The 72,089-nt window shown below is 42.6% G+C and overlaps 1 long non-coding RNA gene across 3 annotated transcripts; it reads left to right on the top strand.

Moving 5' to 3' along the window:
- The first annotated feature begins 21,837 nt into the window (after nucleotides 1-21,837).
- Nucleotides 21,838-67,519, top strand: LOC129703951 (uncharacterized). Of its 3 annotated transcripts, none has more exons than XR_008724656.1 (3): nucleotides 21,838-23,122; nucleotides 65,642-65,689; nucleotides 66,445-67,519. It is a non-coding gene; the product is annotated as an uncharacterized LOC129703951 (long non-coding RNA). The 3 variants fall into 3 exon arrangements; XR_008724655.1 differs by having other exon boundaries at nucleotides 66,415-67,519; XR_008724657.1 differs by lacking the exon at nucleotides 21,838-23,122 and adding an exon at nucleotides 29,233-29,273 and having other exon boundaries at nucleotides 66,415-67,519.
- Nucleotides 67,520-72,089: the final 4,570 nt, after the last annotated feature.

Here is a 72,089-nt window from a genome sequence, read left to right as displayed (position 1 = left end):
CGGTGACCACGCAGAGCTTCTGTGTCAGATGTCTTGGATTCCATTGCACTCCTCTGCCTTTCATTTGCAGCTGAATTACAATAACTTTATGCTTCTCTAAGCTGTGTGTTAAATCTTACACTATCCACTGGTTGAGTGCACAAATAGTGCTGACCTGCCTTGGTGGTCATTCTTTGGCACATTCTGGCTCCTGCAGGAGTCATCTTCTTTTGGAACCATTTCATCCTTCAGAGAACTTTTTATTTTATATATAAGTGCGCATGCAAGGTTAGTGTACCATAGTTCTTAAACTCGGTGAGGGATTTCATAACATTTGACAGAAATCTCATTATTCGTATTGATTTAACATCTTATTGAAGTTGATTGCACACCAAAAATCTGTGGTATTTACAATAAAAGTAGAAATTAAAGTCAAATAAAAAGAAGCCACGCTTAAGCACTCTAGTATAGTCATGCACTAATCTGGTCTTGCTACACATGACTGCTCCAGTGGTACATGGTTTCTGATGCCTGGTCAGCAAACCTATGGAACCCAGTGTAAAATGTGCGTCCCTTATTACTGCTGTTCAATACCTTTGACAACAAATTGTCATTTTATTTCATTTAGTTTAGTTTCCTTCAAAGATCACCTGTTCCTTCAACACCCCACTCTCAGCTCCTTAGTTTAGTTTAGAGATACAGCATGGAAGCAGGCCCTTCGGCCCACCAAGTGTGCGCCAACCATCAATCCCCGCACATTAACACTATCCTACACACTCCAGGTACAATTCACAATTATACCAAGCCAATTAACCTGCAAACCTGTACATTTTTGGAGTGTTGGAGGAAAGCGGAGGTCCCAGAGAAAATCCACGCAGGTCACAGGGAGAATTTACAAACTCTGCACAGACAGCGCCCATAGTCAGTATTGAACCTGGGTCTCTGGCATTGTAAGACAGCAGCTCTACTGCTGCGCCACCGTGCCGCCTCTTCATAAATGATTAAATTGGGAAATTACTGTGCGCTGGCTACTGAATAGCAAAGCAGTGATTCACATGCTGCTTAACCCACCGTGCTGATAGAAAACGGCTGTTTACTAGAATCATTTTAATCGGAATCAGAGCAGATTCAAAGTTATGGCCATGGATATTTGTGGCTACTGAAATAGCTCGCATAGTCCCTTGAGAGTTTATTTAGTAATAACCAAGGGAAAGGATTAAAAATCTGCTCTGAAACCATTAATCACACACTGTGCTTACATATTCAGATTTTAAAATGTATCCTGCATTTCTTGGAAAATACCTAGGTAATGTAGTTTACATATTTCAACCTCAAACACACAATTATCAGGAAACGAATCACCAACAATGATAGATAATGTCATAACATTATTGTCTATGTTTTGGTAGTAGTGGATCAAATAGTAGGTATTCCTACCACAATCTATTTGTATTCCTTCCATAACTCCTTCCAGAACTGGGTAAAATGGATGAATATCAGTGTGTGTTAGATGTTACTTTCATCTGCAAGTGTCCTGGGTATTGGCCAATGGTATGGTTGATGATTCCCCTGGCAACTTAAAATCTCAACGCAGGGCTCGAGAATCCCTGGCTTCCTCTTGTCTCAGTCCCAGAGCTTGGCTCCGAGTCTCCCGGTAACATCTGTGCTAAATCCCATGGAGTAGCTGTTGAATCTTACAATGCTCTCCTACATCAATCCCATGACAAGCTTGTTGAGCTCTCCCTGTCCTCCTCCCAATATCCCATGGCGAAACCTCTGCATCCTTCGACTTCATCTGGCAGCCTCCAGCACTCTGGCGAGTTCACCGATGTCCCTGATGTCCTCTTCTCTAAGGTCAGCAACATGGCTGCTGTGCACCTCAGCAACTTCTGCACCAGACCCAGCAGCGTGGCTGTGAAATCCCATTCTGTTTAGCTGCCGACTTATTTCCACAGCCGACCCTCAGTGCTTTGGCCATGCTTCAGATATTTAGATTTGCTCACTTTGAGCCCCTTCTCTTTGTCCAGACACAAATTGAGCCACAATACATAATAACTAAATAATATATTTAAAATAAAATTAGAAGCAAATCCCATGCTTGTGTGACACTGTCCTGGAAATGAAGTCCAGCAGCATTCATGGCTATGCAGAAATTGATGTACAGACAATGATATTATTCACAAACATGACAGGCCAACAAAAAACTTAGATATTGACCCGACAGTTCAACAAACCAACTGAGATTGAGCCGAGCTTTAGAGATAGAGATAAGAAATTATCTTCAGTTGATTATCTGCTTGTTCCCTTGGGCCTCCATGACACCATGTCCCAGGGCCTGGCAAGCAAGTCCCTTGGTGCCCTCTCTTCACCAGTCCTGCTGCATCCCTGCTCAGGGTTTCAGTGGGTGCTTTCAATCTGTGGATTCCCTTGTCAAGTTCTGGTCAGGCGATTCCAAGCCTTGTGCGTTCCCCTCCGGGTCTCCAGTGCGTACTCTGAATCCTCTGGCTCCCCTCTCTGGTCTTTGGCATCCTGCTTTTTCTTGGTCTCTTGTGCTGAATCTTCTAGTGTCTTTGAAGCTTTCTGGTCTCTCCCACTGAGCTCCCCAATGTATCCATCTCTTTGCTCCTGATAAACATTGCACCCTGCCACACACTGAAATCTGACTGTTTGAATTGTTCCTGTACCATGAAATATATTTAAAGAAAAAACACGATAAAAGCTTCATGCATTCTTCAATGAATTTTCATATTTTTATTCTTAATTTTCCGTTCCCTGATTCCCTGATTATTCCACACTGGAACAAACTAGTGGCACAGTCTGTGGGAGGATGTCCTTGTAGAATTCCTTGCCGGCATTCTCCATCATACTCCTCCAGGCGCAGGAACTTCCCTGTATTTAGCGAACCCCAGGTTGCCAATCCAGCGTGTAAGCAACATCACAGCAACTCGTGGAATTTAGCTTCCTGTATCTCATATTTGGCATCTCAGCAATCAAACTTCTGCACTCAAACGGCAGAATCTACCAACAATTGGATTTCTCTCAATGCTGAGCTGTTCCAGAAAGATAAAACATTGGCAAGTTTGACAGCCAAGCTGACTGGAGAGAGATAAGGAGGAAGAGAGACTGGAAAATGGAGGTAAGAAAATAAAAGATTATTGCTACATTAATGTTTAAATGATTGATGCAACTAACAGCATAGCCTGTATGGAGTCAAAATAGGAGATGCCCAGAGCTCTCGCTACCTTGGCTATTGCCATTTTATTTCTTCTCAAGTGGAAATGTTTTGATTGTGCTCGATATAATGGTTTGAGCTAATTGGAGTTGTGACTCTTTTACTTATTTATAGTTCAGTTGGATATTATACTACTACCAGTTGTGTGGAGAGGTTTAGGTGTATTATTATCATGTGTACTGAAATACCGTGAAAAGCTTTGTTTTGCATGCTATCAAATCAGTTCAGATAAACGTACGGAGTTTGTTCGTTCTCCCCGTGACCGCGTGGGTATTCTCCGAGATCTTTGGTTTCCTGCCACACTCCAAAGATGTACAGGTATGTAGGTTAATTGGCTTAGTGTATGTGTAAATTGTCCCTAGTGTGTGTAGTAGGATAGTGTTACTATGCGGGGATCACTGGTCGGCACGGACTCGGTGGGCCGAAGTGCTTGTTTCCGCACTGTATCTCTAAACTAAACTAACTAATAATACTATACATAAATACAATTGTCAAACTCAAATGCAATAGATAGATCTAAAGGGAAGATACAGAGACTGTTTTAATATCTTATTAAAGGACCTGTCCCACTTACACGATCTAATTCACGACCTCTGCCAAGCTTGCCCTTGACATACTCGCAGCATGGTCGTCACGAGGTCGTAGGAGGTCGTAGGTAGGTCATAGGTAGGTTGTGATGCTAGTCGTAGGTACTCATGGCATCAAGTAGATCGGGGCGTTTTTCTAGCCTGATGAAAAATGTCCACGAGTAAAAATGGTTGTGAATTAGGTCGTGAAAGTGGGACAGGCCCTTTAGGAGCTTTTTGTCCTGCCTCTTACAACTATTTGGAAAATATAATCATTTTCAGTCACAGTTGTCAATGATGGGAACTATGACAGTGCGTGTATTATGTGCATGTTATGATGCTGTGATTATGTGCATGTTAACTCCAGAAAAATTCTAAAATGAATTAAAATGTTGTGATAATTGTCATGAAGTAAGCATTCTGCAGTCCTCTAAGACTTTGGTCCCTAGTTCCTTTACCATTCCTCCAGAGAGGAATGCCATGGAGTTCCGTTCATTCACAGGAGACCCAATGGGGTCTTGACTAGAGAAACCGCAGCTCAAAGGGCCCATTGAAACTCTGAGGAGAATGACAGTGTAGTCTGCGGACAAATAGGCGCAAGAATTGGAATTAAAAATCAACACCAAAACTTGACACGTTGGGAATTTATCCTAAGTTGGTTATGTTAAACATGCTACCCAGTCAAATCAACATAGTGTGCTTTCTAATTAAAATTGAATACAGAAAGGTCAATGGAAGCACAGGACAAAAGCTTGTGAAGCTACCTACCACACTCAATGCAACTCGCTGGGATTCATTTACCATAGCATTGGGATCAAAAAAGGGATAGATTGCTCATTATGCACCGGAGAAAAAAAATTAGATGGGTTAATAAAATGGAGCTGATCTGCTTCCTTCTGTTTGGCAGCAATGTCGCCAATGGAGTCTGTCTGCCCCAAAGATAAAGTTCTATTATTGAATCACCAATTCACTGCAGTCCTTATGGCTCTGATTGAATTGCAACAAACGTGTACAGTTGTCAGCTAAATGCTAGGTGTTTAGAATGTCATGGTGGCTATGATTTTTGTTTCGGCCCAAGAACTTATTTCAGCCTATGTGGTCTAACAATGACTTGCCAAAAAGCTGGTACCAGTTTTTGTAATAGATGTACTTTTGTAGCAAATGCTCTTAAAATGTATTAATGCTCAGACCCCTTATCCAGCATTATAATAGGACAGGTGTTTTCGAGGCCAGAGCATGAAAGAAACGAACACAAAATGTAATATAAAATTGTAGTTTTTTTTGCCAAATACCGATAGAAAAGCATGCATGTGCAAAGGGTCATGGGATACCCAGAATCCTTCACCACTTGGAAAGCCGCTGACTCATTCCCTCAGTAATCAGCGTTGTGTGCAGTTACAAATGGGATGGTTAATAGGCCTGCATCCATTATCATTAGTGCATCTCAGCACGCAGGTACATGATGGGTCCTGCCAGCACGTTTGCTCCAGCTCACTGAGCCAGGGGCCATGCTCCATTGCAAATGAGGATGAGAAACACCTGCTCCAGGGTTTCTCAGCAGACCATCTCCATCGCTCACATCTCATGCAACACTTGTTCTGTCATAATGTAATCCTGGCTCCAGCCAAAAGAGGTTTACTGTATCCAACTAAAGATTACAAACTTCCCCGTTGTTTGCTGAATATATTCAGTTTGGAAAACCCAGCGCTATGAAAATTGAACACAATTGTGCTTTGCCGAGCACTCTAATGCCAGCAGTATTTTTCTTTTGAAAATGAACATACATCCAAGTTGACTGCTCAGACTGTGTGGCGTTACTTTTTACACTTTAACTGCAGAAACCAAGATGCTGTAGATTATGCCTGTGAACAAAACTACTCAAACAGCTCCACCAATAAATTGCCCGCCCTATTTATTTCAGTTGTTACCCTTAATAAATATTTATGTTGAAAATCTGATCTGACTGGAAGTTGAGAGCTGTACTACAGTTACATTTCAAAGGTATGTGAGGGCACCTGTATGACCTACACTGAGACCTCACTTCAACAGCTAATTGACAGTGACATTTTTACTATAGTGAACCAAAATCAGTATTAAAGATGTGATGCATAGGCATACTTCCAGAAACAAAAATCTGGTTTCAATAAAACTATAGTTCTGATTGGAACTGATGTTACCTTCCGGTTGTGCCTTTGGCTATTATGTGTTCATACGTATAATGACTAGATGCCATATCCACTTTTCATATTCATGTTTTCTGTTTGTCTTCTGTGCTAGACACATTGGAATGATTAGAACATCACTCCACACCATGCAGGATTTGATTTAATTTGAAACAGATTAGGACCTACAGGAAAAGAAATGATAGCTATGCTAACCTCTCTTTTTTTTTGTTTGCAGTAATAAAATAGCATGCAGTGTGTTTGCAAAAGTTACTACCTGGGTTCAGTAAAATCCTGAATTAATCCCACAATTACCATGCAAAGAGAATTGCAACAAAAGATGAGCCAGATTGAGCGAATGCTATCCTTCTACAGAGGTTTATAGAAGACACATCAGCCCACGATTCACATGCCACATTTTGATAGAAAATTATGCAAAGATTGGCGTTTGGATGGGCTACAGTGACAGAATACAGATGAATAAGAGAGCTCCCCATCAGGCTTATTTGTAGCAGGGTGCTGTGGCATGGGATCAAGAAGTCAATTCGGAAATAAGTTTGGCTAAATTTAAGTTTGATTAGAGCCTTTCAGATTTGACATAATGCTGCATGAGAAAGGGGGTCACATCAAACTGAATAACATTTGTAAACCAAGGCTTCTAAGCTCACTCCTGAAAGTAAAAGTGCAGTGGGTCATGCAAGACCCTTGGGCAAGAAGCTGCTAAGATCTACCCAGTGATGAGAGAAGCTTGTACAAGCTTCAGTAAAACATTGTTCAAATATGAAAAATATAAGGCGCGGATAAAAGATTGGGGCAATGGTTTAATTGGAAAGGTGTCAAATAAGTAATTAAGTAATTAAGTAATGGAAAAGGAGTAGTATTTTGTCCCCCCCCATAGTTCAATATTTAAAAACATTGAGTTTCTGGAAGAAACCAGTGATGGAGTGTCAGACAAATTCTCAGCTCCGGATAGCAGTCACTGACCAAGACTGGAATGGACTTTGCTACAACTTGTGGAGATAGTTAAATCTTTTGCAGACAATCTTTGTCTTAAGTTCACAGATGAGGGATTGCCCCACAGATGAAGTGAAGAAGGCCCTTGGCACTTATGCAGGGACCAACGTTTTCAGGGCCAGTGAAGAAAAAAGGAAAACAAATTAATAATCAGCGGTGGCATCGGTCGCTATTGCATGTAATAGGGTCAGAATAGTACAGGGTGAAAATGTAAACCTAGTGTGATCTTTGAACCAGATATTTGAGTAGACTGGGCACAGATTCAAATGTTATGGCAATACTTAGTTTCCCCTCTGGGGAGCAGCAGTGCATATCCCCCCTGTAAAAATGCAGACAAAAAATATATTAGCTTGGGGTATTAAACACAGTGGTCATTTATAGGTTTGCAATGGCGGATTCCCCAAATAATGAGGAGCAGTCTCAGGCCTGTTGTTTCTCGACAGTGGTGAGTGAGGCTCAGTCACCTTCCTACATGGAGGAAACGGATAAGCATAGAAGAAGTATCTCTAGTGCATCTTGTACAGACAAGCTTAAAGACAACTTCAAGGATAAAGCAGTGGGAAATTTGTAACTTTCAGTCAGAATTCTGTAGGTGGGATGGAAAGTTTTAAAATAATAAAGCAGAATAACTTTTAATCGAACAAGTGTTATTAAGAAAATATATTTGGATAGAAAATGCGTTCTGACTCCATGCCTTGACACATTGTTGTAACATGATCAAAAATTGACCCATTGAGAGAGAGCACAACACTGGATAAGCAAATTAAAAAAAATCCTTTTCTGTATAAAGATTATTATTCCGCTGCAGTTCATAACATTGCGTACACATCAAATTTATAGCAGTTGAGTTAAACATTCCCTGAACAGACATGACTTCTGTTGTCAGAGAAATGGGATCAAGTGAAAAACAAGAGAGTGGAGAGAAAAGGGAAAAATAAATCTCGACGTGTGAGTGCCCCGGTCAGAACAGCCTGGATCTTGCAATATCCAGCTTCATCACATCATTATTGCAAATGTATGCAGCACAAGAGGCTGTACCTTCCAGATTATGGTGTACATATGTGCTGCTGTCATCAGTCCTCATGTAACACCTGCTTAAGCAACCAAAACTATTAGGTGTTTTCATATATAGTTAGAACCCGGCATTTAAGCTCAGTGTAGTTTATAGGAACAGCTGATGTCCAGGGGCATCTGTTTTCCCTCTTTAGCTCTTTCAAAACGTACCTTCTCGGCAAATGATTTCCAGTGCACTTCTCAAAATGTGCACATTAAACAGCCATATTTAGGCAAAATCCTCAATAGCGATAGCCTGCTTCAGTTTTCTCAGCTGCTTACTTTGGGGCCAGCGGATTTAAAAAAAATCAACTTTACTTTCAGCGACCAGGTGAAAACAAAGAAACTTCCAGGAATATGCTATTGACTAATTGTTCTGCGTTTACGTGCATTTTATTTTAAATGAATAAAAATGTGACTTAAAGGGTTTGTAGAATATATTAAGCAACATGGCCACTGATTCACTCAAATATTACATTTAAAAAAAATGTATTGTAAATCATCATCATTTTACTGTTCTTATAGTCTGACTAAATGATATTTTAAATTTAAACATTTAAGGGTAACAGCCTCTAATAAAACAGACATTGTTTATCAAAATCATAATCATTATCAAGGATATGCTCATAAACAATCTGTTTACTGATGATCACATGACAAGCGATCTAGAAATTAGTTTCCTCCTGCAGAACGAGGATGTATAAAGTGTAGTCTTTTGTCAAAAGAAAGCTGATCATTTTCAATTCAATAAGCCTCGCTCAATACACTGTAGACTCTCTTCTTCCCAACCAGTGATGATGTGCAGGGGGTCGCAGGTTCACCTGTGATTTTGCATGACAGTCTCGCCACACACATCACGCGCTGCCAAATGCTCTGCCATTAATTTATGATTTAAAGTAATTAACTTTTGCTGATTAAAGTAATTATTTCAAGTGCATTGCACTCAGGCCCAAATGATGCACACGCCGTCTCTCCCAGTTTTTGCGTGCAGCATGCCAAGTGTTTAGAAACTGCACCAGGGAACTCACAGCGACTTCTGTCAGTCTAACAAATATGCCATGTTTATGGCTGATTTGTACTAACTGCTCATTTTAATGCTGTGCTCTGGCAGTACATAGACACAGTGTGAATCATCTTACATGCAAACAAGGTGAACATCGGAAACATGTCATTTGGCTGACAGCGAAAACTGTATAAACAGTTCTTGCCTACAAACTCCAAAAGGTATTTTTAGTATTTTTTTAATGCTGAGATCCTCGTATAGAATGAACACAAAAAGCATGTTAAAGATGCTTCACTGGCTAAAACAAAGGCTGCAAAGGAAACAGTATTTGCAATGTTCTGAGCTGTCAGGTCTACTATATTATGCATGTTGACCCCGGTCTATTTTTAATTAAGCAGTAATGAATGGCAACATTAGTGATGAATAATATACATCAGAATTCATTTGTGCATTGAAGCGATACAAAGCATACTATTTTATCAATAATGCACACTTCTAAAATAATTATTGCTATCATATCATGTCTTAGTGTACTCAGTGTGATTTATAAAATGGTGTTCTAACTTTAAGTGCGGAGGTATGTTATGCTTTCAGTATTAAGCATTCCTGTAAATGGTAATTAAAATTACCTTGAAATTATGACTCAAATAATGCTCATCACTTAGATGACTGCTTCCTGTAAAGCTTAATGTGAGTGTTAGTAAGCATCACTGTAGCATGGTAATAATACACCCACATCTCCACGGGTAAAGGAACAGGCTAAATTTAACCTGCACTCATGTGTGATGAGTTTGTCAGAACTGTCAGCCAAATCTGACAAACCTGGCTCTGAGAACCAAGGTAACTGATCTGGGGTCCAAGCTGTGGAGGAGCCAACAACATCACCTGCCTACATTCAAACTCATCTGTGAGCTTTAACTTCAGTGGTTGCACAGTTGTTGGACTGTAAGAAAGAGCAATTCTGATGTGGAAGAAAAACACACATCTGAACTGCTTCCTATGTACTTAAAAAAAATGTGGGCCGTTCTCTTACCTCACTCTATTCCCTCGTTCTATTTGAAAATGTTTCAGGCCAACTATCTTCTAGTGTGCATTTTCAAAAAATGAAGCCATCTGTTATTGTGTAGGAAAGAACTGCAGATGCTGGTTTAAATCGAAGAGTGACACTTCTTCAGTCTGAAGAAGGGTCTCGACCCACGAAATGTCACCCATTCTTTCGCTTCAGAGATGCTGCCTGTCCCGATGAGTTACTCCAGCATTTTGTGTCTATCTTCCATTCTGTTATAGCTTTGTTTCAAATGCATTTGTGCATTTTCTTGCTGAAGCAGGTTGGAAATAAAGGTATTGTGAGTTGCTTTGAGTAAATAACACGCACTTCAATATGTAGGGATGAACTGATGGTTTAAACCAAAGATAGACACAAAATGCTGGAGTAACTCAGCGGGACAGGCAGAAGAAGTATCTGGAGAGAAGGAATGGGTGATGTTTCAGGTTGAGTCTCTTCTTCAGACTGAACAAGCACTTCAATGATCCATTGACACATTCTGTATATTTAAGTAAAATCAGCTGAACCTTGTTTACCCTGTTTGGATATGTCAGGTACATAAAATGAACTGATGTTGGAATTTTACAATAAATGGGCATATTTATATATGGACCAAGTGAGTAAGCTTCAGTGACTGTATCAAGTGAAGTATGAATTAGATCAATTCAAAGTTACTGCTACATTTCCCAAAAAGCAAGTCTTAATTGCTATTTGATGTGAGTACTTCCTAGTGCTTTAAAGGATCACTTAAATTTGCCACATCATCAATGAGTTTTTACAAGCTAATTTTCCAACTAAGGTTGTATTAGGATAAGCTTTATATAGTGGAGTTATATCCACTGGGAGCAGGTATCAGGCTTCCCAAAATTATTTCTCTTTGACCCTTTAATAGCTTTTGTCACATCGGTCAGGATTGGATTTGAACCCAAATCCTAAAGGGATTTCAATCAAGGGCATCAACCAATTTTCAACATTTAATTGGATTATCTGTTCAGGATGCACACACCGTACGGCTAATCTGGGTGCAGTGCGTGTAGAATTGCACTAATCATATTTACAATGTTGTCTAATCCCATCAATTCAGTATTCCTGTTATTTTTGGCTCTTTGAAAAGAAGATGCCTGATTGCTGGATCTATTGGAAAGACAATATCTAGAAACATACTTCAATCGTTTTAGTTGGAACAGCAATAGCATTAAATGCAGCATTGAGAAAACCAGAGGCTGCGCAAAAGATCTTAAGATGCCCAGCTATCTAAATACATTTCTGTAGGTATCACATCCTGTATTTATATTTCATTTATTTGCAAAGAAGTGATGATCAATAACAGCCAATAATGAGCTGAAGCTGGGAATCTCTGGTGTGCCCTGTTGGATTTCTTCCCTCGTCCTTCAGTATGAAAATATTTGCTGCCAAAAATTGCTGGAAGTGTGAGCTGAAATGTCAGGGTGAAGGCAACAGGCCATCTGGAAATGATGGTCTGTCTTCTTAAGGATTGTGAAGGAAACAGAGGAACAGCATAAAAGGAAGTCGGGTGAATTGGAGTCAGAAAGAGAAACAGCAAACAAAATGAAGAAAAAAATTAGAACATTTGGTTGGTGAAAATTTGTAACAATATAATTTTCTGGTGTTGTAGATACATTTATTAAATTGGTTAATTATGGAACGGGCCCTTGCACTGTTACATGCCAGTCCTAACCCACCAGTGATGAGTTGAAACTAGTTTTAACAGTACAAATGCAGAGATTGCTTGACCTCCATGGGGACATTGATGATAAGGTGAACTGGGGACCCAACCTGCAATTTGTGGCATATTGTAACCTGCTCACTATCTCTTGCTTACTGCTCCAGCTGGATATATTACCCACTAATAGGAGTGGGCACATTAAACCTGCTGCAATTTTGCCATTAAAATTCCATGCCGTGTCATTCTTGGTTTTCAATTTTAGTTATTATCGGTCACTCCAGTCAATCTGGTTCATGGTATAGTTAGTTGATGATCCCATATTTATCCTGTCAATATCGCTGATTCCCTGAGGGACCTCATTGCCTCATTGTTTTGTTCTGCATTTCCACGTGCGATCCCGTAAGAAAGCTTTTACAAAAAAATAACAAATTAAAAATAAAAGTGTACAGTGTCAAGTGAAGTATGGGTTAGATCAATTCAAGTTGCTGCTGCATTTTCCAAAAAGCAAACCTTAATTGCTACTTTATGTGAGTACTTCCTAGTGTTATACTGTACAGGAGCAGCCTGCCGCTTATGGCCTTATACGTATTGTATGCATGTGTACACTCCTTCCAATATAGTGTGAACAGGGCACCGCAATGGAATTTATTAAAAGGGGAAGCTTGACAATCGTTATTTTGGAGGTTGCAATCATTATTTAGTGGGAAAAAGTATGATTAAATATAAGGGCATCATTACACAATGGTGGCGGTTTGGGACTTGTGCCTGGTTGGAGCGAGGAAATCATCAGACTTGAGCTTCTTGCCAGCTGCACTTCACTCTTCCCTCAATAGCACCTGACGGCTGGTTAAATTTTAATGTCAGATGAGAACTGCCCAGTCGACTCTTTTGGCAAGACTGTGTCAGCTGTGGCTCAGTGGGTAGCCTCTCTTGATTCTGATACAGGAGGCTGTTGGTCTGAGTCCCACTCCAGAGAGTTAAACATGGAAATCTAGGTATACATTGGAGGGACTGCTGCCATAGGAAAGTTGCCTTCTTTTGGATGCGATATTAAACCAATGTCCTATTCCTCACTGCACCGCCCTTCCCTCGAAATGGTGAATGTAATAAATAAAGGCATAGCACTAAAACAAAATCATAAAATGCTGGAAAACACTGAACGGGTCTGGCAGTATCTGTGGAATGAGGATCAGAATTAATATTTCAGGTTTCAGCTGTAGAGGAGGTGGGGAGAGATGGAATGGGCAAAGGGAATATCTGTGATAGGGTGAGACCAAGGTTGTCGTGTGGATAAGTAGTGACCAATGTTAAAATGGCAGTGGTTAGAAAGGGATGACATTGGCACAAGATTTGATGAAGTATCACTCTGCCATTTGATGAAGTATCACTCTGTGTGTGTGTGTGACGAAGGGGTTCGGCCCGAACCGTTGCCTATTTCCTTCGCTCCATAGATGCTGCTGCACCCGCTGAGTTTCTCCAGCATTTTTTGTCTACCTGAGATACAAACATTGTTTCTTCTGCAATTTAAAACTAATTTGTATTTCTCTCTTTCCCAGCTGTGCCAAAGAGTATTCAACCTGAAACATTAATTATTTATCTTTCCACAAATACTGCCTGACGTCCTCTGCATTTCCAGCAAATTCCATTTTTATTTCAGATTTTCAGCTTCTGCAAGGTTTAAAAAAATAAAATGATGTCACAATCAATAGACAATTGCTCTTCTATTCTGAAGAACAGCAGATGAGTCAGTGCCAGGGACAGGGAAACTATTTACTGCCCAATATAAAGCTGATTACGAGGCTCTAATCACTTGGAGCCACATTATCTGTTTGTGGATAGATTGTCTCCACTTCAAAAGATCCTGCTTTCTTGTACATTGGCCGGGGCATCCTAAAAAGGAATATATAAATGAAATATTTCTTATTTTCTTTCTAATGTAAATATGAGTAAGAATTTACCATAAAATATTAAATTCTCCACAGGTTCGTGTTAATCTGAAGCAGTACGAGATGACCTCGCAAAATGTCTTTTCATCCAAATTAAATACATGCAGAACTAAATCAGCTACTGGGTGATGTCTTTGTGGCCAACTTGCCAGCAAGCAAGTAACACCCATGTACGTCATAAATGTCTTTACTGCCCAGCTTTTTCTATCTATAATATGAAACATGAAACTAGAACAATCAATTCCACTGTGCTTCCATTAATTCCAATCCTCAGAAGAAAGGTCGATACAGCTTCCATCAAAATACGGTTTAATCATTTTCCAGGCCTATGAATATGGATGACATCCCTTAACTATAGCAACTAAGTTGCCTTCTGGGACAAAACATATTTAAAATAATTAGAATGTTACAACAATTCAGTAGTTGTAAGGGTAGATGGCCGATTAATGAAGTTCAATAATGGACATAGAACTGACCTGCACTATTTTATCATGCCAGACATTGAAATTACTCTGAAAAAAATTCCGGTGTATGTGGCATAATATTTTGTCTGTTTCATCTTTAGTATATAATACAACACAAAGAAAATCGTGTATTCCCTCCACAATGTTGCCATAAATCAGGTGACATAGTTGTGTCAGGGTGTTGTAGATTTATACAGCACAGAAACAGGCCCTTTGGCCGAACCTGTCCATGCTGACTAAGATATCTATCTGAGCTAGTCCCATTTGCCAGTTGAGGCCCATATCTCCCTATGCCTTTCCTACCCATTTACTGTCTAAATGCCTTTTAAACATTCTAAACTTTGTATGCAAAATGGAACAAAACGCTGGGAGACATATAATGCCCTATTGACATTTGGAATTGAAGTTTCTCCCACAAAGACCATCTTTGTCATCTGTTGTTTATTTACATCAGCAGGAAGACTGTCAGATTTTTTCATGAATGATCTCTTGGTTTACCAGGAGAATGCAGTTCAAGTAATTGCAAAAGCCCATCGGGTTACTTAATAGCGAAGTGTTGAATTTCTCATAATATACTCAAAAACATTGATGGCCTCAAATAATGTCATCACCACTGTTTTCAAACTTCTAATGGCCTGTTTGTAACCTAGCTGATGGCCTCCTGGGGTACTAGATGAAATGAGGCTCCTTTGAGCAGGCAGGTTGGTATGTGTGTGCTCCTGGGACTGACATTCAATCACCTTCCATATGCAGAGTAGGTGGCCACAACATTCATGACCAGTGCCTGTTCATTTAAGTCCCATCTACTACTCTCCATCATCACCATCATCGTTGAAAACCACAACGGGCATGGTGCCTTACAATGCTATGTACGACAGTGATCGCAACTTCTACTGAAGTGTGGATGGCCGTTGACTCGCTAGGAGCTCTTCTGCATTTTGACATGTCTTGCTTTTGGTCCTGCTGGGGGTCCACAGCCCCCTCCTCACCTGGCAAACCAGGTGGAGGAGAAGGTTTAGTCGTCGACCATCCGACCATGGAGCAGGTAGCACGGGATTACATGGTACCCGTTACGGGGCGGGAGGGATCTCCCCCCGACGTGACATGCTACCTTCCAGGAAGGTTGAATCCATGGAGTTATGTCTTTGAGTTAGTGAACATATAATGGTGGTTTGTACTGCACACACATTATGATTTTAAGCATGTAGCTAATGGGTGGATAGTGTTGTGGAGTTATAGAGTCACAATATAGCACTGAAACAGTCCATCTGGCCAACCAAGTCCATGCCAGCATATAGCACCCATTTCCACTAATTATATCCTACTATTCCCACTTTCCCATTAACCAGCCTGCCTTTCCCATCAGATTCTACCTCTGACCTATACACTGGGGGGCCAAGCAACCTACCAATGTGTGTATTTGCAGATTCTACCCCTCACCTATACACTGGGGGCCAAGCAACCTACCAACGTGCCTTTCCCATCAGATTCTCCCCCTCACCTATACACTGGGGGGCCAAGCATTCTAGCCCTCACCTATACACTGGAGGCCAAGCAACCTACCAACGTGTGTATTTTCAGATTCTACCCCTCACCTATACACTGGGGGCCAAGCAACCTACCAACATGTGTGTATTTGGGATGTGAGAGTGAAGTAAAGGACCCAGACTAAAACCACGCAGTTGTGGAGAACGTGCAAACCCCACAAAGTCAGCTGCGGAGGTCATTATCAAATCTGGGTTGCTGGAGCTGTGAGGCAGCAGCTCCACTTGCTACACCAATTTCCTGCTCTGTATCTAAGTGCCAATATTAATGTGTTGCACGAGGGGTAATTTTAAGTTCTGTTATGCTCGGTTTTACAAGCCTTTGTGAAATAGCAAGACAACAAGTTCAAGTTGCTTCTGATATGCTTCCTGTGGAATCGATGCCCAGATTGAACTTTCAGGAGTCAGTGCAGAGTGCGTGTCATGTAGAGATTACAGGAACACCTCCTGTGGCAAAGTACAGTTGAGTGCTCATGTTCTGCTAATCCCATCGCCAAGACTGATCCTCAACCTCTGGCTACTCAGTTGGATTATTGATAAGCATTTGTTTTGTTGAATGACTGGATGCTGAAAGTTTCGGTAATGAGCAATAGTGCCAGACACATGATGTCTGAAAAGTTGTGCAGGTTATCAGAAGCTTCTGTAACCCTCTTTCACTGTTAGTGTTGGCTTCAAGATCTGGTCAGGGCCAGCTCTTCCTCTTCCGGAGCTCATCTCCATAAGACCATCAGACATAGGAACAGAATTAGGCCATTTGGCACATCTATCATGGGTGATCTATTTTACCCTCTCAACCCCATTCTCCTGCTTTCTCCCCATAAGCTTTGAAATCTTTACTAATCAAGTACCTATCAATCGCCACTTCAAACATAACCAATGACTTGGCCTCCACTGCTGTCTGTGGCAATGAATTCAACTCTCTGGCTAAAGAAATTCCTCCTCATCCCTATTCTCCATTCTATCTCCATTCAGTTTCTGAAACAAATTTTATCTGAATAGGAACAAGCTATTTGACCATTTAGTGTTGGAAGGACAATAGAATTATAGCTCCTGCGATCATTATCTATTTTGTTAAAGGTATGACTTTATAATGCTGCCAGATTTCTCTCAGCTTTAGTTTTAGTTTTGGAGATACTGTGCGGAAACAGACCCTTCGGTCCACTGAGTCCACACCACCCAGCGATCCCCGCACATTAACACTACCCTGTACACATTAGGGGCTATTTGATTTTTACATTTATACCAATTCAATTAACCTACAAGCCTGTGTGTCTTTGGAGTGTGGGAGGAAACCAAAGATCTCTGAAAAAGTCACAGGTCGAGGAGAGAATGTAAAACTCCCTACAGACAATCACCCACAGTCAGGATCGAACCCGGGTCTCTGGTGCGGTAGGGGAGTAGCTCTACCGCTTCACCACCTGTTTAAATGATCAGGCTAGTGGACATAGCTTTGTACATCATAGCCATGCACCTGATCCCTGGATCTCTCTGAAGTCTGGGTGGATGCCTGTGGCTTTACTGTCCTTACTAGGTGTGCTGTCTGCCAGCATTGCAGTGATTTTGCGGAGTGAGAATTTGCTGAGATAATGTAAGCAAAGTGCTGACTGCAGTTGTTTTCAGTGGTGACCATTGAGTTGTTTCGTTGGTGAACAATGGCATCTGCACTGAGCTCAGTCTCTCATGGGTGGAACATACAGACTTTCAGTTGCTTCTTACCATCTGCTTTTGTCTGGGGAGTTCTTGATTGCTGTTACTGTTGCTCAATCCTGACTTCATGTCTTCTTGCTTATGGCTGGGGTAACGTTTATAAATTAATTTCAACACTTGTAATTCACCGTATGCTCTTTTCACAACTTATTCTAAAACATCTCCATCGAGGACAGGATTGTTTGATCAGAGATACCAAACTGACAGGAAATGAAGGGTTTGCTTTGCAGAAGTGACCACGCTCACTATTCCCATCATCTCCTGTGATGTTCGTAAAACAGAGGGAACTTAGTTGCTCCTGTTCCTGTCAATTTTGTAAATCTGATCAAGCAATCCTGTCCTCAAATTAATTTTAAGGAATATGTTCCAGTCCCTCTACCTTGAAAACATTCATTGACTGAGAAAAAAACAAGCCTGAACAACATTTGCTAGCAATGCATTCCTGATACCTCTTTTCTGTAGCCATGTGGGACACCACAGACCTTTAAGGGTCTTGTTGCTTGGAAATGGTGTTTTTTGTTGGACTGTGGTCATGGCAATTCCAATGACAGTATGGATATATTTTTATATCTGGCTGTGGCAACTTCAGACAGTCAAAGCCGCCACAGCCAGACATAAATACAGCTTTTTTCCATGAGCAGTGGCTCTACGCAATAACCAAAAGCCTGTAGCCTCCTTTTGCTCTGGTATTTTATTTCATTCACATGTTTAAAATATAATGTTTTATTCTTAATGATTTCATGTTTTCTGTTTTATTTATAATTGTTTACTGTATGTCGTGTTGTTACTTGCGAGCGGAGCCAAGGCAAATTCCTTGCATGCGTACATACTTGGCCAATAAACTTATTCATTCATTCATTCGATATGGTACCTGATCGATCTTCCATCCTGGTTTTGCAATTAAAGTGACTATTGGCACCTCAGGTTGACACGTACAATGCTGGATGAGTGCTATTAGCTGGGGAAGCTTCTGAGGTTTTATTCTGGAGCAGCCAACTATCTATTCTTTCCTCTCACTAAGCTTGATCTGTGGGTAGAAATAGAAATCCTGTCAATAAGACATCATTGACTAGAGGTGGATGACAGAGCAGTGCACAGTCTCCTTATGGCTGTCTATCGCAATGTTGAAGCAACAGTTAGACAGGTGCATGGATAGGACGGGTTTGGAGGCATATGGACCAAACACGGGCAGATGGAACTAGTGTAGCTGGGACATGTTGTCTGGTGTGGGCAAGTTACACCAACGGGCCTGTTTCACTCTATGACTATGTTGTCCTTCTTGATAGTTCCATGTTGAAAAAGCTGTTGAAAATTAGCCCGGTGATTGGAAGGACCACAGTTAGCCATGTTTCTGATGTTGGCTTGCAAATATTCACAAAAATACAACAATCAGCTTGCTTTCCTCATTGTAGTACACAATTGTGAGCCGTTTACCTGCGGGACTGCTTGAGGTTTGGGAGCTAAAGAAGCTTGAATGTATTTAGTGATTTTATTTGCAAATCCATTGTTGGGCATTGCACCACACCTCAGAAACTGATTGTAAGAAGGAGTAGGTTGTACCTTAATGCGACAACAAGTCCATCTTCACTGCACACTGGGATGGAGAATTCCAAGCCTCTGTTCTATTTAATAAGTTAATGATTGGTCTAACTTTGTTTGTGTTCTATATTCTTGCCTGTTTTGCTTAATTTCTGAATCCCTTAAGGCCTAAAATCCTGCCTATCTCAGTCTTAATGGAGACACAAGATGCTGGAATCTTGAGTAAACAACTATTCCTGGAAGAACTCAATAGGTCAGACTGCATCTGTGGAGGGAAACGACGTTTCAGGTTAGGACCCTTCTTCAGATTGATTGGAGTAGGGGGGAGAAAGATCTGGGTCGTGGGTTTTTAAAGATTTCAAAATCTTTTCAAAGATTTTCAGATTTTATTTCTTACTGAAACAAAAATGATTCTGAAGAGGGTTGACATCTTTAAAAAAAACTCATGACCTCTAGTAATATGAATGAAAAAAGCTTCACATTCATCCGACACCAGATCTACAAGTTTCTTTCTAGGTCACACTGCATCTTGACTTTGAAATATATGCTTAATCCTTTATTATTGCTGGTTCGAAATCCTGGAACAACCTGGCAAGCAGTAAATCTTTCTATTCATTCAAAAACTGGCAACACAAAGAGATAGATTGGTAAAGAAGGCATATGGTGTGCTTGCCTTCATTGGTCGGGGCTTTGAGTATAAGAGCCAGGAAGTCGTGTTGCAGCTTTATAGGACTTTATAGTGACTGCGCTTTTGCGGTTGCAATTGCGATTGGGGAACAGCATCCCTCTCCTCATCAGAACTGCCCCCTCCATCGACTCCTTTAAATTGAGATTCAAAACCTATTTCTACTCCCTAGCGTTTTTGAGTCCCTCTGAGGGAGCGCTGTAAACAGTTTATGTATGTATTGTTAGCTCTGTGTACCATTGTATGTAGCACATTAGTATCTGCACTGATGTGGAGCACTTTGGTCAATGTGAGTTGTTTTTAAATGTGCTATACAAATAAAATTGACTGACTGACTGACTTACTTTGGTTTGCTGAATTTTGAAGATTGCGTGTAGTTTTATTCACCCCAGTGCAGGAAGGATGTGGAGGATTCAGAAAGGGTGCAGAAGATGTTTACCAGACTGCTGAGTCCAAAGAGGGATTCTAACCCAAAACATCATCTATCCATGTACTTCAGAGATGCTGCTTGAGTGCTGAGTTACTCCAGCACTTTTGTAAACCAGCATCTGCAGTTCCTTGTTTCTAAATTACCAAAATGCTGCCTGGATTAGAAGGAGAGGTTGAACAAACTTGGATTGTTTTTTCTGGAACATCAGAGGTTAATCGGAGACTAAGTAGAAATATATAAACTTATGAGGCATAGATAAGGTAGACAGTCAGAGCTTTTTTCTCAGGGTGAAAACAGGGTGGAGCGCATAGCTTTAAGGTGAGAGAGGCAAAGTTTGAAGATGTGTGCGGCAATCTTTTTACACAGAGAGTGTTGGGTGCCTGGAATGCATTACCAGTGATGTTGGCAGAGGCAGATATAATTGTGACATTTAAGAAGCTTTTAGATAGGCTCATGGATATGGAGTTTGCACGTTCACCCTGCGCCCGCATGGGTTTTCTCCAAGTGCTCTGGTTTCCTCCAGCCCTACAAATACATACAGGTTTATAGGTTAATTGGCTTTGGTAATATTGTGAATTATCCCTACTGTGTAGGACAGTAGGACAGTGTCAGGATGATCGCTAGTTGGCACAGACCCGGTGGGCTGAAGGGCCTGTTTCCGCACTGTATCTCCAAAGTCTAACATCTAAAGACTGAAGTGAAATTGATTACAAAGAACAGTTGGCTTAATAATATTCACACCATCAATGGCAATAGCAAATGACCATTTGTAACAATGGAAAGTCTAGTTCCCTACCCGTCACATTTAATGGGTTTATCAGCACGGAGTCCCCACTATCAATAACCTGGGGGTCAGCACTGAACAAAACCTGTTAGATCACTCTCATGAATATTGTGGCTACAAAAGCAGCTGAGAGGTGGGCATTCTGCAGTGAGTAATTGCTCATCTGTCACCCCATAGCTTCTCTACCATCCACAGGCACTCGTCAGACGAATGATCGAATACTCCTGACATGCCCATGGCTGAGTAGTGCTCCAACAATTCCAGCACAAATGGCCAAAGAGTGTTTTGTCTTCAAAAATACCCTGCCATTTCTCACCTGGGCCACTCTGATGGTATGTCACAAATCCACGACCTCCACCACCAAGAAGGATAATGCTTCGCATACATGGAGCATCAGCATTTGCAAGTTCCTTTCCAAGTCTCTGCACCTTGACTTGAAAATATATGGTCACTCCTTTATTGTTGTGGATCTAAACCGTGGAACATCTGCCCAACAGCACCAGAAGAGCTGCAGCGCTTTAAGACAGTGAGTCAGCACAATCCTCTTGTTAGACTGCGCAAAACAAACATCTTTTTTTAAAGGGTCCCAATCCGACACACAGTCTGTCCATTCATTTAACAAATGTTGCCTGACCCGCTGTGTTCCTCCAGCACTTGAGTCTGAAGAAGGGTCTCGATCGGAAAAGTCACCCGTTCATAGAAACATAGAAAATAGGTGTAGGAGTAGGCCATTTAGCCCTTCGAGCCTGCACCGCCATTCAATATGATCATGGCTGATCATCCAACTCAGTATCCCATACCTGCCTTCTCTCCATACCCCCTGATCCCGTTAGCCACAAGGGCAACATCTAACTCCCTCTTAAATATAGCCAATGAACTGGCCTCAACTACCTTCTGTGGCAGAGAGTTCCAGAGATTCACTACTCTCTGTGTGAAAAATGTTTTTCTCAATGTTCCTTCTATCCAGAGATGCTGCCCGTCCCGCTGAATTACTCCAGCATTTTGTGTTTATCTTCGGTTTAAACCAGCATCTGCAGTTCCTTCCTACACATCCAGCAATTTGTGTTTTGGGGATTAATCCATTTTGCCTTTGCCAGTGATGCCGACATTTGAAAAAAGAACATGGGCCAAGTCCATAAATCCCATGGTATTGTTCCCTGTGTTGGCGAGATATCTCTCTGGTCTCCTCTGATCCTGCATTGATGAGGTTAGCTGCTTTGCCTAGGGAAAGTGATTCACGGAATGCATCGTTACCTGAACAGCTTCCTCATGTCTTCCAATAATTAGCTAACAATGGCATTTGGAGAAGGAAGGAATGGTCAGGTTAGTGCCTTCAAATGAAAAGGACAGTTTATGTTTTCTTGAGTGACAATTCCGCCAAGGATAACCAGTGGGAAAATGTTTTTTGTGGGGAACATTAAACCTTTTTATTCTAAAGGATATATCACAGGTGAATAGAACATTTCACTGCTGAAAGTTTATTTTAAAAGATGTTATATTTTCCCCATACACCTTCCTATAGGTCACAGGAACCCTGTGTTGTTTAGTAGGCAGGACAATGTAACCTAGAGTCTACCCTTAGAAAGCCGGTTCTGACAGAGATAAGCTAAAATAGCACACAAAACGGAGGGGTGAAAATTAAGCCTCTGGGTAGCTATTATACAGCAAAAAAGAGATAGCGCAGCAAAAAAAACTGTGTTTACATAAGTAAGACATTTAGTAACTGTTCAGGAATGATGTCCTATGAAGGAATTTTAATTTCTAAATCTGATGAATGATGAGCTGTTTTTATACGGCTGTGGCCTACATTCTGTGAGTAATTTTAGAGCAATTTGCAGTCAACAAGCAGATCTACTACATATAAAATATTATCAATGATTTTGTCAACCTGAGCCCTAACCTCCTTTGTTATTTTCATCAGTTCTCCCCTCAGATGTCTCTCCTAGTGCCCATACCCCCTGAAGACTAGCAACAGGATGTCATACACCTGTTTTGCTTAAGGCTGGGACTTCAAACCCTTTGTGATAGCGAAGGCATTGGCTCACGCTGCCTTGCACAACGTATATGTCAAAATGTCAGATGATAGTTGTTGTATCTGCAGCTGTTGCATAAGGAGATTGCCAGCGGCACAACTTTCCTGCGGTGAGCTTTAATTTGCTTCCCCCTCCCAGAAGAGTTTCCTCCCCTCACCTTGCTGCTTTAGTTGCAGCTGTAGTGGAGCACAGTCTACATGCAGCTGGGACTGGGATATGTGCAGAACCTTCACACAAGGCACGCTTAAGGTAGGAGAAGATACCACAGCGAACTCCAGTCACAGAAAACAAACCGACATCTGCTGCCTTCATTTTAATTGCCTTTTATGAGAGCAGAAGTGAAGGTGTTGGTCGAGATTAAAATTATAAATGAGTGGAATTTCAGCCATTTCGCTTCACTCTCGAAGCAGATTCCACTGTCAGATGGTCACACGTGCCGAGTGTGTAGATGTACAGGACACAGGCACATCACTGCTCTGAGTCACAGGTTTTTTAACTAAGCTGCATGAGATCAGGATTTCTGTTCTTCGATAGTAATCCTAATGCATGTTACATGCCATATATTTAACAAAGCACCCTGATTAATTAGAATTAATCTTAGAAATTTGAGGAACAAAACAGTGTAAGATGGAAGAGATTTCATTCTGTTTGATGTAATTTCTAGACACAATATACAAATGTAATTGCAATTCTGACTGCTGAGGATGGGAAGGCGGCTAAGCGGAAGGACTGTTCCCATGTAAAGGCAGCAAATGGCAATGCCCATAGTGGCCACACCTCATTTTGATCCAAACCACCAGCGGCCTATCTCAAACGTGTGGAAAGAAGCAGCTGGTTGACATTGTAGTTAGAGATTAGCACCAGCCATCGGCCACATGTCAATGAGGAGGCAAATTAAGGCAGGGAAGGGTGGAAAGGGTTGTCAGCAAGACCCTTACACAGGAAGCTGGGTGGGAGGAATCTATAGCAGTAGAATTCCCCTGTGACATCCAAGAAATATTAGAACTCTTTCCAGCTGAATGTGGGAAAGCCTCATTAGGATTCTTCTTCCTCCTGGCCAAGAGAGGCGATGATCGAAACATAGAAAATAAGTGCAGCAGTAGGCCATTTGGCCCTTCGAGCCAGCACCAGCATTCAATATGATCATGGCTGATCATCCAAAATCAGTTCCCCGTTCCTGTTTTCTCCCCATGTCCCTTGATTCTGTTACATGGTGACATGAGTCACTTGGTGACTGGGGCACCTTGTATGCCAGTGGAATATGATTCAAAAATGTGAGGGTGATATCATATTCAGTCAAACAGCCCAGCTGGCATAAACAAATGGGTGTCTATATATACATTATCTGTTTGTCTTTAAGCAATCTCCGTGGATTGTCATCTTGTCGTGGTGGAGAAGCTTGTGTGGACCTGAGATCCCGAGAGCGATGCCGTCTGGAGCTATGCTCCTGGTAGGGCCACCCATGGCGGTAAGGTCGATGGGGAGGTCTCTGACAAAGAGCAACCCAACCAAGACCTCAACGGTGGAACAGGCAGAGGATGATGGCTGACCTTAGTGGAGCGTCACAACGGCTGGGAAGGCGGATGAAGGCTGCAGCAGAAAAGGGACCCCAGTTGTCTTAGACTCCCTACCACTGGATCCTGACCCAGATCTGTCAAGGACTGTGGGGTTGCTGTCTGTGCACCGGTCTCCCCATGTTAAACAAAGTCACGCACAGGCATCCCCCACATAGGGAATAACACCCTGGAGACACCCATGGTCAGCCATGACCGAAAGGGGCCTAAGAAGAAGACTTATGCAAAATCCATTGGTTTCTGAGGCATGAAGGAACTTATTATTTTGCAACTGGTGTCAAAGTGTGCATTAGAAGTCATTTGATGTCACTGTACATGTCCAGTGATCTCTGTGTTATATTCATGGTGCACTCAGAACAGATTTGTGGAACATCAACGTCACACACAAAAGACCTGTTGACATTGTGCCATTTGTAATTCTAAATATTTTGTTGCCAGGTAAAAGGCTTTCCAGTCTTTTTTTCTGTTTCTGTAGCCGAGGCAAACAATTGAATGTAATTATAAATATTCTTGGACTGATAAATAGATTTTAACAGCAACATAATAGCCAAGGTTAAATTTCATCCTGTACACCGGGAACAAATCTATTTAAATAGAGCTTGATACCAAACAATTCCGCATCCCAAGAGCATTATTTTCAGTTGAAGTGGCAACTTGCATGGATGGTTTGGTAGGGTCATTCCCACATTGATATTTAAAGGAGGGATCAAATGACATCCACTCATATTTTGACCCATAAAAGACATGGGATTGTCAGTGTGAACATGAGCCATTTGTGGCTTGCAGTTGGGTTGTTAACTGATAGCTTTGTGAGTTTTTGCCAGATTGCTTGCTACTGTATATTTTGGATGCAAATAGTAAAAAAAAAGGTTGAATGTCTCCCTAGAATCTAGATTCTGTTATTTTATATATTTTAATATATACTGTACAGACCATCTTGTTTTAAAGTTAGATCTCTGCATCCACATATATTCAAAATCCAGAGGCGACCAAAACAAGGTACGACTCTTTGGGCGACTACTCACAAACTTAGAGGCTTCCCCCCGCGATATTTTGCCAAGATGTCGCCTGTTTGGTCGTGAGTCGTCTCCTCAGTCGCCCAAAGAGTCGTAGCGTCTTTCTGGTCGCCGCTGAATTTTCAACATGTTGAACATTTTCGGCGATCTGCAACGACCTATGACATGTGCCGGCAGTCGCCGAATAAGTTGCGTAAATGGGACAGGCCCATATCTAACCTGACTTCCACACACAGGCAGGAGACAGCCACATATTATATTCTGGTAGCTGGTGCGGGTACAATGAAAGATCTAAATCTTGACCCATTAGCCACCTAAATGTTGAATTGGATATAAGAGCACTGTGGCCTTTGTGCTTGCTGCATTTAAGAGAATGTATGGAATACAAAAATGCCTCCCACACAACGTGTGAAATGCTAACAAGAGAATGAATTTTTATATTGCTGTTTCTTCTAACAGTTAAACACGATGTGATGAAAATCAAAAAGCCCTGAGAAGCAGAGTATTAAATAAAAACGACTCTGATAGCTTCAAATAGCTTGTAGTTTTGCTTGATGTGGTAAAGCAGGTTATTTTTTTTCCTGTGTTCTTAATTAGACAAAATTAATTTTTGATTTAAATCTATAAATTTAACCTGGGGGAGTAGTGCAATATGTATTTGCTTATACAAAATGCATGTTTAACAAAGCTATCCTGTCTGCAATGGTGGGTCTGCAACAATAAGAATACTCCAGAGGTGACAGGGAATGTTGTACTTCTAATGAGTGTAAGTGCTCCATGCAACTAAATGGTTCAGGCTGACAAATTGTATGATCACCTCAAACTAGCACTATGAGAATGGCCGTTCAAACATGACTAGTTGGCCATAGTTAGGAATATTTTACTAATATGCCTGTTGTTTATTTTTAAATCATTCTCAATATAAACATCCCTAGTTGAAGCAATTTTACATGTGTCACTTTCTTGAATTAAAATAATCACATTTCCCTACAAATATGTTGCAGTTTGATTTGGCCAGTTAGATCATTGTGCTATTATTTTTAAAAATAATATATACAATGATCTCTTCTTTCAGAGTTTGGTCAATTTATTGTGAGAAGGCTGTGTACGTGTTCTTGTATTTTGATCATAATTATCACTGCAGAAGTGTATCAATTAGGTAAACCACTCTAGCATCTTAGCATTAATGCTCTCACTATTAATAAACAAGTCTACTCTGAATATCAATAAGAAAACAGAAGAAAAGACAAACATTCAAGATTTGCACTGTAACGGTATGCATATTTTTAATAATTTCATGCATATTTATTTAAAGTTGGTGATAAACATTTAATACATTGCCAACATCGCAAACAAAATGCGAAGTTGGCTCTCAGCTATTTTCTGGCGAGACGCTTTAAATAAATATGCTCAATGAAGTCATTACAGCTGTTAAGATTGGCACACTTTTAATCAGATAAATGGGAAATGAACTAAGTGTGCCATTTTATTTAAAAACTATCCTTCACAGTCATGATACAATAGTCAATACAAATATTCAGCCTTGTGTTTCAATCATATACCTAGTTATACCAGTTTTAGGTCAATCCAATTTTGACTGTAGCAGTTTGCTTGAAAGATGACTGCTCACAACAATGCCCCATCTCTCTGCTCAAAATCTTCTTCATAGTTTAGAATTGCTTAAACTTTACACAATCTGACTAATTCCAAGGGTCAGCTTTCTCCTATCATCTGGCACAATAATACAATCATGCAATACTCACAATTTGGATTGACATTATGGGTTGAGGCAATGTAAAAGAGAATAGCACCAAACAATTTATTCACACATGACATGTATAAGCTCTGTTGTACACAAAGTACTGGAGTAAAACAATGGGTCAGGCAGCAATCCTGGAGAACATGGAAAGGTGACGTTTTGGATGAAGGCCCTTATTCAAGCCTGAAGAGGGGTTCCATCCCGAAACGTCTCCTGTCCATGTTCTCCAGGGTTGCTGCCTGGCCCGCTGAGTTACTCCAGCACTTTGCACCCTTCTTTGTAAACCAGCTCCTTATTTCTAAATTAGCTTTAAGATGTTGTTTTTCAGGACAGCTGTTGGTAATATATTTGCAAACATTGTCCCCTTCATATCATCTGAAGCTATTTATCTTACTTGCAGAGCACCTGAAGTGATGCTGACAAAGTACATGATACCAATAGTAAAATAAATGGGAGGAAGAGGGTGGTGAGACGAGAGTTATCCAGTTAAGATTTATACTGTTTGGACCAGTCCACCATCTTGTTTTCCTCTCCCCTTTCAGCATTTTGAGAGACCACACTGTTCGCGATTCCCCAAACTGTTATTTTATCTCCATCAACCACCATACTCTTTAGCAATCTTTCATATGTAACTGCGGGAGTCTAATAGTTCTCCGGGTGAAGTTGCAATTCGTTACATTCAATCCCACAATGTCTCTCCTCTACATTGGAGAAACCAATCCAAGTTTGGATGACCAAATTGACTAAATTGACCAAATTGACTAAAACGATAAATGTTTTTATTTCAGACTTCAAGCATCTGCAATTTTGGGGGGATTTTCAAGAATTACAGTACATTGTTTTATCTCGTAATGCTTGAATGGAAAATGCTCGACATTAAAATAAAATGTCAGCCCTTTTTATTATTAAAAAACAGGCAAAATGAGTATGTTGGCATTGCAACAGGCTGTGTAAACTGTTCAAGATTTCCTTGCACATTTTTTTTATTCTTTATTAATTTGCTCATGCAATACTTGACAGGGGCATTTTGTGTATTTATGGCAGTCCATTGTTAGCTACATTAATGGAGGTATTACCCCATTTTATAATTTATTACGGGGTGGGAGATTGCAACCTTCACGTAGTCCGCCTGGTTTAGACAAATGCAATCAACCCAGCGTGCACAATCAAATAAGATCAAATAGAACAAGTTGTCCTACAACTTTAGGCTGTGCACGCCATACACAAGAAGAAGAAGATAATTTATTGTCAAATCGTTATGAAATCGTATGGTAATATTCACATTGTACAATTCCAAAGTTTACAAAGTAGTGATATTTATTCTCTCTCTATAGTGAAAAGTTTGCCATTCAATCAATTATGATCATTTTACTATTATTTGATAGGTATGATTTAAAACATTTTTTTTTACAACATTTAAAAGAATACAGTATTGTGATACAATATTTTTTTCCAGGTGCCATTATTTCAGTTTCAACAGGTGTATGAAAACAATATTTAAGGTTATTCAATGAAATGTATATAATTCACATCAGGAAGAAATAAAATAAAACGGTTTATTATTCTAAAAAATGTGAAATTTTAAGCATTATCTCAAATGGCTTTTACATAATATAGAATATAGAAATCTTCGTCTAAGATAAGTTTAAGAGATGCTTCCTCATATACAGTGTGGAAACCAAATTACAGCAAAACATAGAATGGTTTGTAGCTAACAAATTTTGGAGTAAACACCAAATTGTAATAACAAAAGTTAGTCCAAAGAATTTTTTGATAATCTTGAAATTAAGAAAGGACATTGTAAATAAAACTTTAAATGTCAACCGTAATCTGCATAAAAATATGTCTGGTTCCCTGAATCTTTCTTTAAGCCTTTCCTCATGGATACCAATATTCAAGAGAGATGGAGCATGTTAATGCACTGTTAGTTTTAAATAATCACCTGCAGTGAACCAACTTATATTTTATATATTGTTGGATCTAGAACATCAAACTAAAATATTAGCACCTGCTTATCCTCCAGTGGTAATATGTGGACAAATATGATCATGGTGAGTAAACAACAATAACCTATTTAAGCTTGCTCATTAAAATAAACCAAACTTTCTATTTTTATCTTCCATTATTATCTGAGTACAGACAACATTTTTAAACATATTTCTCCCCCTCTCCTCCTCTCCTCCTCTCTCCTCCCCTCTCCACTTCCCCTCTCCCCCTCTCCTCATCCCCTCTCCTCCTCTCCCTTCTCTCCTATCCCTTCTCTCTTATCCCCCTTCTCTCCCTTCTCTACCTTCCTCTCTCTACCTCTCTCTCTCATTGTTTTTCTCTGCTGGATGCTGGGTTTGATGTTGTGCAATTCCTTCAGGGAGGCAGAAAAAAAAACGTGGATAAGGTTATGAACAAATGATGCCGGGGAAAGATTTGAGAAAGACCTTATTGGAAATGGCCTTTGGCAGTTTTGGCTGTTGGTTTCAGATTAGTTTACACAGTATGTAAAAGTGAACTTGAAACACTTTCAAATCCTCCATAATTATATTTTCAGGGTCTTATTATAGTTGCTTTTGAATAATCAAATCAGCCGGCTACAAGATCAAACATTCATATTAGGAACAAATAGTTACACAGCAGTTTTCAGAAGAAGGTCAGATCACAAATAATTCATGTTGATAATAGAATCCCAAATTGCAGCCAAAAAGTACTAGCAGATGTGTTATCCCAGAGTGGAATTAACTTACATTGCTATTTCTTTCCTTTATAAGTCAATATCAAGCATATGTAAAAATCTGCAAATCGCACACACACATGAAAAGAGTAATCCAAATCAGACATGCAATGAAGATAATTGGTCTTTAAGAACAATTATCACAGCTAATATTTCAATCCAATCTTTGCATTAAATATATATGCAGCATATTTCTGTGTTATAGAAGGGTTGCTTTCCTAGAAAATTGTCTTTATTAAAATTATGCATGACGAACCCGTGATAAAAAATGATAATGCTTGTTTATTTCGCATTTTGTGGGGTTTTTTCTCACATTAATTGCATCAAAGTGAATCTTTATTTCATATCTCAGATTTTCTTTTGATATATATATATATATATATATATATATATGAATACTGAAAGGGCAATTTCCGTTACCTGAACTGCCGTACTGTGGGTAGACTGCAGTTGGTAATGTTTAAGAGTTTTATTTTTAAATAGCCAAGCAGTTACCACAGATTCTATAACATGTGATTACTCTTAGTTGTTAGGAAGCTGTAACTATTAGTTGCTCACTTAACGTTTAATAGTCCATTTGCTGCGTTGATTAAAATTCATTATATTGTTACCAGACGATTAAAATCTTTATTTTCAGACTGACATTCGACTAAACAGCCTAATAAAACCCTGTACCATAGTGGTGCAGCAGTAGAGTTGCGGCCTTACAGTGCCAGAGACCCCAGGTTCTATCCTGACTACAGGATTCTATTGCAGTCTGTATGGAGTTTGTATGTTCTCCCTGTGACCACATGGGTTTTTTCCACGTGTTCTGGTTTCCTCCCACATACCAAAGACATGCAGGTTTGGAGGTTAATTGGCTTCTGTAAAATTGCCACTAGTGTGTACGATAGTACTAGTGTGTAGGATAGTGTATGGGGTGATTGTTGGTAGGCACGATTTGGTGAGCCCAAGGGCCTGTTTCGACACAGTATCTCTAATACTAAAACCAAAGTAAACATAGCTAGTCTCCAAATATTTGTGGGAGTTTGGCAGAGTTTTGGAAGAAATGAATTGATTAAACAAATATATTAGTTGAGACAGTTTTGCTATGAAATATATTTGTCCATCAATTTTACTGGAAATCTCTTACTAAATTTTAGTCTAAATTAACGTAAATTGTATATGAATATTTTGGGGACCTATCATTAGATTTGGTAATCAATAATTCTAGCTCAGGTTACCAGGTGACTTGAACAAATCAAACGCAAGCAGGCAAAATAACAAATTTTGCTCTCGATAATTCCTTGAGGGAAAAACATAGTCAACAATCATTAAGGATTCTGTGTTGATTTACGTCTAATAGAGTGACATTAATAATAGAATGATAGATCATCACCCTTATTAATCGTGGTGATTGTTGGAAGTGGATGTACTATATCAATAGGTCTGATCCCTCTGGACATCACCTCTGTCAGACACCTCCTCTGGTAGACTCGGTGCCTGTGATGCTCTGTCAGTTTTTTTGCACATAGTAGCCGGATCAACACGATTTTCTGCATCGGCAAGGTGCTGCTGTTTGCAAGTGATGACTAGTCCTGAAATCCCACCCCCAGACATAAGAACTGGTTTTAAATGAGTCTCATGTTTAATAAAATGATGAAATATATCTAAATGTTTAAAAAAATAATAACAAATAAATTACAGAGGATTAATTAACATTTGTTAAATATCTAATCACATAATTAAATGCACCAAATTAAAGGTACAATAACTCAAACATTTATCTGCGGAGGAAGAAACTGTAGATGCTGGTTTATACAGAAGATAGACACAAAATGCTGGAGTAACTCAACGGAACAGGCATCATCTCTGGATAGAAGGCATGGGTGGCGTTTCGGGTCGAGACTGTAGATGGGTCTCGACCCGAAATATCACCCATTCCTTCTATCCATAGATGCAGCCAGTCCCGCTGAGTTACTCCAGTATTTTGTGTCAAGCATTTATCTTTTTTACAACAATGGTGGCCCAATTGGGCAGTATGGGGCTTACGACTAAGTACATACTACAGGTGCACAACCTTTTAACCGAAAGCCTTGGGACCAGACACTTGTCGGATTTCGGACATTTTCGGATTTCCGAATGGAAGATTTTTAGCGTAGATTAGGTAGGTAGCGCGGGCGGCTTGAAAAGTCTGGAGCAGCTGCCTCCTCCCCGGAGAATCATTGAGACTCATTGCATAAATGTTAGTCAGTTAGTTTGGAGGAATTTTATGTGGTGGTGGTGGAGTCCCAAGTGAAGTTTGTCCACTTTAATTCTTAGTCCCCTACCTGGTCGGCGACTCCCAACCTCGCGGAGCACGGGGCTCCGTCCGGCCGCGCCAGGCGGCGCCAGTTGGAGCTCCGACCCCGGCAACTCTACCCCTGGCTGCGCGGCTCCAAATCCAGCGACGCTCCGCGATGTTGTGTGTCGGCGGCCACAGCGCTCCGGAGCTTGCCGCACGGCGACCCGGTAAGGCATTGCCCGCTCCCCGCTGGTATCCCAGCGCTGCGACGCCGCCGACTCCCGACATTCGCGGAGCTGGGGCGTCCGGCCGCAGGCCGCGCTGGATTTGGAGCGCCTCGCAGCCAGGGGTAGAGTTGCCGGGGTCGGAGCTACAACCGGCGCCGCCCGCAGCCCCACCGGCCACAGCGCTGCGGAGCTTACTGCACGGCGACCCGGTAAGGCATTGACCGCTCCCCGCCTCTCCGACCAGGTAGGGGATTAAGAATTAAAGTTTACCCCTTCACCCCCCCCCTTCACATAAAAGCCCTCCAAACTAACTGACTAACATTTAAGCAATGATTTACAGATGTTTAAGCGTCTCCCGGTCTCCGGAGAGGAGGCAGCCGCTACAGTAGTACAGACCTGGGTTGACCGTGGGTCGTTTCGGGTCAAGTTTGGCGCCAAACGCGAGCTTTGGTGCGCAGACGACATCCTGGAAAAAATGGCCGGTTTTCGGAGTTTTTCGGTTTCCGGAACACCGGATAAAACGTTGTGCACCTGTACCTCCAGCCTTTAAACTTCAGTGATTTGGATGCCTGTTGCTGGGCTCAATAACAAGCCAGTGGTGAAGCAGGAGTCAGATGCCCTGGCATGTGATCCCTTGATTACTTTGGACCTGCACATTTGGCTGAACATGCGTTCAAGTTTGAATAAGCTGACCGTTGAGTGGCTCACAGGGGTGGGAGATTGCAACCTTCATGTGGTCTACCCTGTTTCGACTAATGCAATCAACCCGACGTGCACAAACAATTAGGTCAAATAGAACAAGTTGACCTACAACTTTAGGCTGTACACGCCATATGCAAGAAGAAGAAGAAATATCACACTGAGTTTCCCTATGGCCAGTCAGCTCAATTTGGCCTATTCAGCTCACTATTTTTTTAACATCAACACAACTGAGATCAAACTATATTTAATTGGTAGCAGTTCTGTTACCATAATCATAATACGTCCCTGTCAGAAACAACAAGCCTCTTTGTTAGGAGGTTTAAGATTGTTAGGAGGTTTAAGATCATTACAATAACATTGGAAAATATATATTTGTTTAAATAAATGCACGCTCCTTTCCTTCAGGTTACCATTTTGAAACCTGGCACCAGTTCTCTCCACAACATCGAAGGCTGCATGCATGATGGTGTAGTGGTAGAGCTACTGTCTTACAGCGTCAGAGACCCGGGTTCCATCCTGACTACGGGTGCTTGTCTGTACGGAGTTGTGCGTTCTCCCCGTGACCTGCATGGGTTTTCTCCGAGATCTTCAGTTTCCTCCCACACTCCAAAGAAGTAAAGGCTTGTAGGTTAATTGGCTTGGAGTAAGTGTAAAATTGTCCCTAGTGTGTTGGGTAGTGTTAATGTGCGGGGATCACTGGTTGGTGCGGACTCCGTGGGCCGAAGGGCCTGTTTTTATGCTGTATCTCTAAACTAAGCTAAACATCAACAGTTGTTGATACTCTCCACATACGCTGATACCCTATCGAAGAGGCTTATTAGATCTTTTACTGTGTAGTAGTCCCGTTTTATAATTGTGTTTTTTTTTAATGAGTCTTTGTAGTGTTGGCACTTAGTTAAATACATTTTTTATACTTTTATTATTTAAAATTTTCATTCACTTCACACATTTTACTAAAATGCCGAGAGTTAAATTGATTCTATCTCTGGGTTATGCTTATCTTTAAACAACTACCTAGCTGGCACTGTGCCTTTGAATGTGAAAAAGAGACTAATGACTTCATAAATCTTATGCAAATCTTATATTCTTTACAAGATGTCTCCATTGACTGTATAAAATTGAGTATGTAAACTCAAGTATACAGATAAGATTTGATATTCTGCTTTGGAAGGCGCTGTCTAAATTTGCATTCATTACTTACATACATGAAGATTAATTTTATTTCACAGATGTATTGAAATTTAAATTATTGATTATTTAATATTCCCATGATTATTGAAAAGCTTTACTGAAAATTAGTTTTCAACTCAAAACCTTGATTCCTTATATTACTTTGTGTGGTTCTGGTTTACTCACTGAAATGTATAAACAAATACAATACCTGAGGGGAAAGAATGTCTGACAAGCTCAGCAGTAAGTTTACATCCCCGGTTATATTTTTCAAATGGCAACAAGACTGTTTGTATCATTTAAAAGACTTTGAGTTGTGTTTGGGCAGCTCCCTTTGTTAATTTAGAAGCGTTTTTAAAGTTAAGTTACACTGCACAGCTTCTTCTTTGAGTCCACACACAAGATTAGAGGTTGTTTAGCCAGAGCTGAACACGCTTCTCAGCATCTGCATGCAATGGTGTCTGTCTTGCGCTTCTTGTGCGTGGTGGTGGAAAGATTGGTGAAAACAGGGCTGTGACGTGAACGCTCTTTCCTTGACCCCACAGCAAGACTTAAAAGTGATTAATCTATTCACACCTTTATGCTGAATGATGAGCTACACGGCAAATCTTGATCTTCTAAACATTCTAAAGTGTCCAAATCTCAATATGGCTTTTTTGTAATATTAACAAATAAACATTAAATATAGTCAAATAAACATGGCAGCTACGTGACTATCCTCTGCTTGGTTGCAATGTAGGTTGTACAGCGGCTTTCTGGCAACTAATGGTCCGACTGGACAAAATTACGAAAGCTCAGTTGAAATTCCCTGAGCGGCCACAGATGGTGTTGTGAGTGGTGAGCGTTCTCTCCGGTGAGGGGGTGAGGGGGGCATGTAGGAGGGGGCAGCGACATAAAGGAAGTGCTTCCCCATGGTTTAAACGTGGGCCGCAACAAGAGCCATGTTGGAACATGCAGTGGGTGAAGAAGGGCTCGGTGTTGCACTTTGCGAGTGAGGGGTGGGATCAAGTACTGTCAGGAGTACCGCAAGGCATGGTCCTCGGGCCACTGTTGTTCCTGACGTACATTAATGATCTACCTGAACACATACAGGTAAATTGTAAAACAAGACTCTTCACAGATGATTGTCTTGTATATACACCTGTTACTAATGTGGAGAATATAAACTCCTTACAAGAAGACCTTAAGTCTTTGGAATTATGGCAAAACACATGGAAGATGAGCTTCAACCCAACCAAATGCTCAATTATGGTACTTTCAAACACGAAGAAACCACCTATTCAAGACTATGTCTTCTGTGGACCAATACTTCATCGTACAAGTTCACAACCATACCTTGGAGTTCATCTTGATAGCAAGCTTTTGTGGGGGGAACATATGGACAACACAGTCACTAAAGCCAACTGGATGTTACGATTCCTTTGACGAAACCTCTGGTTCTGCCCAAAGGAAGTGAAAACCACAGCATATACAACATTGATTAGACCCTTACTGGAATATGCTTCATGCACCTGGGACCCATACAAAACTGGCCCTATCAACAAACTAGAAGGGGTACAGAGGAAAGCAGCACACTTTTGCATCCGGAACTACAATAGAGGCAGCAGTGTCACCCAGATGCTGACGTACCTGGAGCGGGAAACGCTGGAAACAAGAAGGGCAAGGAACAGACTAGCCATGTTGTACAAGATTCAAAAGGGGATCGTGGCCATAACTGCAGATAGATACATAACATACTCAACAGAAAGCAGAACAAGAAAGAGAAATTATAAGCAAATAGAAACCCCATTCGCCAGGTCAGATATTTATAAGAACTCATTCTTTGTAAGAACCTTAAGGGAATGGAATAAACTAGACACCAATACAGTCAAATCACCTTCACTAGATAGTTTTAGGGGGGTGCTAACAGCACGTTAGTGTGCACAACACATCCAAGTTGGCGATATGCAGAGTACTGCCCTGCCAACCACAAATTCGGAAGGTTCAGAGGTTCAAGGTCACAAAATAATCTTGATATTAGGCTATGTGAGGAGATGTAAGGACCTGCGATCTAAAACATATACCAGAGAGGTCCATTTTAAAGAATTGCTTAAAGAAAAGGAAGGGAGAGAATGAGGGAGGGAATTAAACACATTGGGTCTTGGTAACTAGTGATAAAATGATCAAGTTTGGAGTTAAGCAAGAGAACAGAATAAGAGGATTGAAGACACCTCTAATGGTTGGAGGCACAGAGGAACTTGCTGAAAGGGGAGGGGAGGGGCGAGGCTGTAGAGTTTGGGAAAAAAAGATTGAGAGTTTTGAAGTGGGAGGATTACTTAATCAAGGGTCAGTGTAGGTGTGAATAAGGTGATGTGTGAGTGGGATATGATGCGACATAACGATGAGAGCACATTGGGCTTTGGTGATGTTGGGTCAGAAATTCATCATTGGCCTGATGTGAGATACACTCACTGTAGTGATTAAAATGTCCCTGTAAGTCTACTTCAAAATTTGGCCTTGTTACGGATTATTCAGGGGTTATAAGATTGTGTGAACAAAGCAGGCATTAATTCCAACAAGAATCAGTCTTCAGAAAACAGTTCTGATGTACATTCCAAGCAGAAAGCAGTTTGAAATTAAAAGATAGCTTTGTGAAAAAAACAATGTTGTCTGTCTGCTGGGCCATGAGATCAGTTGCAACAAGATGTGAGGCAATGATGGAGTATGTTAAATGGCCTACATCAAATTAGACACTTTCAATTTGAATAAGGGTCCCAACCCAAAGTTGTCTTTCTATCCCCTCCCCTTCGTTATCACCTTGGTCATCTGTTGCCAGCCCTGCTATGGCCTTTTCTTATCTCCAGTTCCATCTCCTGTACTTTCAGTCATTACCTGAAACGTCATCCATCCTTTTTCTCCAGAAATGCTGCCTGACTGAATGAGTTACTCTAGCACTTTGTGTCCCCTTCCCTCCAATGATGCTGCTTGACCCATTGAGCTCCTTTGATACTTGTTTTTTTTGTTCAAGGCTCTTGCATCTGCAGTCTCTTGTGTCTCCACATTCAGTTTAAGTTATTTCTCACCATTGCGGTAGAGGTGAAGGATCCTTCAGACCACTTCCTTTTTTACACATCAAACATGATCAAAGGGATTTTTGCCTCTCCAGCAATAATGGGACGGTGTACTCAACAGTGTCAATCCCTACCACATCAATTTTGGGTACACAGGAAATGCAAGGCACTGCAGATGCTGAAATCTTGAGGAGAACACCAAGTGCTGGAAGAACTCTGTGGGTCAGGTAGCATCTGTGGAAGGAATATACATATGGACAACATCTGTTTTGAGATTTCTGTCCACAGAAGCTTTTAGACCATCCATATGAATGACTTTGTATCAGCAAAGGTGTTTGAACATTCAGTGGTGGACAAAAATGCTGGAGAAACTCAGCGGGTGAGGCAGCATCTATGGAGCAAAGGAAATAAGCAACGTTTCAGGTCGAGACCGTTCTTCAGAACATTCAGTGGTGTCTTTTCAATTACCATGTGCTCACATTAAACCTTTTGTCAATCTCAAATATAGAAGAAAACATGTCAGTGTCAGTCAGTGTCAGTTAGTTTATTGTCATGTGTACTGTGTGCTGTCCAGTCAAATCATACTATCATATCATAGGTCTTCTTCTCAAACAGCACGCAAAGAGTCGCCACATTCCGTCGCCATCTTGCAATTCCCAAGTGTCTGAAAAGTCCAATTTTGGCCTAAGGTTGTATGCAATTTCTTAGTTTCTCACTTTAAGGCCTGTGTCTTTAGTTTAGTTTAGTTTATTATCATGTGTACAAAGGTACAGCGAAAAGCTTTTTATTTGCATGCTAACCAGTCAGCGAAAAGACTATACATGATTACAATCGAGCTATCCACAGTGTACAGATACAGGATAAAAGGAATGATGTTTAGTGCATGATTAAGTCCAGTAATGTCCATTTAAAGATAGGCCGATGAGGTAGATGGTAGCTCAGGACCGCTTTGTAGTTGGTGATAGAATGGTTCAGTAGCCTGATGGCAGCTGGCAAGAAACTGTCCCTGAATCTGGAGTTGTGTGTTTTCACACTTCTGTACCTCTTGCCTGATGACACTGGATTGACGAAGCTGGGGTCAGCCAGGCCTAGAGCAATGCTGTTGTCTCCTTCCACTGCCACTCCATGCATCTGCCATATGTTGTGCCCGATTCATTCACTCACAGAGTTGCTGTATGGCCTCCCACAGCTACCTCCACTAACACCACAACCCGCGACCACCACAAATGCACCATCTGTCACCTCCATCAGCTGAATCTTTGAGTCCATGCGTCAAGAATGCCATGTACCACTTTCTGAACCAATCATAGAACATTAGGACACTCCCCAAGGGTGAGTTTGTGAACCGTTCACAGCTGCCAACTTTCCCCTTCATAGTCTATGACTGCCATCTTTGTACCTATGAAAGTTGTATTGAATTACCTGCTGTTATCTTTGACCTTAGGAATATAAAAGCTCAATGTACTTTTGACTTTGGGAGACTCCATAGAGAGAATCTCCAGGAGAATGTCTGCTTTTTCTGATGAATAAAAATATACATACCTGAAACGGTAATATCTCTGAATGACTCAGCTGACAAGTCACAGCTTTTTCATTGACGTCAGTGAGCCAAACTTCTGTTATCGTCAGAAGTTTCCTGAGAAACATCTGACGATATCGTCAGAGCAAAAATTGCCACAACCTTCAGCAACCTTTCAGATTTGTGGAGATCGGCCAGTCAAGAGTAAATTGGGACAATCAAGTCGAGAGGTACCAAAGGCGGAGATGGTATTCTCAGCCGCATAAGATCTCAAGCAGGGACAGTGTTATGGAAATGGAAATAGAAATTAATAAGGATGTCACAGGTCGTAAGGTGGAAGCAACTCAGATTTAGCTAGGGCACCAATGTCTCAAATATCTGCAAGAAGGAACTGCAGATGCTGGTTTAAACCAAAGATGGACACAGAAAGCTGGATTAACTCAGGACAGGCTGGATTAACTCTGGACAGGCAGCATCTCCGGAGAGAAGGAATGGGTAACGTTTCCCAAAACGTCATCCATTCCTTCCCTCCAGAGATGCTGCTTGCCCCGCAGAGTTCGTCCAGCTTCTTGTGTCAATCTCAAATATCTGACTTAGTTTCATGCTGTTGCCAATGGAAATAGTAATTGATGTGAAGTCAACCATTGATTCTGATTCTGATTTATGTAGCTAAAGTTACTAAATGAGTGCAGAGAGAGTGAAAGAAAGCAACAAGGCAACAACCATGCCATTGAGTTGCAGAACAAGCTCTGGTGCTGAATGTCCTAATTTTGTTTTTGGTTTTCACTAATCCTCATCTCTTTATGTGTCAGTTTGGGCTTTTCCTGTAATCTGATGGATATACAAGTGCAGGGAAAGTGTAGAATTATTGTGCGTGCAGGAATGCATGGAAGGCAGATTCAGTGCACTGATGTTGAAACCCAGGAGTCCATGGATTTGTATTACATGGGGCCACGTATATGCTGAATTCCATTCCATGGGGCAGAGAGAATTATGCAGGGACAGACTGAGAAAAGTCCGGAGTGGATCTTTATTAATGATTTGCGAAAATGTACTATTTCTTTCATCTTTCATTGCAGTTTCCGAAGTCAGTAAATTCATTTATGAATTTAAATAATCCAATCAGTTAGATTAAAAAAAGCCCGATGTAATGTTGAAGTTTGCACCTGTACTGTGCATGTGTAAAATCAGTAATGTTTCTCATTACTCTGACTTTCCTGTTTTACAAAGAATTTGACCCTGGGATGGTCTTCCTGCATTTTTGGTAATCTTTAGCACATTGGATTCATTTAAATACGTCAAAACAGTTCTAAATGTTCCACCCATTGAAATTCAATATGATGGAAACGAGACAATTTATGGGATATCGTGGGATGGTTGAAGAGGAGCATATGAAATAGATTTTAATAAAATCACTTAACTGCTTTAAAGAATGTCAATCCTAACTTTCAACCTACTTTCTGCACCCGCACTAGTCTTGGTGCAGAATATTGTAGAAAAAAAATTAAAGCAATCAAAACGTACTGCAGTCTGTACCTGAGATTTGCTGGCTCGTGGTAGAGTCTTGCACATGTAACTGATTAATATAATCATCTTCAAGTTGATTCAGGTGCTTCCTGACCACCTTTCCTGACCATATTATCACTGCATAATATCACATTTATCTCCACATGGTATCACACGGAATGAGGTGCGTTGGAAGCCAGAAGCATATTGAAGGACTCAATGGCATCATAATCGGTGAGGGCATAGGTGAACATTAATGAGGAGAGGATTTATTCCATTTGATAGATGGCAGTCGATTCTAATCATAACTTGAACTGAAGTTGCATGCGGGGATTTTGGCTTCATTTAAACACCAGGAGTAACATATTATGCATGCAGACTGTGATGGAGGAATGTGCCATTAGCCTGGGTTGTCCAAAAGTGATTGAGACCCAATTTCAGATGCACAAAGCTGAAAGTGATTTACTTCACTTCATGATAAGTTACACAATGTAACTGCTGTTTATTTTTGATACAACGGAGATTGGACATTGCATTCCTCTGTCTGCTTTTCCTTCCCATTGTGACCAGGGAAGTGAATGTAAACCAGGCGACCAGGCACCAGGGAGAGGGATACGGAGGTCGAAGTTTCTGTATATATATGTCGGTCTGATTATGGGTTTATAATTATGTGAGATATTGTTGATGTTACACATGACGATCAGGCTGATTTATGTCAATGGGGATTGCATTTATTTTTTCTTGGACTTTTTTTGTTCCTGTACTATTCCTGAGGTTCCACCGCCCAAAAAAAAATCGTGGCCTTCTTAGCCAAGTGACCATGTTCATAATTGCCAGCAGGCAATTTGATTGTAGGACTGCATCACAGCTGAAAGCAGTCACACTCTCACCTTTCAGCAGGGGTCAGTTAATTCTCAACAGAAACCCTGGCTGATATTTTCTCCTCATTACCCGAGGGAAACTAGTGAAGCCAATTATTGTGTCCAACTATCACACCGGCCAAAAGCAGATGATTTAACAGAGAGCGAGGTTCGGAGAAAAGAAGCATTTGGCCCTGCTGGGTTTGATTCCTGTACATATAAGATGAGGTCTAAGATTCCCCTGGTTTTGAGCCTGAGTGGAATTAGGAGGTTTGCTTCTATGTGGAGTCCATGGAGTAGAGTCAATGGATTTGATTGGGATGAGGCTGATTGAATCGTCTGGCAACTGAAGGTAACATTGAGGGAAGTGGGACAACTCACATTCTGGTTGATTATTGACAGATAAATCCTCGCTGATGGGGTGTATTAGATAGGAAGGATCAAAGACTAGGAGCACCAAAAAGTGAATGTGATAGGGATTAGGAGCAGGGATCAAGATAATCAGAAGGAATCTTGCTTTATTTAAGCTTGGGGTTGGAATACATGGTTCATTGGTCTGGTTTTGAATCAGCTGGTTTTGAATCAGCTGTCTTAAGCCAAAATATGTCTAACAGTGAGGGTTTCATAAGGTGGTTGGTTCTTTATTCACTTACATTATGAGCCTATCCCTTTCCTGTCTGGTCACTACATAACATCCAGTCACAGAGTTAGACAGCATAGAAACAGGCCCTTCGGCCCAACCTGTCCACACCGATCAAGGGCCTACTTGAGTTTGTCCCATTTGCCTGCATTTGGTCCTATCCCTCTGAACGTTTTCTATCCATGAACCTGTCCAAATGTCTTTTAAACTTCTAATGATCAATTCTACATGCCTCTGTGTGAAAAACGTTCCTCTCAAGTTCCTTATAAATCTTTCCCGCCCATCCTAAATCTATGTTCTCCAGTTTTTGTCTCCCCTACCCTGGGATAAAGATTGTGACCATCCACCTCATCTGTGGCCTCATTATTTTATAAAAGTCTATAAGGTCACTTCTCAGCCTCCTTTGCTCCAGGGAAAACAGTCCCAGCCTATCCTGGATTGCAAGGGATTGCTGGAATCGTGAACAAATGTGTAGGAGAAACTTGATGGGTCAGGCAGCATCAGTACAGTCTGAAGAAGGGACCCGAATCAATACGTTATCTATTCATTTCCCTCCACAAATGCTGCCTGACCTGCGGTTGGTTTTTCTGGCACAGCCAAACTAGGAGTCTCTCCTCCTAACTCAAGCCATGTTGGAAGCACAGTATGCCCATAAGCATCTCATGAACATGCTGCATAATCTAAGTCACTGACAGTTTGATGTGCAATGCTTATGTTGCACTGCTGAACAAACAGACAGTTCTCATGCTGGACCCAAAAAGCTGGAGTAACTCAGCAGGTCAGACAGCATCTCTGGAGAAAATAAATAGGTGACGTTTTGGGTCGAGACCCTTCTCTAAAACTCCACTAACTCAAAATCCATCAATGAGAAAATTCAACAATGAGCATCTGAAACAAAATGTAATTCAAACAAATTCAGACAACCAAAGCCTTATTCAGAAGTTGAGAACATTTATATTGTTTAATTGCTTTCAGTGTTTTCCAATGAACTGCACTCTTTATTCTGCCCAATGTCAGACATCCCAGGATCCATGTGGAAATGTGTTGTTTATAACAGAACATGTCTTGGTTTGGAAAGCGTAGTGGACCAATTGAACACGCAGATCCAAGGATTTAATACTTTGCTTTACAGAGACTTTAACTGTAATGCGTAATGCAATTGACCAAGGAGCTGTCATGCTGTAAAACATGGTGGTTGTGCTACCTTAATGGATGAGCATAACACAGTCAAATTCAGATGGTAATATTGCCCAGAGCCATCACAGTATGTCCTTGTAACATGATATGTGAATAAAGGTTTAGCCTGAAATCTTAAGGGCCTGTCCCACTTGGCCGTCATTGATGCGACAGGCCAGTGGTGCACGATGATTTCGTCCAGAACAAAATCCTGGAGCGCTGCACGATACCGCGCGCAACTCCACACTCTTCCACGCCACTCCATGCGCCCGTCCAGCGCTAACAGGTCGCGTAAATGGCGCGCAAATGACGGCCAAGTGGGACAGGCTCTTTAAGGACACACCAACAAGTTCTGAAATTCCTTTTCTGGGATTCTTGGCAATTTTTAAACATCTTCACAATAAAGTGCTATTTAAAATCTTTGTGAGTCATATGGCAGTATTAAATGGAGCAGCCATGGCTATTATCACAGTTATCGATGTTAAGTGAGTTCATCTGTTTGGAGTTGATAAAACTATAGGGTGAAAAATTTCACAGCTGATTATCCATGAAGGCAGTAAAATTGAAAGACGCTGATAAGAGAGAACAGGATAATAATAAAACATTGAGGAAAAGAAAGTAATGTTATACATCAGTTTTGCATAAATGTAAAATGTTCTTTAATGCGATAATATGTAAGTAGCAGCATACGCCAGAAGACTGTTTAAGATCTGTCTCCTGAGTTTACCAAAGCTAATGCAGACTAGTTTGGCTTCACAGCATAACCCCTGTCTGATGTGAGGCTGTGCTTTAAAACATCTTCATATCGCCCAGAGGGCCTCCTGGACACTGCTTAACAGTAGTTAAAGGTTGTTTCCTTTCATATAAGAGCTGCCTTTGTTGCAAAACTTCTTAAAGCTTATGCACATCTCTCTGCTGGTGGGCAAAGTGTGAGTCACAGTTTGATGTAGCCATTGACTAACATAGTCCACAAAGCTGCCTTGAATTTCATATATGGTACGAGAAGAGTACAGCATGGAAACAGGCGCTTCGGTCCACAATGATTGTGCCAAACATGATGCCAAGTTAAACTGATCCGTATACCTCTATTGCCTGCAATTCATGTGCCGATCTAAAAGCCTCTTAAACGACACCATCGTATCTGCCTCCACCACCACCACATCTGGCAATGCGTTCCAGATCTCCACCACTCTCTGTGTGAAACAACTTGCCCCGCATAAATCCTTTAATCTTTCCCCCTCTCAACCTTAAAGCTATACCCTCCAGTTTTGGACATTTCCACCCTTGGCAAAAGGTTCTGACTGTCAACTCTCTCTGTGCCTCTCACAGTTTTATATACTTCTATGAAGTCTCTCCTTTATATACTGCTATGAAGTCTCCCCTTCTCCTTTGACTCCACCCACTTCCTCCAAGTCCAAGGCGTAACATGGGCCCCAGCTATGCCTGCCTGTTTATAAGGTACATTGAACAATCCCTGTTCCGGCGTACACTGGCCCTATCCCCGAACTCTATCTCTGTTACATTGATGACTGCATCGCTGCTACCTCCTGCACCCATGCAGAACTCATGGACTTCATCCACTTCACCAGCAATTTTCATCCTGCGCTCAAATTTACTTGGACCATCTCCGACGTCTCCCTCCCCTTTCTTGATCTCACAGTCTCCATCACAAGAAATAGACTATTGACTGACGTCTATTACAAACCCACTGACTCCGACAACTATCTCAACCACACTTCTTCCCACCCTGCTTCCTGCAAGAACTCTATCCCTAACTCCCAATTCTTCCCTCTATGCCGCATCTGCTCCCAAGATGAGGTGTTCCATATTAGAACATCCGAGATGTCCTCATTCTTAAGGGACGGGGGTTCCCCTCTCCCATCATAGATGAGGCGCTCACTCGTGTCTCTTTGGTACCCCACAGCTCCGCCCTTGCTCCCCCTCCTCCTAGTCGCAACAGAGACAGTCCCCCTAGTCCTTACCTACTACCCCATCAGCCGTCGCATACAACACATAATCCTCCAAAATTTCCGCCACCTCCAACGGGATCCGAATACGAGCCACATTTGCTCATCTCCACCCCTTTTCGCCTTCAGCAGATACCGTTCCCTTTGCAACTCCCTGGTTAACTCATCCCTTCCCACTCAAACCACCCCCCCCCTCCCAGGTACCTTCCCCTGTAACCGCAGAAGATGCAACACCTGTCACTATACCTCCTCCCTCAACTCTGTCCGGGGACCCCAACAGTCCTTTCAAGTTAGGCAGAGGTTCACTTGCACCTCCTCCAACCTCATTTACTGTATCCATTGTTCAAGATGTGGACTCCTATACATCGACGAGACCAAACACAGACTGGGATATCATTTTGCAGAACACCTTCACTCAGCCCACGTGAACCAACCTGATCTCCCAGTTGCTGGACACTTTAATTCTCCTTCCCATTCCCACCCAGATCTTCCTGTCCTAGGTCTCCTCCACTGGCAGTGAACTAAACACAAATTGGATGAACGGCATCCCATATTTCGCTTGGGCAGCTTACAGCCCAGTGGTATGAATATTGATTTCTCTCACCAGGTAGCCCTGGCATTCCCTCTCCCTCCATCCATTCCCCACCCAAGTTACACTAGCTTCTCATTTTCACCCTACAAACAGCTTACAATGGCCTGTTTCCTTTATCATTGTTACTTTTTTGCAGATCTTTCGGGGTGGAAGATTGCAACCTTCACGTGGTCCGCCCTGTTTCGACAAATGCAATCAACCCGGTGTACACAAACACATAAGATCAAATAGAACAAGTTGTCCAACAACTTTAGGCTGTGCACGCCGTACACAAGAAGAAGAAGCTTATCTTTCATTCATTGTTCTTTATCTCTCCACATCACCATCAATATCTCTCGTTTCCCTTATCCCAAACCAGTATGAGGAAGGGCCTCGACCAGAAACGTCACGGATTCCTTCTCTCCAGTGATACTGCCTGTCCCGCTGAGTCACTCCAGCATTTTGTGTCTACCACACACCGTCTTTACCACCCTATCTACTTGTGCTACCGCCTTCACTGAGCTATCAACATGAATTCCAAGATCCCTCTGCATATGAATGGTGTTAAGGGTCTTGCCATTAACTGAATACTTTCTCCTTACATTCAACCTGCCAATGTGCAACACCTCACAGATGTTCGAGTTAAACTTGATCAACTTGGAGCAAGTTGATTCTCCACCCATTTCTGCAGTTGATCAATATCCCGCTGTATATACTGACAGCCTTCCTCACTGCCTGCAACTCCTCCAATGTTGGTGTCAGCAGCAAAACTTACTCACCAACACATCCACATTTAGATCAAGGCCATTTTATTATATCACAAACAGCAGAGGACCCAGATCCCTGCGGAACTTCACTGGTCACAGACCTCCAGCTTGAATATCTACCTTCCACTACAACCCTCTGTCTTCTATGAATGAGTTAGTTCTGAATTCATACCACCAAGCCATAGTGAATCCCATACACCTTAATCAAAGTAACATTAGCAAATTTGCAGTTGACACCAAGCTGGGTGGCAGTGTGAAATGTGAGGAGGATGCTATGAGAATGCAGGGTGACTTGGACAGGTTGGGGGAGTGGGCAGATTAAGTTTAATGCGGATAAATGTGAGGTTATCCACTTTGGTAGCAAAAACAGGAAGGCAGATTACTATCTAAATGGCGTCAAGTTGGGAAAAGGGGAAGTACAACGGGATCTGAGAGTCCTTGTACATCAGTCTATGAAAGTAAGCATGTAGGCACAGCAGGCAGTGAAGAAAGCGAATGGCATGTTGGCCTTTATAACAAGAGGAATCGAATATAGGAGCAAAGAGGTCCTAGTGCAGCTGTACAGTGCCGTAGTAAGACCACACCAGGAGTATTGTGTGCAGTTTTGGTCCCCTAATTTGGTGGAAGGACATTCTTACTATTGAGGGAGTGCAGCGTAGGTTTACAAGGTTATTTCCTGGGATGGCGGGACTGTCATATGCTGAGAGAATGGAGCAGCTGGGCTTGTACACTCTGGAGTTTAGAAGGATGAGAGGGTATCTCATTGAAACATATAAGATTGTTAAGGGCTTGGACACGCTAGAGGCAGGAGACATGTTCCCGATGTTGGGGGAGTCGAGAACCAGGGGCCACAGTTTAAGAATAAGGAGTAAGCCATTTAGAATGGAGACGAGGATACACTTTTTCTCACAGAGAGTGGAGAGTCTGTGGAATTGTCTGCCTCAGAGGGCGGTGGAGGCAGGTTCTCTGGATGCTTTCAACAGAGAGCTAGATAGGGCTCTTAAAAATAGCGGAGTCAGGGGATATGGGGAGAAGGCAGGAACGGGGTACTGATTGGGGATGATCAGCCATGATCACATTGAATGGCAGTGCTGGCTCGAAGGGCCAAATGGCCTACTCTTGCACCTATTGTCTATTGTCTATTATCTTCTGGATCAGTATACCATGAGGGACCTTATCAAAAGCCTTACTAAAATCCATGTGTATAACATCTTCCACTCTATTTTCATCACCTCCTCAAAAAACACAACCAAGTTAGCAAAACACGTCCTCCCGAGTGCAAAGCTGTGCTGGAATTCCCCAATTAACCCATTCCCTTCCAAATGCATGTTGAAAAAGCACACCATTCCCTTCCAAATGCATGTAAATCCTATCTTGAAAAATTCACACCAGTAGTTTCCCCACCACTGAAATGAGGCTCACTGGCTTATAGTTCCCTAGATACTCTCTACCCTTCTGCAACGAAGGAACAACATTGGCCACTCTCCAGTTATCAGGGACTTCTCCTGTGGCTAGGGAGTGTGGTATATATAGGGATGTCCACATTAAGGGACTGTTTTATGTGCAGAAATTCCCAGGACCTGTATGGATTTAATGGGTCAAACAGCCCATTATAACCATGGACTATTAAATAAATGAGAGAGGTGAGAGAAAATATAATGTACAATCTGCCAGTTATCTATTCCTGAAATTTGACATTAAATTCAAAAGACTTTTCCAGCTTTTCAGAAGAAAAAAACCCAAGGGTACTCTTTGAAAATGTAACTGTCCAGACTTAAATCTCTTAGGACAAATATTTCCTATTCCTTAGGGAAGCAGAGACATTTCCTCCCTGCTGTACCTCAAAAACAACGGTCGTTTGCAGCATCAGCTTTTTCTGGGAATCTCTCATTTTCATCTGGAAGTGCCCGTCTTCAATAAGAGTAAAGTTTGGGATGAAGCTAGAAGCATGGATGACAATCTAAAGTATTTACATTCCGTTCTGCCTGTAATGTCTCTTTAAAAGAGATCTATGAAATTGCAGTTAGTAACAATCCTTTCGTCGGGTGTGCTGAGGTATTGGGTTGATTGAGACAAGAATTGAATTATTTTAGACATAGGAGCAGAATAAGGCCATTTGGCTCATCAAGTCTGCTCTGCCATTCGATCATAGCTGATCTATTTTCCCCTTTCAAACCCATTCTCCTGCCTCCTCCCCATAACCTATGACACCCTTACTAATCAAGAAGCTATCAACCTCTTCTTTAAAAATACCCAATGACTTGGACTCCACTGCAATTTGTGACAATGAATTCCATAGATTCACCAACCCCTGGCTAAAGAAATTCCTCCTCATCTCCATTCTAAAGGTACGTCCTTTTATTCTGAGGCTGTGCCCGCTGGTCCAAGGCTCTCCCACTATATTTCATCCTCACCACATCCACATCCACTCTGTCTAGACCTTCAGATGCACCTTGGCAGTACTCCTGGTTACCGCATGGTGCAGGAATTCAAGGTCAACTACGTGTGGCCGTCACTGATAACCTCTATATCTTTATTACTAAATCTCTGTTCTTGACCGCCTTTGGCCTTCTGTGCTGCGATTTCCGAGAGAACGCCGCCACCTACGGCCGTCATTTTTGACCACCTCGCTCAGAGCTCTCCTCCGCCGCATGTGTGCCAAGGATTTTTCCCGTCGATAAAAAATGACAGAGATATTAATGTTTTTACAAAATTCCCCATTCTCTCTGCTGCCCCATGCTGGAGGGAGGGGGAGGGACTGTAAAACCAGGAAGTGGTGTGCCTCAATCCGCCCCTGCAAGTGGTGTGCCTCAATCCGTCCCTGCAAGTGGTGTGCCTCAATCAGAGCTCTGAATAACACTGAACAAATGTCTCCACAGCTGTGAGTACCCATAATGTGGTTTGAAAATGAAAATATGGTTAGTTTGAGGGGAAAAAACACTGCCTGCAAATGGTTGTTTGGGTTGAAGTAAAAAGGAACCCTCTCTCTCTCTCCCCTCCTCTCTCTCCCCACCTCTCTCTCTCCCTATCCTTCTCTCTCTCCCTCTCCTCTCTCCCTATCCCCACCTCTCTCCCTATCCCTCTCTTTCTCTCTCTCTCTCTCTCCCCTGTCTCTCTCTCTCTCTCTCCCCCTCCTCCCTCTCTCCCCCTCTCCCCATCACCCCCCTCTCCTCTCCTCCTCCCTCCTCCCTCCTCCCTCCCTCCTCTCTCTCCTCTCCCTCTCCTCTCTCCCCCCCTCCATCTCTCCCTCTCTCCCCCCCCCCCTCTCCCCCCTCTCCCCCTCCCCCTCCCTCCTCCCTCCCCCCCCCCCCCCCCTCCCCCCCCCCCTCCCCCCCCCCCCCCCCCCTCTCCCCCCTCCCTCTCCCCCCCCTCCCCTCCCCCCCCCTCTCCTCCCCCCCCCTCTCCTCCCCCTCTCTCCCCCCTCCCCCTCTCCCTCTCCCTCTCTCCCCTTCTCCCTCTCCCCCCTCCCCCTCTCCCCCTCCCCCTCCCCCTCCCTCCCCCCCCCTCTCCTCCCTCCCCCTCCCCCCCTCCCTCCCCTCCCCCCACCTCACCTCCTCCCCTCTCCTCCACCCCCCTCTCCCCCCCTCCCCTCCCTCCCCCCCTCTCCTCTCCTCCCCCCCCTCCCCTCCCTCTCCTCCCCTCCATCCCCTCCCCCACCCCCCCTCCCCCCTAAACCCCCCCCTCCCCCCCCACACCCCCTACCCCCCTTCCCTCCACCCTCCCTCCCCCTCCCTGCTCCCCCCCTCTCCCCCTCCCCTCTCCCCCCTCTCCACACTCTCTCTCCTCCCCTCCCCCCTCTCCCCCCCCCCCCTCTCCCCCTCTCCCCCCCCCCCCCCCCCCCCCCCCCCCCCCCCCCCCCCCCCCCTCCCTCCCCCCCCCCCCCCTCCCCCCCCCCCCCCCCCCCCCCCCCCCCCCTCCCCCTCCCTCTCCTCCCCCCCCCCCCCCCTCCACCCCCCCTACCCCCTTCCCTCCCTGCTCCCTCCCCCCCCCCCTGCTCCCCACCTCCCCCCCCTCCCCCTCTCCCCCCCCCTCTCTCTCCCTCTCTCTCTACTCTCCTCCCCCCCTCCCCCTCCTCCCCCCCCTCTCTCCCCCCCCCCCCCTCCCTCCCCCCCCCTTCCTTTCCCCCCCTCCCCTCCCCCCTCCCTCCCTCCCCTAAACCCCCTCCCCTCCACACACCCTATCCTCTTCCCTCCACCCTCCCCCCCCCCCCTCCATCCCCCTCCCACCTCCCCCCCCTCCCCCCTCACCCCCTTTCAGCACCCCCCTCTCTCCCCTCCCCCCTCACTCTCACCCTCTCTCTCTCCCTCCCCTCCTCTCCCACCTTTCCCCCCTCACCCACCCTCCCTCTTCTCCTCCTCTCCACCCCCATCCCTCTTGCCCCTCTCTGTGTCTCTGTCTCTCTCTCTCTCCCGTCTCTGCCCCTTCTCTCTCTGCCCTCACTCTCTAACCCCCCCGCCTCTCTAGATGTGACTGCAAGTTGGGGGCTATGCGTCAGTAGATAGGGTGGTTATGGGGCAAATTAATAACATTGATATAATATCAAGGGGGGTAATTAGCGTGAGTGTGGGGGATAGTTAGTGTGTGTGATGCTGCATGCTACCCCGCCCCCCCTCAACAGCACGTTGCGGGAACAGGCCCAACGCGTCTGCACTTGGGCTAGTATATTACTAAATCTCTGATCTTGACCGCTTTTGGCCCATTCTGCTGCGATTTCCAACAGAACGCCGCCACCTACGGCTGTCATTTTTGGCCACCTTGCTCAGAGCCCCCCTCCGCCTTACGGGTGCGGAGGATTTTTCTCATGGATGAAAAATCAGAGAGATATCAATGTTGGAAATCGCAGCAGAATGGGCCAAAAGCGGTCAATGTTGAAAAGCAGTACTTACTACAAATCGTGGCTTGGGAGCTTTGGCATGAAGTTTAAAAAAAATCACCATTCTCTCTGTTGCACCTACTGGAGGGAGGGGGAAGGACTATAAAACCGGGAAGTGGTGTGCCTCACTCAGTCTCTGCAAGTTGGATGAAGCCAAGGGTCACGTCTCTCTGAGCTCTGAGTAACACTGAACAATATCTATACAGCTGTGAGTACCCTTAATTTGGTTTTAAAAATGAAAATATGGTTTGTTTGCAGTAAAAAGGCACTGCCTGCAAATGGTTGTTTGGGTGCTTTGGCTTGAAGTTGAAAGGCACTACTTACTGCAAATGGTGGCTTGGGTCCTTTGACTGGAAGTTGAAAGGCACTACTTACTGCAAATGGTGGCTTGGGAGCTTTGGTTTAAAGTTGAAAGGCACTACTTACTGCGAATGGTGGCTTGGGAGCTTTGGCTTGGTTGAAAGGCACTACCTACTGCAAATGGTGGCTTGGGTGCTTTGGCTTGAAGTTGAAAGTCACTACTTACTGCAAATGATGGCTTGGGTGATTTGGCTTGAAGTTGAAAGGCACTTCTTACTGCAAATGGTGGCTTGGGTGCTTTGGCTTGATGTTGAAAGGCAATACTTACTGCAAATGGTGGCTTGGGTGCTTTGGCTTGAAGTTGAAAGGCACTACTGACTGCAAATGGTGGCTTGGGAGCTTTGGTTTAAATTTGAAAGGCACTACTTACTGCAAATGGTGGCTTGGGAGCTTTGGCTTGATGTTTAAAAGAATCACCATTTTCTCTGCTGCCCCTGCTGGAGGGAGGGGGAGGGATTATAAAACCAGGAAGTGGTATGCCCTAGTCTCTGCAAGATGAATGAAGCAAAGGGTCACATCTCTCTGAGCTCTGAATAACACTGAACAATGCCTACACAATTGTGAGTACCCTTAATGTTGTTTGAAAATGAAAATATGGTTTGTTTGAAGTAAAAAGGAACTGCCTGCAAATGGTTGTTTGGGTGCTTTGGCTTGAAGTTGAAAGGCACTACTTACTGCAAATAGTGGCTTGGGTGCTTCGGCTTGAAGTTGAAAGGCACTACTTACTGCAAATGGTAGCGGGTGCTTTGGGTTGAAGTTGAAAGGCACTACTTACTGCAAATGGTGGCTTGGGTGCTTTTGGCTTGAAGTTGAAAGGCACTAACTGCAAATATTGGCTTGGGTGCTTTGGCTTGAAGTTGAAAGGCACTACTTACTGCAAATGGTAGCTTGGGTGCTTTGGGTTGAAGTTGAAAGGCACTACTTACTGCAAATGGTGGCTTGGGTGCTTTGGCTTGAAGTTGAAAGGCACTAACTGCAAATATTGGCTTGGGTGCTTTGGCTTGAAGTTGAAATGCACTATTTTGCTGCAACTGGTGGCTTGGGTGCTTTGGCTTGAAGTTGAAATGCACTATTTAGTGCAAATGGTGGCTTGGGTGCTTCGGCTTGAAGTTGAAAGGCACTACTGCAAATGCACTTCCTGTTTGCACAGTATATTGATTTTAGATAAAACGCTATCACTTACGGCTGTGATTTTTGGCCATCTTACTCAGTCCCCCCTCCGCTGAGCAGGTGCAGAGCATTCTTCCCATCAATGAAAAATAAAAGTGTTATTATTGTTTAAAAAATGTTGAGAATCTCTCTCCTGTCAATCACGCCCTGAAAGCCACACCTTTTCCAGTGGGAAGTGGAGGGGTTTTAAAACCCAGAAGTGTGGGTGTGGCTCAGTCTCTGCATGATGGGGGAGGGAGAGGTCATTACTGTGTCTGAGCTGTGAATCAACTGAACACACTGAATGTCTACTGAACTGAGTTTTGTGATTTGTGTGGTTTTATGGTGGTTTCACCCTGCATGAAATGGTATGAAGCTGCATTTGAATTTGGTGGCCTTGCACCATGCTGAAAGTGGTATGAAACTGCACTTGAATTTGGTGGCCTTGCACCATGCTGAAAGTGGTATGAAACTGCACTTGAATTCAGTGGCGTTCCACCCTGCTTGAAGTGGTATGAAACTGCACTTGAATTCGGTGGCCTTGCCCCCTGCTCGTAGTGGTAAGAAACTGTACTTGAATTTGGTGGCCTTGCACCCTGCTTGAAATGGTAGGAACATGGATTTGAATTTGGTGGCCTTGCACCCTGCTTGAAATGGAATTTCAAGGAATAGTCAAGAGTCAATTGCCAGCCCACCAGCCGTGAGTGAGCTGCCAGCAGATCAGGCATGAGCGACTGAGCTGCCACCACAAGAAAGCATACCAGCACTCCAGAAAGCCCCCCCACTGGCCACCAATATTGGAATCGGTGGAGAGGTGGAATATTGCGTCGGGGGACCCGCCCTCCTGTGTGAACATGGGACCCAACGGGTCCCACTTAGTCTAGTATTATAATAAAAAATGGCTTGTCCCAGGGAATGCTGCGTGGTGTAACCATGCCGTCTGTTGTATGGAGAAATTACCCTCCAATTACAATAACCTTTGGCATGGACAACTTCCCTATTGATATGGGAAGTCCTGAGAAACACAGGGACGTTGATACAACTAGAAAGTGAAAGACCTGGGAAAGAGCGAATGGGCATGCAAAGAAGAAATAAATTAAATTGCTACGAATGAGAAAGGGCAAATGATAGGAGAAATAGACCCAAAGGGAAAATGAAGGGTAACAATGGTAATGGTAAAGTATTAATTTTAATTACAGAATAGAAGGACTGCACGGTGGCGTAGTGGCTACTGCCTTACAGCGCCAGAGACTCGGGTTCGATCCTGACTACGGGTGCTTGTTTGTATGGAGTTTGTACATTCTCCCCGTGACCCGCTTGGGTTTTCTCCCACACTCCACAGACGTACGGGTTTGTAGGTTAAGGGCCTGTCCCACTTGGGCATCATTTGCGCATCATTTATGCGACATCCTAAAAATTGGTTGGCGCATCGTGATGCACGTGTGATGCCCCAGGATTTTTGAATGCTCAAAATCCTCTCACACTACCTGCATGTCATATCGCTTGCGCACACTGACGTACTGATGGGCATACGTGCAGTTTGTGGTGACGCATGGTTACGCATGAACATTGCCTATGCTAATTTATTATACATCACTATGCGTCAATGTCCATACCCATGCGCCGCCCGAACGCCTTCGGCGCATAATTTGAGTGCCGCACCACGTGACCACCCGGGTATAAAGCGCGCGTAGTTTAGACATTTTTTCATTGGGAAAATCCTTGCCACGGAGATCGGACTAAGTACGATCGACATCACATATAGCTCCCAAAAGAAGCAGGGCCCTCAAGAGCACTTGGCGCGCGACTGTCTAGACGATTTTTGCTCGACTGTCGTGCATCAGTCACTACCGGCCTGTCGCGTAAATGACGCGCAAATAACGCCCAAGTGGGACAGGCCCTTTAATTGTCTTGGTATGAATGTAAAATTGTCCCTAGTGTGTGTAGGGTTGTGTTAATGTGTGGGGATCGCTGGTCGGTACAGACTCGCTGGGCTGAAGGGCCTGTTTCCACGCTGTATCTCTAAACTTAAAAACTAAACAAAGGAAGGAAGGAAAGAAAGCACTATCATGCTTAATTCAGCTTGTTTCCTGCAAATGACATCTCCGTTGAAGAAGTACTTTGTTTTCTAGGTTAGCAGAACCAATGCAGGACATGAATGTTGAGTGACATTCAGAAGGGCCACACAGAATTAACCCCCCCCCCCCCCCCCCCCCCCCCACAATATTGCCTCACTCAGATCACGTTAATGTTGCCCGGTGACAGCCAAGCAGTTCTGAATGAGGTGCCTCAAAATAATTTATGCAGTCTCTTACTTCAGGAGCAGTTTTTTAAAAAAGCACCAGGATCCAGCATTTAAAATGTCTTTAGATTGTAGCTGCCTGACTGCGACGTGCGGCTCTATTTTATTTCCTTGCATATTCTCCACATTCTCTGATGTCACCTTGACAGTTCCCCATTTCCAACCGTGCAGTGTTTGCTGAAATTCTGCCTTCAAGCTGGTTGTCACAAAGGAGTTCCAAAAAAAAGTGTCACAGACGAGCTGTGCCTTTCCACACTACCTCCCCTTGGACGGGATTTGCTGCACTGAAATACTGAAATGGCAAAGTAGTCATGGCAGCTCGTAAGTGTAGCAAATTCTGAAACTATTCCTCATGTAAATGTGGCAGCTGATATTCAGATGGTGATTGTTTACAGCCGGAATGGATAGTTTTTCTTTTCACAGACATGGGTGACTTCAACATATATTTTCCTGACAGTGCCGTCGCACGTGGATTTGCACTCTGGGTTTTATTTCTTTTCGCTGTTTCCGCACGAGCTTTGGCCTTCGGTGAAAGTGTTTGTCTCACTTCACTACATAATGGGTTTCTTTTAGGTGTCCTTCACCCTTCATGTTGATCTGAGCCCGAGACAGACTGAGAGCGCTGCATTCCTTCCAGGCTGCCAAAGTAGCAGCGGCTGCCAAGAAATAAACTGCGCGGGGTTTCAGCGAAAAGGCACAGGTGTGTCACGCCGTGGGTGTCGGAAATGGATCAGAAGAAATAGACGGACTTGCATCACCCGGTTTCATTATCCTCTCCATAATTAGGCCGCAGCTTAGATAGATCCTAACTTGTGCCATATGGGCTGATACTCCAGTGAAAGGGGCCCCCTGCAATGAAGGCAGTCTGTCACATTGAAGGCTGTCAGTGAATTACTAAGCACAATGCACACCATCGTGGGAAAGGATCAGTGTTTTAAATAAAACCTTCGAAGACCCATAAATCACAGAGTTATAAATAGTCGCTTTTGTAGCCCAATTTGTCAAGTATACAAGTTTTCTTCTTGTTAAATTTTGAATTAAACGTGTATTTCCACAATTATCTTTAGAGATATTGAGAATAAGGAAAGGATTCTTTGCGTTGAGGTGATCGCCAGTTGGGGGCTATTTGACCTGCACTTTTCTCAGTTGGTGGAATCAGGATCAGTATTAACATACTGCTAACACCATGAAAATGGCAACTTTACTCTTCACTGTGTTTTCAAATGGTAATTTGATAAGCATGAACAGACACTGGGAATGTTGTAGAGATGGCTTGGTTTCACACTTTTGGTTAATATTCAGCCCCCATGATTCAGTCACTTATCTCCAGGCATCATGAGTGCTATACAGGCCTGCTGGGTGTCACTATCTGCTTCTTAAATGTGACATGACAAGGATAGCCACTTGTCTTACAGTCAGTGCAGTAGTAGAGAGGCCAGATCGCAGGGTTACTGTGAAACAAACTGTGCCTCATTGCACCTGGTTTCCAGGCAGAAAATGTGCAAAGATGCTTATTTTAACAGAGCTTGAGCAATGTCAGAGATATCCAACACTTTATTGTTTTTGGCACCAGAAAGGATGGTTGCTTAATATAGCGGGGGAGCCTCGATTACATTCAAAATGCCTCCCTTATGGGCCTGTCACGCGTAGGAAACTTTTTAGGTGACTGCAGGAGACTATGCAGTCACCACATGTTCACGGGTGGTTGCCTGCGAGTCGCCTTTATGGTCGTGAGGAGTTCCCGCAATCTGGGAACTAGTCGCGGCCTCATTATGGTCACCGTGAATTTTTCGACATGTTGAAAAATTAGCGGCAACTAGAATGAAACCGCCATGGAGAGTAGCGAGAATTCTCAAGCCGTAGGTGGGTCGCCAGGAGGTCGAAGGTTCTCGGAGGTTCTCGTAGGTTGGAGCGGTGGTGACCGGTGAATTTCATTGGCTCACTGGGAAAAAAAAAGGTAAGCAGTAGTTTTCAGAACCAAGGATAACCGACCGGTAATGTTAAACGTCCGTCGAGCTTCACAGCCGTGTATCTCTGGCTTCTTAAAAGTTGTCTCCACTCCTTCTTTCCCCTTCTTCACCCCCTTTCTCCCCCCAATCTCCCCTTCTCCCCCCCCCGCTTTTAAAGGACTTCCATACACCGTGCTTTAGCCGTCTTTTTACAGTGCCAAACTTCCTGTTCATTGCGGTGTGTGTCTGTTTCACCTTGGTTTTGCACCATGTGAGTTTTTTAGAAAGCGCTCCCCCCCGCTTGCCCTGTCCCCCATCTGCATAAAGGGCTGGTGATGGAAGCGATGTGTTTGTGTGTGTTCCACTCTGACAGTCGCCGTTCCAGTTGCCGGTTTTTCAGGCGAATGCCGGCAACTTGATATCGCCGGCAGTCTGCTGAAAAATCGCCTAAGTGAAATATTAGGATCTGAACCAGAAAAATATTTTCTTGCGTTCACGTATCAGGCCAAGGAAAAACAGACTGGACAAGCTGATCAGGAAGGCCGGCTCAGTGGTCGGGGCTGAGCAACTAACGATCCAGCAGGTGGCAGAGGCCAGAACTCTGAACAAACTAGGTTCAATAATGACCAACCCCACTCACCAACTCCACGCCCTGAAGGTGATCAAGAGCAGCATCTTCAGTCAGACACTGATTGCACCAATGTGCAAAACGGAGAGATATAGGAAGTCTTGTATACCAGCTGCTATAAGGTTTTATAATGCACAAAAATAATTTTGGATTTTTTTAGTATTCATTCATTGTATTTTAACTTATTAAGTATTGAAGCTATCTGTGGAAATGTGTGGTGTTATGTCTGTCTTGAAGCTGTTGTGGCACTGTAATTTCCTGTAAAGGATTATTAAAGGTTATTCAATTCAAGGGCCTACTGCAAATGAGCACAATTCAAAGTGCTAGAGGAACTCAGCTAACTGCATGGAATCATAGTGATAGAGTGATACAGTATGGAAACAGGCCCTTTGGCCCAACTTTCCCACACCGGCCAACATGTCACAGCTACACTAGCCCCACCTGCTTGCGTTTGATTCCATGCAGTTAGCTCATACTTGGAATATAGAGTAGAAGCTCAACACTTACTGTAGACCAAAGACCGGAGGGTGCCTAATGTTGTGTCTACATTTAAAAAGGGCTGCAAAGAAACTCCAAACCTGTCTTTCCATGTATCTGTCTAACGGTTTCTTAAATATTGTAGCAATGTTACAAAATTTTGAGATTTTATAAATCAAGTCTGCAATTTAACCCATCAGATAAAGCATAAAAAGAAGTTTAATTTGATACCTAATTCACTTTCATATCTTCAGTATCAAAAAAGTTATGGCCATTTTCATACTTGGGAATTAGCATCTTGTTCCCTATTGCTTTTCCATTGACTTAACACAAAAGCTGTGATCGAGGACAGTCAAAAGCCCATAACTTGCTTAAAAATTAAGCGAACTGAATGAAATTTGCAGTTATTATAGATTGAAGCATTCTGAAACAAATATAAAACATCTTACTTGGATGACCTGAAATGAAAACATATAATTAGTTAATTACCTAATTGTAGTTAATTACAAAATTGACCGTTGTGACGGAAATAGTAATAAACACCCAGACTGCCTTGAAAATTCAAAAAATGTGATATTCTCAAGATCAGAACTTTAATATTATTGTATTATATGCTGTAAATCCACAACAGATAGGTAAATATATTACAATTTCTAGCAATAGACCAAGTCTTTATGGAGAAGATCAGTTGCGAGCTGGTACATTGGCATATCATAATCAGTAGCATCATCATACTCCTCAGATTGTAACCAATAAGCAACTCTGTACACCTTGTTTTTCCTCAACATTTCAATTTTGGCATTGTAAACTACAAGTTTTTGCTCTTCAAACCATGCATGACATGCCTTTCTGCCCACTATTTTCCCATTAAGAATGTCCTGTAGATTCCATTTCTTAAGAAAAGGGTATTTTTTTAAATAGCCCAAGTATCCAAATAACAAACTAATCCCATTCACACAAGAATTCACAATATAACATGATTTTTAAATCTCACTGTCATGAATTTATATGCCAGATTGAATGAATTTATTGTTTAATTCCCATAAATTAATCCATAAACAGCCACTCAAAATATATCAAAATGATTGTTTTTTGCACAATACATGTGACTCAAACTGTTGTGAATATTTAGTTAAAAAATAATGATCATGGAGAGAGAATAACACAAAATATAGACAATTTAGACGACTTCTGATATGATTGTCCAAAAAAAGAGGATTTACATCATCTTGCGAGTGGGTTTTTCTTGAACTCGATCGATTGGAAAGTTGTATTTGCGGTGAATTTGAACTCCATATTGGCAGGAAAAACACTGCCAGTTTGTATGGGGCCCAAATAAAATTTTTGCAACATAAAATTAGATTAAAGCCATCCCAAGAAGCAAGATTATATATAAAATAAACAATTTACCCTTTGTTTTGTCCCGTTCTTGTGATCCGTCACATTGTGTAAGCGTTGAGGGCGTTAGAAGTTGCCTTGTATTTTAATCCAATTATTAAATTTTCTAGCAAATTAAAAAAAGATATATACTGGGAACGGAAGTCCGATCAATTTTTCTTCATCAGCTAGCAGCCCGAGGAAATGTGCCTCTTACAGGCAGTAAAAAAACTGGATTTTAATCCCCCCCCCCCCCCTCAAAGGCACCAAAGTCGTCGCGCACACAGCCAGTGGCAGAACTGCAGCGCCACTGAATGTAGGTATTATAACATCGCTAAATATTGGAATAGTCCCAGCCTCGACTATCTCCTCTGGCAGCTCATTCCATACACCCACCACCCTTTGTGTGAAAATGTTTTCCCTCGGGTTCCTTTGAAATCTTTTCCCCTTCACCTTACACCTCTGTTCTTCGTTTCACCTACTCTGGGCAAGAGTCTGTGCATCTACCCGATCTATTCCTCTCATGATTTTGTATACCTCTATAAGATCACCCCTCATCCTCCTGCGCTCCATGGAATAGATTCCCAGCATACTCAACCTCTCCCTATAGCTGACACCCTCTAGTCCTGGCAACAGCCCTGTAAATCTTCCCTGTACCCTTTCCAGCTTGACAACATCTTTACTATAGCATGGTTTCCTATAATAACTGCAGTCCAAAACACAACCTTTATTGGTAGTGCACGGGTAAGCCATTAATATTCTAGAATGTTTTGAACTCAAAATAAAAGAATAGAACAGCACAGACAAAGGTGGGTTTGCTCTTCATCAAATGTTAACACACAAAGAGCATCAGAGTTGATCAGAAGGATGTACAGGTGTGTAACATGGAGTGGCTTTGGAGTGGGCATTTAAACAGATGCATATTAGAAAATCTATGCAGACATACCAACATCCTTGATGTGTTTAACAATGACTAGACTAAGTGGGACCCATTGGGTCCCATGTTCACTCGAGAGGGCTGGTTCCCCAACGCATTATTCCACCTCTCCACTAATTCCAGTATTAGCGGCCAGTGGGGGGGGGGGGGGGGGGGGGGGGGGGGGCTTCTGGAGCACCAGTATGGGTGTTTCTGGGCCTAAGGGACTGTTTCCTGATGGCTAGTATGGACATTGTGGGCCAAATGGATTATTGGGGTGCAGCTCAGTCACTCAGGCCTGGTGGGCTAGCAGTTCAGTTGCTCAGGCCTGGTGGGCTGGCAGCTCAGTGACTCAGGCCTGGAGGGCTGGCAGTTCAGTCACTCAAGTTTGGTGCCCTGGCAGCACAGTCACTCAGGCCTTCTGGGCTGGCAGCACAGTCACGCAGGCCTGGTGGGCTGGCAGCTCAGTCACGCAGGCCTGGTGGGCTGGCAGCTCAGTCACTCAGGCCTGGTGGGCTGGCAGCTCAGTCACTCAGGCCTGGTGGGCTGGCAGCTCAGTCACTCAGGCCTGGTGGGCTGGCAGCACAGTCACTCAGGCCTGGTGGGCTGGCAGCTCAGTGACTCAGGCCTGGAGGGCTGGCAGTTCAGTCACTCAGGCCTGGTGGGCTGGCAGCTCAGTCACTCAGGCCTGGTGGGCTGGCAGCTCAGTCACTCAGGCCTGGTGGGCTGGCAGCTCAGTCACTCAGGCCTGGTGGGCTGGCAGCTCAGAAATTGTCATAAATTCTGCACAAAACAGGTGAGAAACTCTGTGAAAGAGAAGGGGGAGGGAGGGTGGAGAAACAATTTTAGACATTTTTCATCTTTTTCTGCAGATCACAGCAATGAAGGAGGAAAGTCTATCCTGGCCTGGCTCTCACAGGTAGCCAATTTAAGGAGAAAAATACTGGGGTGAGGTTTAATACTTGCAGGGGGAATACTTACTGATGGGCTGAATGGACTCCTCTTGAGCTAGTACATGCCTGATGGGCTGAAGGGGCTCTTTAAAAAAATTCTGAGTGCAATCTTAGTGACAGGCACTTTTTCTGAACATTTCCTGGCCTGGCACGGGCCTTTCAGGCCAAAATGCTTCTCATGGACTATTACGGGCATTTTGGACAAAAGGGACTGGTTTCTCGGCGAACAGGGGCCTTGTGGTCCAAAATTACTGGTTTCAGGCAGGCCAAACATCTCATTGCATTTTCATTTCATTTCCATTTCCATTTCAGTTTCAAGCACAGGGCAAGCCAAACAATTAATCTTATTTTCATTTCATAGAAACATTGAAATTAGGTGCAGGAGTAGGCCATTCGGCCCTTCGAGCCTGCACCGCCATTCAATATGATCATGGCTGAACATCCAACTCAGTATCCCGTACCTGCCTTCTCTCCATACCCCCTGAGCCACAAGGACCACATCTAACTCCCTCTTAAATATAGCTAATGAATAGGCCTCAATTACCTTCTGTGGCAGAGAATTCCAGAGATTCACCACTTTCTGAGTGAAAAATGTTTTTCTCATCTTGGTCCTAAAAGATTTCCCCTTTATCCTTAAACTGTGACCCCTTGTTCTGGACTTCCCCAACATCGGGAACAATCTTCCTGCATCTAGCCTGTCCAACCCCTTAAGAATTTTGTAAGTTTCTATAAGATCCCCCCTCAATCTTCTAAAATCTAGCGAGTACAAGCCAAGTCTATCCAGTCTTTCTTCATATGAAAGTCCAGACATCCCAGGAATCAGTCTGGTGAACCTTCTCTGTACTCCCTCTATGGCAAGAATGTCTTTCCTCAGATTAGGAGACCAAAACTGTACGCAATACTCCAGGTGTGGTCTCACCAAGACCCTGTTCATTTCATTTCCATTGCCATTTCAGTTTCAAGCACAGGACAGGTGAAACAACTCATTTATTTTCATTAAGGGCTAAGAAATCATTTATTGCAAGTACATTGCAGACTCACAGTTCAGTAGACTCACAAGTTCTCACAGTTTAGTTGACTCACAGCAGAATCAGAGTTGTGGCCTCTCCCTCGCGATCTTCCAGAGTGACTGACTGAAGTCCAGGCATCCAGGGTTTTATAGTCCTGCACCCCCCCGGAAGGCGCGTAACCTTCATCATGGTGATTGACAGGCAAGAGGACCAATTAGCTGATCTCAAGATTTTTTAAACACTCATAACTTTTTAATATTTCATCGATCGAAAAAATCCTTGGGGCTGCCTCAGCAGAGGAGGACTGTGAGTAAGATGGCCAAAAATCATAGCGATATAGGGTAGCGTTGTTTCTAAAATCAATATACAGCGCAGACAGAAAGTGGTCAAGATGAGACTTTTAATTATATAGAAAGACTATGGGTGTCCTTGTTGACCACCCACCCTGCCCATGTTTCTGGATCTGATTTGTATTGATTTTGTGTTAAACCATGTTAAATAACAAAACACATCAAAAGCAGGCAAAGCATAAACTTCTAATGAAAGCCTGCTCAGCATGTATGAACACAACCAATGAATAATAAATGACCATCGAGCAGAAACAATCACTTCAAAAAGATAACTCATAAGGCTCCAAATATTAAAAATATATGTTTTTCAGCTATCTTGAACTTGTTCTAAAGTCCAGATCCTGTTCTCGGCACAAAGGTTGCAGCATATATACAACAGAATTAAACGTTATTCTGCTGAATGGAAATGGGGAATGTCACTATTCCTCTGATCAACCTTTGGTTTGATTTCATGGCATTTGCCAGATTTTGCAATCGATTAGATAAAAGAGATTCAACAAAGTAATAAACTAATACTTACAGCATGCACTGGCACCTGCAGCTCCAACATATCTCTTGCAACTCCCTGCAAGTACTCTCCAGTAAAGCTGCCAGCATGCACTGGTGTTTATAGCTTTTAACATGCCTTGGTGTTAATCTATGTAAACACCCTGTAGCAAAATCTCCCAGTTTACACTTATATCTAGTTGCTCCCATGGCCTGGCAACAGTAGGAGGAAATTCCCAGCACATACAGCATCTGCAGTTTCTCACATGTCCTGTTGCAAGCCTATGTAAACTTAACACCTGGAAGCTATTGGCAAAACCAAACTAAACAGAACTGGAAGCCTGAGAATGTAGCTGTACAGTAGAGCATTTGCTTCTTTTGCCCCAAAATACTCACTACACTTGCAGTTTGTTTATCAACACAGCGGTAAACAGAATTTCTAAACCGATTCAGGTTTTGAAAGCCACAACATGCATTTATCCAGAAAGACTTGCTTCTGTTGTGATGTGGTATAAAAGTAACATTTCAGTTTCATTTGAATAACTGATATTCTTTCACATGCCTACCCTGCCTTACTGACATTGGGTCCCACTCCACCAATAACTCACCTTTAATCAGCATCCATGTTGTTGCCAATGAATCCAAGGTATTTCACAGGAATGGCATCAAACAAGATTTGACACAAAACCACATTGAGTTATTAGGGCAAATGACCTTGACCATACATGGAAGTATTTAATAGGAAAGGGAGGTTGGCCAGACAGGTTTATGGGTCACATCTTCAATTACCAAGACCCGAAGTGCCCTATTTGAGAATTTGGTAAAATGGAAGCAATATAGGGCTATGTGAAGGTGCAACATGGAGATGCAACATCAGTGAAAATATAAAGGCACAGAAACTCGAACTAACCTTCTCCTTCGCCTTCTCATTTCTGTTAATGGGGTGGGAGAGTGCAACCTTCACGTGGTCCACCCTGATTCGACTGATGCAATCAACCCGATGTGCACAAACAATTAGATCAAATAGACCAAGTTGACCTACAACTTTAGGCTGTGCATGCCATACACAAGAAGAAGATTTCTGTTAATGTATCCTTCAGGGCTGCAGGGCCAGAGGTGGTGGTAACAATGGGATAGGGTGAGGTCATGGGGGGATTTAATAACTTAAACCAGGACGGATCACAGAGCACAGGTGAATGGGACTTGGTGAGAATTAAGGGCCTGCCCCATTGGGCATCATTTGCACGTCGCGCAGGTGGCGGGCGAAGATTTTGTGAATCCCAAAATCCTGGGGCGCCGCGCACGACCACGCGTCATTGCCTATGTCACCATGCCTCACCACGTGCCATGCGCACATCACGTGCACGTCACAACATGTGCGTCGTGACGCGTAAATGATGTCGCGCAAATGACGCCCAAGTAGGATAGGCCCTTTAGGATACTAACAGCAGAGTTTGGTTGAACTCAAATTTTTAGAGGGTAGAAAATGGGAGGCCAGATGACAAAGAAACAAGCAAGGGTTTCAACAGCAGATGGACTGGGCAGGGGTGCAGGCGATGTTACAGAGATGGAAATAGATGATTTTGGGAGTGGATATGTTTGAAAATTCAGCTCAAGGTCAAACAAAAGCCATTGTTATTCAGCCTCACACAGTATCTTTCAGATGGTTTCTGGACTGGTTGTGATTTTGCTGTACAACACTCTTCACGGTCAATTGCAGGCTGCTGTCTTTCATCGGCTTCTGGCCCAGAAATACCTTAGTTTTAAATTTTACAAATCCCTCCATGCCTCATCACTCTCAAGTGTGTTTCAAGTTCCTTAAATCTAATGATGAGTGCATTTTAGCTTCAGCAACACGACAAATGTTGGCTAGCAACTCTCAAATAATCAAAATCATGGTTGCTTTTTGTCAGTAGTGGGTTTAGACATAATTCAAAGCTTGTTCAATTTTAGCCTATTTCTTACTGAAGAAATGGCTCCGAATTTTCTACTTGCTCATTATAGGCATATTATTGAAGCAGCATAGTGTTTTTATTTTGATCATGATGCAAAAGATTTCTGTATCAGGTCTTACTTTAAAATTAAGAAATCTACCTACGTTTTTAAGCATTTACTGTGACTGAATGCGCAAAGGTCAAATGATTACCATGCCTGTATGTTACCTCCTTCAGAATATGATATTTAAGATAAATTATGCAATGAAGCAACAGTCATTCTAATTATGCTACCATCTGTTTGTATAAGTTACTTTTTATGATCTTAATGATGATTCTGTGCATTGTAATTATGTAGCCACTTCTAATCAGTCTGAAAAGTGACTGCTTGATAACAGGTTTGCCAAAATATATTAGGAGAATTAGACTGCAGTGCTTAGTTTGCTATGTCTAAATGCTTAATAATTGACTGAAAAGTAATTTTATAATCAACTTGTTGCCATCTTATTTCCCAGATTTCATTAACATTCATTTTGAAGGATGCAAATAATGTTATCTACTGGGTAACTAAAGGGGGGAACAATTATTATTTTCTAATTAATTGATCAGTTAATGAATCACAAGTGTGTAATTATTTCACCCTTCATGGGACAATGGGCACCAAGCTGCACATAATTTAAAAGGGCACGGGACCTTCTCTTTCATTTAGTAGTTGTATTGAGGTAGTTACTGTGAGAGAGTTATCTTTGGCCAGTATCTGAATAATTTGTTATAGTTTGGTTACATTACCGGACTAGGACTGATTCTTGAAACGGTTTGGGGATAGTCAGCTCAGCAATTTGATCGTGTAAAATCTTGATGTTTTAAGGATATTAAAAAAAAAAAAATTATGTGCATATTTTACTGCCAAATATCTAAATTGTGCTGATTAAGCAGCACTGCCGTGATAATGAGGAAATCCAGAGATAAATGGCATAATGTGCAAAGGACAAAGGGAATCATTAGAAAATTCCCATAACTACAACCTTTCTAAGCCTATATCCTGCGGTACTCAAACTTCCAAAACTGGATTTTTTTTTCATAAAACACTTTGATTTAGCATAACCTAATATGATATGCTTTTAAGACAGTACTATTCATAAATTACCAATAAAACATTAACTGGTGTGCATATATGCACATGCATAGCATTATTGTAAACGTAGACTCTATTGTAGCATTTAATCTTTTCAGTGCATGTTCATGAAACACATTTTCCACATTTTGCTTATATTTTCTTGTGTTTCAGAGACATAACCAAATATTTCTGTTTGATCAGCACCTGAATGATCCACTGGTACAGGTACGGCACGGTAAAGCTGAGGAAACCACTGTGAGGATGCTGAAATGCCAATGATTACAATTCCATGTAGCCAAGGAAATGGTGAGCACAGAGAGACCCATAGCATTTACATCTCAGCATTTGCTACAGCAGAAGCAAGGAATGCTAACAAAGAATCAAGACTGGAGACTCAAGGAACTGCAGATGCTGGAATCTTGAGTAAAACACCAGGTGCTGGAGTGACTCAACAGGTCAGGCAACCTCTGTCAATTCTTATGAAGGGTCCCAACCTTAAACGTCACACATCCATGTCCGTCACAAATGCTGCCCGACTCAGAGTTACTGCAGCACTTTGAGTTTCTCTCACAAACAAAGACTATTAGCAGTCGAGAATGGATATGCACAATTCCACACCTACATCTATGAAGAAAATATTAGTTTCTAAACCTGTTTACTGACTTTGGAGCAAAACTATGAGAAACTCACATGAAGAACTGGTAAATTTGCGATGTTTGCTCTTATGGCTGTTGATTACCCAGAAGTGCAAGTCAGGAAAAGAAATGGTGCTAATGGATGCACTATCTCTTGGTTATTGCTGCTGGAGGGATATGAGATAAGAGAGCTAGGTGTGAAGATAGAGCACTGAGCAGGAGTGACACCAACATCATCTCAGCAGCATCAGCAACAATGCAGAGTGAGTGTCATTTCTTCAACAATTGACACTAAACCACCAAAACAAGCACAGATAGAAATGTTGACAACCAAATCAACAAAACGACAATGTAATATTTAACTACCTGAATGAAATTTAAAATAGCATTTTTGTACGTAGATTGTAAGAGTTAAAATATGTTAAAATCGTTCATCTATGTTAAAGATAAAGTTTAAAAGATTTGGCTTTTTTTAGGAAAGAAAAAATGATATTGTTATGTGTTTTTTTTTTATTTCAAATGTGCTGAAACTGTGAATATAGCTGTGCAAAATAGTTTCACTTTGCTGTGCATACATGACAATACACCATTGAATCTAAAAGAGGACTCTTGATGACACCATTAAAGTGTTTCGGACTGGTTCCTCTGATGTATTATATTCTGTACAAAGATTATGCATTGTGCAGATAGCTCATGGCATGAATTGGAAAGTATAAAAAGTCATGATGTTCAACTATATTCTGATTAACAAAGCATGATGTGAGAAACAATGTGACATAGCCGAAAATAACACTTTACTTAGCATTTATTTAGACATTCCCATTACCACCATAGAATACAAACTTAAGTCTCAGTTTCAATAGCCCTGGGCTCTGATCACAAGTCTAGGAATATCACCCCCTCCTTGGCCACTACTAGAGGGGCCAGTGTAGGCAGCCTAAACCAGTATCCTCTGTAAGGGGAAATTAATAAGGTGGTGATGCTGCAAGTGGGACAGTGAATGAGGGAGAAAGTTATTCATTTAACCCCTTTCATTCGAGATTCAAAATGGAATCCTTAAATTTGCGTCAAGAAATATCTTACAAAAATGAAAAATAACCTGTACCTGACTCTGTCCTTGATTGCCTTAAGGAAATCACTGGGGATTTTTTGTTTTTTCATGACTTCACTCAGCAGATTCCTGCACAGCTGCTTTCTATCTCCAAGTACTTGAGTGAGAACAAGTGGACAGCACAGACTGCAGACAGTTTCATGACCTCCTGGTTCCCATCAGCGGTGAATCATGATTAATCAGCAGGATGAGCACTATTGACAACTGGGCTAACTTGCCTCGTTGAACCCAGTGAGTTCAAGTGCCAATTTAGAGTGGGATCTTCCCCTGAAGGCTAAGAGAAGGAGGAAAAGCTGTCTGCTCTCTCAATTACCTTCATCCAACTAAATCCACCTTCTGTGTTATTGGGTAATAGGAAGGCATGGATACTTTTAAGCTTTTTTATTTATCGTTGGCTTTGCGCTGCGACAATTCTTACATTAAAAATAGTTTCAAACACTTTTTCAAAATAATTACTTTTTTTTTTAAAAAAGGGGGGAAAAAGACAAATTAATTACCTGTATTTTCAAGCCAGGATTTTGAAATGTGATGTTTTTCAATATATGTGAGGCAGCAGAGGGCTCAAGGAAACCCAGCGCTCTCCGATTAGTGGGGATTTAGTGTGGTTGTTCGCTGTGTTATTTCTTTTAAAATGAACTAACTGTTCAGAAGTTTCATTGTGGCCTTCAACAATGTTATAATCCAGCTGTCAATGTGCAGCCAGAGAGATTCTGCCAGTTTATGAGTTTCAACCATAAACATCGATCTATTCCTCTTGGTCTGTCAGTGCCTTGCAAGACCCATACAGAGAGGAGCATCATTACCATTTGTACAAAGGTATGAGTGAAGCTATTCTGTACAATTCTGTACATGGGTCAGAGGAAGGATCTCACCCCGAAACCTCACCCATTCCTTCTTTCCAGTAATTCTGCCTGTCCCACTGAGTTACACCAGCATTTTGTGTCTATCTTTGGTGTAAACCGGCATCTGCAGTTCCTTCCTATACAGGGAGTTTACACAGATTGTTATCTATAAAACGGGAGCATTTGGAGACAAAATAACAACCACATTGGCAGATATCGCAATCAATGTGAAAAACGGCGTGATAAATGCAAAACTTCTGGTAGTCATTTGTGTATTTACTGAAATAATTTGTTCTTTGTCTGTGAGGTTTCGGGCCTGTTTATGTATCTGGCACATTTCTCAATGTATTAACTATAGTTTAAATCGTTAATAGTGGGGGGCTGCTGATATCGAAGGGGGGACCTAGCAGGGGGCCAGCGAGAATGAAGGGAGTGGGCGGTGGTGTGGAGGCTGGTGTGCAGGAGATAAGACTTCGATTTACTTTTTGTAACTTTGTCAGTGCCAGAAACGTGGCGACTCTTTGTGCACTGCCTAGGTAAGGTCTCCTGTACAATTTTACCGGGTTGTATGCAAAACAAAGAATGTTACCGTACCTAGGTACATGTGACAATAATGTACCATTGAATTGTTGAATGTGATATGCGATATGATATGATATGCCATTTATTGTCACTATACATGTACAGTGAAAGTGAAAGCTGCTCGTACTCAGTGCATACATACAATTTAGCACAAAAAACAAGAAACAGAAAAAACAAAAAACAGAATGGGGGCGGGAATAGGTGCACAATTTCTGCGGCGCTACATACATATATACATATATACAGATGGAAGTCTGTGGTGTTGGGCAGTGAAATCAGTGCATGTGTGAATTAGAATTAATAGTAGTTATAATGTCCGAATTATAGTCACCTCCCACCCTACATTATATAGAGAGAATCTTCTAAGCGTTTCAGCCTCGTATGTTGGATATTCTTCCAACGTTGTGTTTCAATTACTGCATCCGATGTTCAAGATGAATTAAACAAAAACCTTCAAGGCCTAAACATTATTTGTGTAATGAAGACACAAAATGCTGGAGTAACTCAGTGGGACAGGCAGCATCTCTGGAGAGATTCTATTTCTACAGAGAAGGAATGGGTGATGTTTCGGGTCGAGACCCTTCATCAGAGTCCCATGAAGAGTCTTGACCTGAAATGTTACCCATTCCTTCTCTCCAGAGATGCTGCCTGTCCGCTGAGTTACTCCAGCATTTTGTATCTATCTTCAGCGTAAACCAGCATCTGCAGTTTCTTCCTACACATTATTTGTGTAATGTTTATTTATAAGGTGCGACAAGTTCCCATTTGCATGCTCCTTGGAGCCATGGGCCCATGTCTGAGACAGGACATCAGATGTCTCAAAAGAGGCCCATTGGCCCACTGAATCCACGCCCATCAGCGATCCCTGCACATTAACACTATCCTACTTACAATACTGGGGACATTTTTTAACATTTACACCAAGCCAATTAACCTACAATCCTGTATGTCTTTGGATCGTGGGAGGAAACCGAATATCTCGGAGAAAACCCATGCAGGACACAGGGAGAACGTGCAAACGCTGTACAGACAGCACTCATAGTCTAAATAGAACTCTGATCTCAAGGAATGCAATGCCATGTTTATTAGCACAGATTGATGTTAGCTAGTGCATGACATTCCTGAAGAATGCATGGTTGGTGTGCTAATGATGATGCTTGATAAATCCTAGCATGAAATGAGTGCACCAAAATCATGTGGAAATAAAGGTGTATAAAATCATGACAATAGACTATAGACAATAGGTGCATTCGGCTCTTCAAGCCAGCACCGCAATTCAATATGATCATGGCTGATCATCCCCAATCACTACCCTGTTCCTACCTTCCCCCCATATCCCCTGACAGCTATTTTTAAGAGCCCTATCTATCTCTCTCTTGGAAGTATCCAGAGAAATGGCCTCCACCGCCCTCTGAGGCAGAGAATTCCACACACAACTCTCTGTGAGAAAAAGTGTTTCCTCGTCTCCGTTCTGAATGGCTTACCCCTTATTCTTAAACTGTGGCCCGTGGTTCTGGACTCTCCCAATATCGGGAACATGTTTCCTGCCTCTAGCGTGTCCAAACCCTTAATAATCTTATGTTTGAATAAGATATCCTCTCATCCTTCTAAACTCCAGAGTGTACAAGCCCAGCCGTTCTATTCTCTCAGCATATGACAGTCCCGCCATCCCAGGCATTATCCTTATAAACCTACGCTGCGCTCCAATGGCAAGCATGTCCTTCCTCAAATTAAGGGACCAAAACTACACACAATACTCCAGGTGTTGTCTCACTAGGGCCCTATACAACTGCAGAAGGACCTCTTTGCTCCTATATTCAACTCCTCTTGCTATAAAGGCCAACATGCCATTCGCTTTCTTCACTGCCTGCTGTACCTACATGCTTACTTTCATTGACTGATGAACAAGGACCCCAGATCCCGTTGTACTTCCCCTTTTCCCTACTTGACATCATTTAGATAGTAATCGGCCTTCCTTTTTTTGCTACCAAAGTGGATAATCTCACATTTATCCACATTAAACTGCATCTGCCATGTATCTGCCCACTCACCCAACCTGTCCAAGATACCCTGCATTCTCATAGCATCCTGCTCACAGTTCACACTGACACCCAGCTTTGTGTCATCTGCAAATTTACTAATGCACCTTTGAATCCCTTCATCTAAATCATGAATGCACAATGTATTTTACCCAAAGCTGGGGGCTCACGGCCCTGAGGATATAGGTTTAAGGTGAGGTGAGCAAGATTTAATATAGTTTAGTTTAGGTTAGTGCGTGGAAAACAGGCCCTTCAGCCACACATAGTCCGTGCGGCCATCGGTCCCTGCATGCTAACGGTATCGCACACATACTAGGGACAATTTACACTTATACAAAGCCAATTAACCTTAAAAACATGTCCGTCTTTGGAGTGTGGGAGGAAACCGTAGATGCTAAAGAAAAAACATGCAGATCATGGGGAGAACATACAAACTCCGTACAGACAGCTCTCATAGTCAGGATTGAACCTGGGTCTCTGGCGCTGTGAGGCTGCAACTCTACTGCTGTGTCACCGTGCCGCCCATTTAGTAGACCCCAAGTGGCATTTTTTTCACTAGGTGACTGGTGGGTACTGGGAATGAGCTGCAGACGACGTGGTTGAGGCAGGTGCTATAACATCATTTAAAAGACAGTTG

The sequence above is a fragment of the Leucoraja erinacea genome, chromosome 15 (genome assembly GCF_028641065.1).
Source record: "Leucoraja erinacea ecotype New England chromosome 15, Leri_hhj_1, whole genome shotgun sequence".
Classification (NCBI taxonomy): Eukaryota; Metazoa; Chordata; class Chondrichthyes; order Rajiformes; family Rajidae; genus Leucoraja; species Leucoraja erinaceus.
Note: the sequence above shows the minus strand (reverse complement) of the source record. Positions and strands in the feature narration are given on the sequence as shown.